At 35.6% G+C, this 72,089-nt stretch overlaps 5 protein-coding genes and 1 long non-coding RNA gene across 6 annotated transcripts; 1 reads left to right on the top strand and 5 right to left on the bottom strand.

Moving 5' to 3' along the window:
* Positions 1-15,390: 15,390 nt before the first annotated feature.
* On the bottom strand, positions 15,391-19,321 carry LOC145801133 (uncharacterized). Its single transcript, XR_014342061.1, has 4 exons — positions 18,668-19,321; positions 18,116-18,186; positions 17,064-17,104; positions 15,391-16,736 (listed from the first exon to the last, which is right to left on the bottom strand). It is a non-coding gene; the product is annotated as an uncharacterized LOC145801133 (long non-coding RNA).
* Positions 19,322-20,375: 1,054 nt separating this feature from the next.
* On the bottom strand, positions 20,376-28,011 carry LOC114257672 (calmodulin calcium-dependent NAD kinase-like). Its single transcript, XM_082891481.1, has 6 exons — positions 27,856-28,011; positions 25,014-25,284; positions 24,751-24,933; positions 24,446-24,657; positions 23,651-23,683; positions 20,376-20,491 (listed from the first exon to the last, which is right to left on the bottom strand). Exons 2-6 carry the CDS (start codon positions 25,024-25,026, stop codon positions 20,426-20,428), a joined length of 507 nt encoding a protein of 168 aa, XP_082747607.1. The 5' UTR covers positions 25,027-25,284; positions 27,856-28,011; the 3' UTR covers positions 20,376-20,425.
* Positions 28,012-30,867: 2,856 nt separating this feature from the next.
* Positions 30,868-31,449, bottom strand: LOC114263525 (protein FAR1-RELATED SEQUENCE 1-like). The gene has a single exon (XM_028204093.2). It carries the CDS (start codon positions 31,447-31,449, stop codon positions 30,868-30,870), a length of 582 nt encoding a protein of 193 aa, XP_028059894.2.
* A 54-nt stretch (positions 31,450-31,503) lies between these two features.
* LOC145800419 (protein FAR1-RELATED SEQUENCE 5-like) lies at positions 31,504-32,157 on the bottom strand. The gene has a single exon (XM_082890093.1). It carries the CDS (start codon positions 32,155-32,157, stop codon positions 31,504-31,506), a length of 654 nt encoding a protein of 217 aa, XP_082746219.1.
* Positions 32,158-37,539: 5,382 nt separating this feature from the next.
* LOC114263410 (metal transporter Nramp3.2-like) lies at positions 37,540-45,935 on the bottom strand. Its single transcript, XM_028203945.2, has 4 exons — positions 45,463-45,935; positions 41,838-41,974; positions 40,630-41,282; positions 37,540-37,951 (listed from the first exon to the last, which is right to left on the bottom strand). Exons 1-4 carry the CDS (start codon positions 45,876-45,878, stop codon positions 37,730-37,732), a joined length of 1,428 nt encoding a protein of 475 aa, XP_028059746.2. The 5' UTR covers positions 45,879-45,935; the 3' UTR covers positions 37,540-37,729.
* An 18,358-nt stretch (positions 45,936-64,293) lies between these two features.
* LOC114258900 (uncharacterized) lies at positions 64,294-64,896 on the top strand. Its single transcript, XM_028198907.2, has one exon. It carries the CDS (start codon positions 64,294-64,296, stop codon positions 64,894-64,896), a length of 603 nt encoding a protein of 200 aa, XP_028054708.2.
* Positions 64,897-72,089: the final 7,193 nt, after the last annotated feature.

Raw genomic sequence — 72,089 nt, 5'->3', positions numbered from 1 at the left:
AGGTTCCAGATCTGTTCAAGCTAAGGCTGCTTTTGGGGTGTCTCAAATTCACCCTATCTGTCTCTGTTGTGTATAGACTGTATAGACTGTTACTATACTGTTATGGTAGGGATTTGGTCCCTGACCTGAATAATTGTATATGTTGTTTGTATATACTGTTTTTGTTCTGAATATGAATATGTTATGAAAAGTCTTTTTGCATACAGACTGTCACAGCTCATTTGACATCTTTTATTACTATTTTGGCTTCTGCTAGCCCCTGTACTCTGTATTACTGTCAAGTAGGCCATCGGTAATCACGGATTACTGGTCGGTTACGGTGCTAAACCCATAGGGGCGGGTTTGCGTCGTGACATTACCTGAGGTCCTCCTGCCTGAGGTTGCTGTGCTGGGGGAGGCGGGGCTGCTGGTGCCTGAGGCAATCTTGCCTGTTCTTCCCTTGTCCTGGCCTCATCGACAAGGTCTCTTAGATGGCCTTGCCTCACCAGGTCTTCTAAGTGTGTTTTCAGGGCTCTACAATCCTGAGTCATGTGCCTATCTTCATTGCGGTAAGCACAATGTCTGCCGAGGTTTCTTCCCATAAACTCTCCTCGTGCCCTTGCTGGTGCTCTGAAATAGGGTTGGTTCCGAATCTTATCCAGGACTTTGTGAATTGGGATTCAGAACACAATCGTAACTACCTGAGTAGCCCTTAGCCCTATCTCTTGCTTGCTGGATCCATTGTTACCTCAGCCTCGCTTCGGCGAGCCGTTTCCTTTTCTTGCTTTGTCTCCTTAGTCCCCGATGTATCTTCCTCAACTCTGGCATACTTCTCAATTCTAGCCATGAGCTCTTCCATGCTTTTTGGCAATGTCTTTGCCAAAGATTTTCGTAGTGGACAGTCGTCTTTTAGACCGTTCTTGAAATTTATGACCTCTACGTCTTGATTACACTCTGGTATTCGGTTGAACACCTCATAGTACCTTTTTGCATAGGCCCTAAGGCCTTCATCCTTACTGATCTTCAGAGCCATCAATGCATCCACCCTTAATGGCTGCAGCTTGTTTGTCATGAACCTGGCCACAAACATCTCGGCTAGGCCTTCCCAGGTCTTCACGCTTCTCTTCGGTAGTTTGTGAAACCAATCTAATGCAATCTCCCCGAACGATGAGGGGAACATTTTGTAGAGCAATGGCTCGTTCCCATTATACAATGCCATTGAGTTTAAGTATAATCCAACGTGGAAGTTGGGGTCTGACTTACCATCGTATATTTGGAACCTCGGCATACTGAATCTCTTCGGCGCCTCAAATTTGTCCAATTCCACTGAGAAGGGTGTTCTTGGCTTATTCGGGGAGGTTACCTCGGCATCGGCATTCTGTTGCTTCCTCTTGAGGTAATCTCTCAAGTCCTCCTTTGTCCGCCCAGGAGCTCGGCTATCTCCTGATTTCAGTCTTTTAGGTGCACTGCTCTCAGCTTCGTTGTGAGCCCTCTTTGACCTTTCTCTATGAGTTGTGTCGAAACACAGCTCCTGCCTTTGAATATGCCGATGTTCTCTGGGGTCTGCTTCCTTGGTGCGATGCGTCCTCCGCGATTCTTCCTTTCTTGACTCTCCTTGCCCGACCTCCCTTGAAGGTCGGTGAGAGTGTCTTTCACTCCTGGTGTGCTGAGGGGCTATTGGGATTGGTTTCTGCCCTCCCTTCTGGGCATTGGCCGCTGGAATCGGCGTGTCCTGCAACGGGAATGATGGCTGCATGACGTTATTTTACATCATAAAATTGATGACCGATTGCAGATCTACTAACTTGTTTGCCATCTCTTTCACCTCTTCGTCCCTCCGCAAGCATCTATCATTCCATACCTAGAGGTCATCCTCGTTGTAGTATCCGTTTCGATCTGGTTTCTTTGGCACGTCGCTATCCTGGCCGATGTTTTTCTTGCCGTGATTCTGGTTCTGAGTCTCCTCATTGCGACCATCTTCCTCCACGTTTGGGTCAACGCGTTTTCCACTCCTAGCAGGGATTTCGTCCCTAACCTTATCCTTCTGTCCGTCGTTGGCCATCTATTCTCATTTCTTTTCCACAGACGGCGCCAAATTGTGTGAGTGAATTTCCAATCACACTGCCAACTAAGTATTCAGCTAGAGAGTACTGGCAGAATATATGACCCCTGGCTGACCTGCAACAGAAAGAGAAGATTCTGGCGGTGGTTCGTCCACCCGGAGGTACTCCGACGATCAAGTCAGTATATCTCTCAAAGATAATCAATTTCTAAACTCACTGTTCTGAGTATAGATTGTGTACCTTAGACCCATCGGGGGTGCCTTTCTTTTATAGTTAACTCAATCCTTGTCCCAACAGAAGCCTAGCTTCAATGGACTTTAGCTTAGTGCTTATCCAGGACTCTTCAATAGATAGAGATAAACTCCCTAAGAGCTTTATCTTTATCCAGGCTGAGTCCCCTTATCATTCTAGGACACTTGTGCCTTATCCGCTTATCTCGGATTTCGATATCTTTGGAGATAACCTTGGCCTTGCCGAGATAACCTCGGCGTCATGACCAGGACACGTGGCACCTCGACTGACACGTCAGCGTCACCTTGGCCACGTGTTGGTACTCAGAAAATATATCCTCACACTACTCTAGGAATTTTATAGGTTCAATTGTGAATTTTTTTGGTTGAATTATTATTGGTTATTTTTTTATGCATTTTCACGTCCACACAGCACCACTTTAGTTACTTTCTAATGTATTAAGATTTTGCATGCCCCATGTTAATATAATGTATAGAGAAAGATAAAAGGAGAGAATAAATTGTGTATATATTAATGTTATTATTGATTGTAATTATATATGTTTACAATGATTCCTATATATAGGAGAAGATATGGGAAGAGAATAGGTGAGTGTGTAGTAGGTGTGTAGTAGATGGAGTAGGTGAGGAGTAGGTGGAGAGTAGGTGAAGTTTACAGTTTACATTAACAGCCTCCCTCAAACTCATGGAGAATAGACACAAACCAACTTGAGTTTGGAGAGAGTAACAAAATAGGAAAATAAAATAAAATAGGATAGGAGACACTGTATGGTCGTGTCAGACTGTTGTAGAACCGCTGTAGAAGACACGTGTTTGGTTGTGGCAGACCGGTGTAGAAGACACTGCATGGCTCGTGTCGGACTGATGTAGAAGACACTGTGAGGTCGTATCAGACCATTGTAGCAGACATTGTGTGGTCGTGTCAGACCGTTGTAGCAAACACTGTATGGTCGTGTCAGACCATTGTTGTAGACACTGTGTGGTCGTATTGGACCGTTAGAGAATACACTATATGATTGTGTAGATAGTCTGCCCAAAAGATATACATGTATATATATATATTGAGCCCTCAAACGGTGTGCCCAATACATCAAAAGGCATGTCTGACACTATGGCGTCGAGCGGCGTGCGATGCGCGTGACCGACAGAGCGGCGTGTCATCGTGTCTTTCTCGGCTTGCGCACCCGATTTGTCATTTCAAAAGCTATATTGTCTATATAATCGAGGCTAGGGCTGAGGTTGTGCAAAACAAACCAGCTGAAACCTCTTCGTTCTCTGAGAGCTGTAAACCCTGAAATACTCTATTTCTATGCATGTGCTGCCTCTGATATGGCCTCTTCTTCCCGTGGTCCTCTCACCATTTTTCCAGACCTGAATGATGCCATGATAGAGATAACTGGTTCTGTCACCCTTGCAGCGGAACCAAGCGCCCCTGGACCAAGTGCAGCTGCTTTTGCTCCGTTGAACTTTCTGATACCATCAGTGGAGCAAAAAATGGCAACACAATCAAACATTGTCGTGCTTGGAGACAGTGACTGCGGTCTCTAAGTTGTCACACCGGCTGCAGAATAAAACTAGTGAGGTACACTAGTTAAATGCCCAACTCGCTTTGCTCCAGTGCATGGATAGGGATGAGCAAGCAGAGATTTGCGCGCTGAAGGCAGAAAACAAGGAGCTGAAACAGAAGGCCACAGTCATGTTCCGATTCGGAGGGTTGCCATATGCTGCGTTTGAGGAGCAGCGAGGAGGTAACGTGCTCGGTGGACTTGGAAGCACGAAGACAGCGCCGGTAAAGGACGCCCAAGACGGAGGCAAGAAGAAAAGACCGGCAACATAGTAGAGAAGGGAAAAGAAAAAGCCCTCCTGTGTGAGGGAGGTTGTTTGGTTGTTTTGTTTGTTTGTTTGTTTGTTTGTTTTTTTTTTTTTTTTTTTTTCCTTTGGTTTTGGTTGTTTGTTTTTGTTTGGGTTGTGGGGTAAAATAGTGATCGGGGTTAATCCCGGCATGAAAAAATGACAAGTTTGTGGAATGAAAAATGAGTTAGTTGTGAATGGATTTTTTTTATTTTTTTGAAAAAAAGAAGATAAAATAAAATAAATAAAGGTAAAGTGGGTAAAGTAAGGGTAGTGTGAATCAGCATGAGTTTTAAAAAGTGAGTAGGTATGAATTAGAGTGGGTATGGGTTTGTGCAAAATAATAATACAGCAATGTTAGGTACCATGAAAAGTCTTTTATGAAAATAGTTATGAAAGATTTGTGACCTTTGGATTACACTTACAATAAAGCACCACACACTAATCAAGATAATCTAAGGGTTACAAATTTTTCATGATCATTTTTATGAAAAAATTTTCATGATTCCTAACATTTCTCGTAATAATAATAATAATAATAATAATAATAATAATAATAATAATAAATGAGTGGAGAAGGTTGGCACGCGCACACACACAGTGTATGATGGGTTTTATATATATATATATATACTGAGAGAGTGGGGAACAAGGGGTGGTGGTGTGTAAAGTTTGAAATGTAATGATGAAATGTGGAGTATGGTGAGGAAGATCGGGTAACAGTAGCCGTAGGTGCTGAGGAGGGACTCGTTGAGGATGAGGACTCCGATGTTAGAGAGATACCATGAGAAAGATCGGGTGGTGGTGTGTTGTTGCGTAGGTCACCGGTGGGAGTAGCCAGAATGTCGAGGACTTCGTGGCGGCCATAGACGATTTTAGCCTCGGGTTGCTGCCCTTGCGAGTGGTCCATGATTGTGCCTTCACCACGGGTGAGCCCACTGGGTTTGATCAGATTGGAAGAAGTGCTCCACCAGTTGTGTATCATACGCTCCAACATGGTGAGGGTGCGAATCAACTAAGAGAAGCACCCGATCTAGAGAGACAGAGATAGGGCAGGTGGTTGGGTTTACCGAACTGGACTGCCATGAAAATCATGCACACCGCCGGTGAAGGACAGAGCTTGAACGCAGGCGCTTGAGTTTTTTTTTTCTTTTTCTTTGAATGGTCAGTTAGCCGCTCGAGAGTGAGATCTTGAGCTCACCAAGTTCGTCGGGCCTGGGTTGCTTGTGCCTCAACCATCCAGTTCACTACTTTCCATGCACATTTTAGGAACAATTACTCAAGCAATGGAGGTAGTGTTACTTCCATCCAAAACAACAAAAGAGAAAGTGAGTTTAATGTTGGTCGGTGGCCTTCTCTTGCAGCGAGAGAGAGAGAGAGAGGTTGCCCTGTGTGATGTGTGTCCAACTGTTGGTCAGATTGAAGGGACGACATCGATGGGTTAAGGTTGACAGTGGTGACAACAGTGAGAAGAAGAGCATGGTGGCGGGTTGTTGTTGTTGGAAGCCGAATGGGATGAGGTGAATTGTTCACCGGTGAGCGTCCATTGGACTGAGGCTGCCGCGGAGATGTGCAGAGGACAGTGGTGGTGGTTGTTGTTGTTGTTGAATCTACCATGAAAGAAGAAATTAAGGAAATTTGGGTTTGCCCGGCGGGTGGCCAAGGTGAGGTTGCCGCCCGCCGGTGAAGCGAAATTATTAGGTTCTTAACCTAACTCTGATACCATGTTAATATAATGTATAGAGAAAGAGAAAAAGAGAGAATAAATTGTGTATATATTGATGTTATTATTGATTGTAATTATATATGTTTACAATGATTCCTATATATGGGAGAAGATGTGGGAGGAGAGTAGGTGAGTGTGTAGTAGGTGGAGTAGGTGAAGTTTACAGTTTACATTAACACCCCATAAACCAAAAAAAAATATCTGGAGCTGCCACTGGGTGTTGCTAGGAAGAGCAAGAATCCTGATCACTTGTTTGGATTACCAAAAAGGAGAGAAATGAGGAGAAATGGAAGGAAATAGAGAGAAAATGTTCTCTTATAACCCACTGCTCTCCAAAATCAGAGAGATTGGGAGAGAAAAAGAACAAATAATTACTAGTTTTACATAATACCAAACATGTCCAAGACTAAAGAAATAAAAACAAAAAAAGTTATTTTGTTAATATAACCTATAAATTTTTTTTTCTTTTTTATTAATTTATTCAAATAACATTGGAGAGAAATTTCTCTCCAACTTAACCAAACAAACAAGATGGAGAGAAAACCCAATTTTTTCTTCTCTTTTCTTTTCTTGAAAAATCATTCATTTTCTTTTCATCTCCTAGATTCCCAAACCTAGTATAAAAATACAGTCTGACCTAAAGTGTGTAAATCTTCCTCATAGGAAACAAGTACTCAAACCACACATAACACAATTTTCAATTTCCCTCGCTCAACAATCAAACAAGGCATTGCAAAGAAAAATAGCGCAAACAAGGCATTACAGAGCACAAACAACCACAGGGCTTACAGAGAAAGTTGAAAACCCTAACCAATGCAAAGTAGGAGAGAAAACATGATATATATATATATATATATAGCATACCTCGATATGTGCAAACAATCTTCAGCTAAGAGGAGCACAAAAAACCCTAGAAATTTTGTTCTTTGAGCTTCGGTAGTGTTTAGTAGAATTTTCTAAATATGATTTTGAGTTTGTGAATTTGGAAATTATGATTTGAGTGTGAAATTTTTTTTTGATTATAAATTTAAAAAAGAGTTTTGAAATATGAGAGGGTAATTTGTGAGCAAATTGGGCCGAGCTAGGACGAGTCTTCTTTGGAAGTTGGGCCGCACAATGGGCCATGGAGATATTTTGTATTTCGGCTTTGGGCCGAGGTAGGTATCATGATGGTTGGATGTGTTGCTGGGATGAGGGCCTATCTACCTTTTGACCGAGATGATGGCAGGGCGATGGGCCGAGCTAGGTGTAGCTCGGCAGGATGCCAACCTGTAGCATGGTCATCACGGCTTGCCCATGTTGAGCACGGAGCCGAGGTAACTTGGTTGACCGCGGTGTCAACCGAGGTAAACGGTTCAGCCATCTGACTTAGACAAGCAGTGAGTAAGGAGTTATCAGAATATGTATTATCCTTGGGAATGTAATTCTTAGGAGGACTCTGCTAAGGAGAGTAGAGTCCTACTAGGATTGTGCAAACTATCTCACTTGGTTGGTAGTGAGTAGGGTGTGTGATTCCTAGGAGGACTCTTATAAGGAAGAGTTGGAATCCTACTAGGATTGTGCCAAGCAGAATCTATAAAAGCTCATGACCAAACTTATGTATAGGTATCACAATTCTTACTCTAGAATACACAGAGCTTATTATCTATTGTCCAGTTGCTGACTTAGGCATCGGAGGGATTCCCGGCACACCCGCCGGTTAGCTCACGTTTGTGTTTTCAGATAGTAAAGCGATGACGTTTGGAGGAGTGCAAATTTGATCAACAGAATTATGCGATAAGATTATTTTGTGCTCGTACAATTAGCGCCATTTGTGGAAATTGCAATCACAAAGAACGAACCTCTTGATTAAGTTCTCTTTCAACTGATTTCAATGGCGCACACTGAAGACTTACCACACTCTGCCATTGATGGGCAAGGCCCGGAGGGGGGTGGAAGGCGCGGAGGCTTACCTTTTATCCCACCCATAGTAGAGTTAGATCTCCAGCGACGGAAGCCGCGGAGGGATACCCGTGAAAGACGGGGCTCCAGTTCTTGTCTCTCCCAAAGCCCTGAAAGGCAGAGGAAAATGTTGGATCCTCAAGTTCTAGAAGATCAGGTAAGGAAGCAAGACGAGTTGATACGGAGGATGGCGGCAGACATAGAGACTATGAAGCACCAGATAAAGGGCAAATGGGTGGCGAAAGAAGAGGTGGACAAGAGTAGGGCACACCCTCGCCACCCAGTAGATCGTGACAGACAAGTCACACCATCACAAGCTGAAAGTAGAAGCCTCAGGTCAGGCAATACACAATCAAGGACTTCCAGGACTCGTTACTCCAGGTCTGAGAGAATAAGGGCTGAAAGGTCTTATATAGAAGGAAGCAGCGATTGGCCCACACATTCACATCGAACGACATCTAGACACACGAAGTTGCTTAGGTCGGCGGACTTGCGGACAGTGCTTAAAGAAAGGGCTCGAAGGAGAGAAGACAGTCAAGCTCGCGACCCCCGCAGAGTCTCCACATTACAATGATTGGCTCCTAGAGTACATGGGAGTGTCGAGGTTGGGATGCCAGAGCCGTGCCTTGCCTTTGAACCAGTAGACAAAGCATTAGCAAGGTTTCAGAGCTCACCGTTCATTCCGGCAATAGAGAATGCACCATTACCCTCAAGCTTCCACCAACCCAAATTCACTACTTATGAGGGGAAATCAGACCCCTACATGCACTTACGCCACTTTCGCCAAGTTATGGCCAGGTATCGGCGAAACGAGACTTTGATGTGTGTCCTATTTCCTTCTAGCCTCGACGACATGGGTTTAACATGGTTTGAAAGGTTACCAGAAGGTAGCATAACTTCATGGGCGCAACTAGCGGAAGCATTTGTGACAAGATTCAAAACAAACACCAAGATGCCAGTGAAGATTGACCAGCTTCTCTCCATAGACATGGGCGAGAAGAAAACATTGAGGTTCTATAATAATCGGTATTGGGAGACCTTTAATCAAATTGGAGATTGCCCCACAAACCTAGCTATCGCACAGTATAAACGAGGTTTGCCGGCTGACAATAAATTAAGGGATTCAATGACAATGACGCCACCCCGTGCTATGGAAGCCCTGATAGAGAGAGTGTACCAATACATCCGGGTAGAGGAAGATAGGGCGCGCACCAAGGTAGAGTCCGGCACAATAGCGATACTAGACAAAAAGCCTTTGACGAGAGTTAACATGGTTGACAAGTAGGACCGACTGCGCAAAAATCTTTGCCAAATTGGAGGAAAAGTGGGTTGGCAGGATTGACCAACTCTTTCTAACAACTCTTTGCCCGACTGGGGGGCAATGAAAAAGGTTGGTAGGTTGGACCAACACTTTTTTGCACCCTTTAGCCGAGATCAGGATCTAGGCTAAAGGCGGTTGGCAAGTTTGACCAACACTTTTTTGCACCCTTTAGCTGAGATCAGGATCTAGGCTAAAGGTGGTTGGCAGGTTTGACCAACAAATTTTTTTTGCACCTTTTAGCCAAGATCAGGATCTAGGCTAAAGGCGGTTGGCAGGTTTGACCAACACTTTTTTCTTCTTCTAGCCGAGATAAGGATCTAGGCTCAGAAAGGTTGGCAGGTTTGACCAACAAAACTTTTTTACACTCTTTACCCGAGATCAGGATCTAGGCTAAAGGTAGTTAGCAGGTTTGACCAATACATTTTTTCTTCAGCCGAGATAAGGATCTAGACTCAAGAAGGTTAGCAAGTTTGACCAACCCTTTTCATTCTTCAACCGAGATAAGGATTACGGCTCAAGAAGGTTGGCAGGTTTGACCAACAGGATTTTTTGGCACTCTTTGATCGGGATGATGGCTACCTCGGCCAAAGCAGGTTGGCAGGTTTGACCAACAAATTTTTGTACGATTTGACCGGGATGATAGTTAGCTCGGCCAATGAAGGTTGGCAGGATAAAGTAAAAGCTGGTGAGCCCGGCCAGACATGTAGTTAAAATAAAGCACTACAATGAAGAAAAAACAAGGGATTGAGCTCGTATTTTAGCTCGGTTAGATTGGGCATTTCTTAGCTCGGTTGAAGCCAAGGTACGTATCTCGGCCAGAAAAGGTTGGCAGGATCAGGTAAGGCCAAGCTAGTGAGTTCGGCTAGACATACAGTCAGAATGATGCAAAACATTGAAAAAGAAACACGGTAACCAAACAAAGAGATCGAAATTTTTCATTAATTGAAAGATGATTACAAAATGTGGGACATATAGCCCGGTTGCACAGAAAAAAAGCTTTCTCGTGCGATTGCGAACTCAAAGGATATAAATGTTGAAGGCAAAAAGGGCGAGGTTGTCCATATTTTTTGGAGGTACATGACGGCTGTAACAGGAGAACGGGGATAATGGGGGCACGCCACGTATCCTAGGAATGATGTCATACCAGATTAGTGGAAGGACATGTCGAGCAACTGACAAGGCTTGTTGGGGTCGAACGAGCTGTGAAACCGAACAACTTTTTTAGCTCGGTAGAGTGGGGTGTTCTTAGCTTGGCTAAAGGAAAATAACCCCAATCATGCTACACAGATGGAATTAAGGGGCAATTGAGAGGGCAATTTCTGAGCAAATTGGGCCGAGCTAGGACGAGTCTTCTTTGGAAGTTGGGCCGCGCAATGGGCCAAGGAGATATTTTGTATTTCGGCTTTAGGCCGAGGTAGGTACCAGGACAGTTAGATGTGTTGCTGGGATTGGGACCTATCTACTTTTTAACCGAGATGATGGCAGGGCGATGGGCCGAGCTAGGGGTAGCTCGGCAGGATGCCAACCTGTAGCATGGTCATCACGGCTCGCCCATGTTGAGCACGGAGCCGAGGTAACTTGGTTGACCGTGGTGTCAGCTGAGGCAAAAGGTTCGGCTATCTCACTTAGACAAGCAGTGAGTAAGGAGTTATCAGATTACCCTTGGGAATGTAATTCCTAGGAGGACTCTGCTAAGGAGAGTAGAGTCCTACTAGGATTGTGCAAACCATCTCACTTGGTTGGTAGTGAGTAGGGTGTGTGATTCCTTGGAGGACTCTTATAAGAAAGAGTTGGAATCCTACTAAGATTGTGTCAGGCAGAATCTATAAAAGCTCATGACCAGACCTATGTACAGGTATCACAATTCTCACTCTAGAATACACATAGCTTATTGTCTATTGGCTAGTTGCTGACTTAGGCATCGCAGGGGTTTTCAGCATACACCCGCCGGTTAGCTCACGTTTGTGTTTTCAGGTAGTAAAGCAACGACGTTTGGAGGAGTGCAAACTTGATCAACAGGATTATACGAGAAGATTATACCAAAAAGGAGAGAAATGAGATGAAATTGAAGGAAATAGAGAGAAAATGTTCTCTTATAACCCACTGCTCTCCAAAATCAGAGAGATTGGGAGAGAAAAGAAACAAATAATTACTAGTTTTACATAATACCAAACATGTCCATCTAAGACTAAAGAAATAAAAACAAAATAAGTTATTTTGTTAATATAACCTATAAAAATTTATTTTCTTTTCTTTTTTATTAATTTATTCAAATAACATTGGAGAGAAATTTCTCTCCAACTTAACCAAACAAACAAGATGGAGAGAAAACCCAATTTTTTCTTCTCTTTTTTTTTTCTTGAAAAATCATTCCTTTTCTTTTTATCTCCTAGATTCCCAAACCTAGTATAAAAATACAGCCTGACCTAAAGTGTGTAAATCTTCCTCATAGGAAACAAGTACTCAAACCACACATACCACAATTTTCAATTTCCTTCGCTCAACAATCAAACAAGGCATTGCAAAGAAAAGTAGCGCAAACAAGGCATTACAGAGCACAAACAACCACAGGGCTTGTAGAGAAAGTTGAAAACCCTAACCAATGCAAAGTAGGAGAGAAAACAATATATATATATATATATAGCATACCTCGATATGTGCAAACAATCTTCAGCTAAGAGGAGCACAAAAAACCCTAGAAATTCTGTTCTTAGAGCTTCAGTAGTGTTTGGTAGAATTTTCTAAATATGATTTTGAGTTTGTAAATTTGGAAATTATGATTTGAGTGTGAAAATTTTGTTTGATTATAAATTTTAAAAAGAGTTTTGAAATAAATTATGTGACTTATGATATTTAATTTAAAAGCTTATCACTCATAATTAAATAAATCTAAAATTCTATTTAAAAACTCATAAAAAATTTTGAAAATATTTTCTATTTAAAACATAAATATAACAGGTGTCAGAAAAAAACTGAATATTGTTCTGATCAATTGGTCGAACGTCTGTCCGAATCAGCCAAATTTTTTTTTGCCTAAAAAGAAGTTTTAAAAACTAGGTCTAAAATTATAATTTAAAAATTTAAAACAAATACTTTTAAGTGGGGGTGAAAATGTGTTTAGAGAGTTTCTTCAAACACAGTCATCTCCGTCTTTTTCGCAAAAGAATTCTCCGAGGGAAGAAGAGTGTGAAAACGATGATGGTACGCAAAGCGATAAGGTGAAAATATTTCTGGAGCTTATATAGACTAAAGAATGAATCACAAAATGAACAATCGGCCCAATTTGGTTGTTATACGTGTAGCAAATTTCGTAAGGATCCTTTAGAGTAATCCTCTAGAGTGATCTCCTAAAGTGGATAATCAGACGGCTGATATTAATACTTACCAAAACGACGTCGTTTTGGTGAGTATTTTGAAAAAAAAAAAAAAAAAAAACAGAATCAGGGATTTCAAAAGGGATTTCAAAATTCCCCTCATATGTATACAGACAGCGAGAGGGCAAGAGTGCGAAGGAGTTCAAATGAGTGTTTGGGGTTCAAAGGACGAACGGCGGCAGAGGCAGACGAAACGGAGGACGGAGGACGACGAACCACAACGGAGGACGAACGGAGAGCCTGCGACAGCGAATCGAGGTAAACCTGAATCATAGTGAAGTTAGGGTTTACGTTTGGCTTCAATTTTTGTAGAAATTAGTCGATTGGGTGTGTTTCGGGTTGGATTTTGTTTGCTATTTGTGTTAGGGTTCCAGATTTGGCTTTAATTTGTGATACCTGTTAGGCTTTGGGATTTGCCTTCATACCTGTTAGGCTTTGGGATTTGCCTTCATACCTGTATGTGCATTTATTTTGGGACATTACTGGGATTTGCCTATATTCGACGCTCAAAGTCATCAGAAGACTCAAATGAGTTCATACTTTGCCTACCATTTTGCCCCTCATCATCAACTATTTAGAAACAGGAATCAGATATAGAATATAGAATTGCCTTTAAAGCTTGTAAAAAGTGCATTCCTATAGGCACATCATCAAATATGACCAGACGTTACAGGGTACCATCTCTGTAATAGAAATCTAAAAATTAAAACATGAACTGATGGGCCTACAGGTAACATGTAAATGTGATATTATGGCATAATTAGGGCAAATGCATCTGTACAATCATCAATTTCTGAACCTTGTTAGCTAGGGTTGATTACTAACATAGTTTGAGCTAGATGCTTAGAGGCTCAGATAAACATGTATCAAATTTGAACTAATTGGACAGACCTATAAAGTAGTAGGAGTATTCTCCTCCCATCCCATGTGTTTAGGAAGGATAGGATGCATGGCTTCTGTTGCCTAGATGCTACTTTGATGCATAATTATTATACTTTTTTTTTATTTAGTTAGTTCATTGAGTTCTATAATTAGTTATTAAAGTAAGATGCCAAACCACTCAAGTTTGTTAAAAAAGGACATGTATTTTGATGACAAGATGATGAATTTTACAGAGATGATTGGCATTTTCATTGGAAAAGCAGTGTTCAATTGGTATTACCAAAACCAAACTAATACCAGCAAAGTTTAGAGCCTTCATGAAAACAACAGTTTCATATAGAAGCATATGAGAGAGTAGAGAGAGGTATACTTTAATGTGAGTGATATTGTCACCATGAAAAAGAGATGACAACAAAATAGGGTGACACAGGCCATCTTATTATAAAGCTTTGCGTTCACATGAAGAAGCTTTATAAAGAGATGACAAGAAAATATATATAAATAATTGAAGAAGCTTTTTATTCTTTTTTCTTTTTTCAATTTTCTTTTCCTTTTTCCTCCCCTCTACAAACCCAATATCCATGTATGTGGTATTTTTTATGTAGATAAACAAATGGCTTCATCTTCTACTAATAATACGAACTTAAGATTAAAGCCAATGTTTTGTAATTGTGGAAGAACAGCTTCCGTGCGTATTGTATGAACCAATGCAAATGGAAATAAAGGATGTGTCTATTTTGTTTGCCCAAGAAAATATGTAAGTACCTGTTATATAAATGAATCTGTTACTTTTTACAAATTTCATTTGTCCTTTATTGATTAACTAGTGTATGCCCGTGCCTAAAGGCACGGTGCAAATAATGATAAAATCAAAATATAATTGAATATAAAATTGTTGGGTTAAAATATAATTTATTCCATTTGTTGCTAAAAAATTGAAGTCAAAATATAAATCAAGGTCTGGTTAATTTTGAAAAGTTCTTCTTTTTTTTTTAAACTTGAAAATAAACATTTCCTAATCAACTATTTAAAGTACGGCAAGTAACTCAACCATAAACATTTTGATTTTATTAACAAACTTTATGACTCTAAAGCATAAACTTCATATCAACACAAAAATTAAAAATAAAAGCATCCTTACCAAGCAAGTCAAAAAAAAAAAAAAAATTATAGATACAAAATAAAACGCACAAACCAAAGATATTGTACATTTGTTAACACAATAATCCAAAAAAAATTACACCAAACAATGCACAACCAATGCTTGACAATTACAAAAAAAAAATTAAATTAAAATTGAATACCAAACAATGCATGCCAGCCAGTGCTCTATAATCTATAAAAAAAATTAAAATTGAAATGCACACCAACCAATACTTTGTAATTTAAAAAAAAAATTAATTTTAAACACCAAGCAATGCACACTTGCTAGTGCTATTGCCACAACTCAACATTGTAATAGTTCTTTGCAAATTATAAACCCAAAACTACATGAGAAAAAATATAGGGGAAAAAAAAAAATTTAACTTGCCTACATGGTCACATGAGATTTTAAAAAATGTATTCTCAGCACAATCTACACCACATGGAAATAAGAAAAAATCAAGTACAACAACTTACTAATGGTGCAGAGAGACCATATATATTTTGTTCAAACCTTATGTAACACAACAGATATATAAAATCATGGAAACACCTATGTAAGGACTAAATACTACTGTAAATGTTTTGTAAGGTACATCCCTTTTCTAATCACTGATAAATGTGAACGCATACATGAAAAGATTTCAACTGTTGAAGCAATTATGGATTTAACAATTATAATAGACCTCATCAGTTAGACAATAAGGTATAATAGACCCTAAAAATATATTATATATCTATATATAAATCAAAACCAACCAACAATACAAAGTTAATGAAATAAAGAACATCTATAGGTGTGAAATCAATAATCTTCTGCACTTTTCAGTGTTTAAATAAACATCTAAAAATTTTTCATATACAAAATTGTAGAAAGCCTACTGTTTTAAGCATTCGCTTTAAGTGAATAAATCTTCCCTCTGTAGAGATGAACCTTGAGAGCAGTCTCAAAATGCAAAGCTCAAAAAATATTGTTTTTCCACTTCCTGTTGGTGCTGAAATGACCATATTTACATCGGATTGGAAACAGGCAGAAAAGCATTCACTCTGCAATGAGTTAAAGTACCTATACAACAAATACAAATGCATAAACAATACCAATTACACCATGTATAGCAACAGAACAATATTTTAGGCATTGTGGGTCAATTCCCTAAAGAAAATTTAGCATTATACATTGTTTGGGAGGCACAGTGTAAAGAAAATTTAGTGTATGCCCGTACCTAAAAGCATGGTGTAAAGAAAACAAATGGGAAAAAGGATACAAATGGGAAAAAGATTAAAAAAAAAAAAAAAGGTTTGGGAGGCATCCATTGCCACTGGTGGCGACATCATTAGCAGGGAATGAAGGGGATGTGGAAGAGGCACATGTGAGGCGAACAGAGTCGGTGATGGCTTAGGGGTGAACAGCAGTGTTGTAGGTGTAGGGAAAGAAGAGAAAGAGTCAATAGAAGATAGAAGAGGTATGGTGAGAAAGAAGAGAGAAATGGAAATAGTGAGAGAGTGAAAAAAATCTCAACGCTTCACTTTTTAGTTGGGATTATCTAAACCATTCTAACCAAATATAAGAGAAATATTTTCAAATTTTGCTACAACTATAAACTGAACTAACTACACAAAAATCACCTAAATGAATCAAATGTAAAAGTTAAAAAAACGAACTCATCAATAATGAAAATTCAGTGTTTGATTTTTCCTTGGACTTGCAGTACCTTATTCACAAATCACAATAATATGTATGAATATAGATATTAGACTTTTCTCAAGTGTACAAAGGTTCTAGAGTTCCAAATAGGAGACGTTGCACATGATAATACATATGTAAGCAAATGATCTTTCTAACTGAACCTTTTTATCAAGCATTACATATGCAACCAGTTGTGGCTAATACAAAACACATGGAAGACCAACTCAATAAATAAAAAAAATAATAAAAAAAACAAACACATGGAAGAAGAAATTATTTGAAAACCAACAATGAACAACAATGTGCTACCAAATAAACCTTGGAGTTTGAATCATATTTAAAATTTTTGAATGAAAAATGAAGAAACTTACGCACTTTAAAACACCATTGCATTGATGGAATACATACTTGGGCGTCCCAGTGGCATAAGTCTGTCTGATAAACCATCATCAGGAGAAGTGTTTTGCGCCCAGGCTTAGTTTCTCCCTGTATTCCAGTCAGTCAACTTCCTATCAGCGCTGTAATTTTGATTTCAAACATAATTCTTCATTTAGTTATCTAAAAAATAAAAAAGAGCTGCATTGGTCTACTTTCTCATCATAATGTGTAAATCAAAGAGCTAGGAAACAAAATTAATGTAGCAGAGGCAGAAACGAGAGGGGAAAAGGAAAAACAAAGAATAATCAATATCTGGAGTTGTAGACATGTTTGAATTTCTACATATTTTAAACAGAATAGAGAACAAAAGGGCAACTTTAAAATTATAAATTTCACGGAGGGCAACAAAAGCTGAAAGAGAAAGAAGGAGAGGAGTGAAACAACAAAATCTGAGAGAAATAACTTACCGGAGTGAGCTCTGATGGGGGAAAGAAGGAAACAACAAAAGCTGAGAGAGAGAAAAGAGAGAGAGAGAGTTTTAAATTTGAAATCAAGAAACCTACGCACTTTAAAATACCATTGCGCTGAAGAAATCAAGAAACCTGTTAATCACTTGAAGATACAAAGCAAGCAAGAGAGATGTGATATAGGATTTATGGATACAATCATGGAATTAATTTTCTTAAATAAACCTGATGAAAAGTGCAATAAAACAGAAGCACAAATGACAATTCAATTAAAGAAGAATGCATGGATAGTTTTTTTTATTTTTTTTATTTAAGCTTTAAATTTTGGTTCCCCCATGACTAAAAGGATATATTATATTAGAAGTCCTATTGAAATTAAGTTGCCAAACTATAAAACAATATGTGCAACACATGGATTGTGTTGAGCCATGATACCACTATCAATCATCCCATAAAAACAAATTGAATTAATGATTGGGATCCATTCCACTAATGTAAAGATGATGATAAGATAAACAAATTTACTTATCACACTATTACTCGTTTGTAAATGGGCATTGGACGTAAAAAAAAATAAAATTAATATAATGGTGATATCATATTAAAAAAAATTGATCATATCATTGAATTTTTATTTTGTGGATGATGCAGCCATTTTATTGTTCTTGGTTACATTGTTTTATCAAGAGTTGTGCCTCGTTTGGGAATTCAAACTCAAATTTGGAAGAATTGTTAAATACTCTGTTATCCTCAAATGTTGTACAATTCTATGAACCAAACATCTTTGAGGAAAACAAAAAAGAATAATGAAATTGTGAGTTAACATAGCTGAAAAACAACAAAGGAATTGGTGACTTGTTTCCTTTCTGTTTGAGTTGATTTTTTGCTAGATGTGCTGTTTCACATTTTTACGTCAGATAAAATTGTTACAAAATCTAAATCTTTAATATCAAACACAGAAATTAACAATTTTTATACTGGAATGCAATATTTCAAATAAGATAAATTAGAAATCAATGTATCAAATCCAAAAACTGAGAGCGAAGACTCACTGTCTCGAGGATAAGAACTGAACCGAAACTTCACTGATACAATGATGCTTCCTCGACAATGTTGAAATTTCCTATTAAAAATAAAATAAAAATTGTTGAAATTTCAGAGGGAGGGTAACACCATAATAATTGAATCTCATTCTCCAAGCCAAGTCTGGCAATGGTAAGGAAGATCGAAGGTGCTGTGATTGTGTGAAACCACGTTTATAAATTGAAGGCACTTTATGGGTACTTTTTTCCGGGGAAAAATTCGTACACACAATAACATGAATATAAACAACAACAATAACATCCAATCAAATATAATCGAATTTCACAATGAACTCAAAAAAACCACTAAAATTAACCAAACAACATCAGAAATCACAATTATTCATATGTAGATACAATTAAAAAATAGACACAGCCCGTCAGAAAGAGAAAGAGAGAGGCAGGACACGAACTCAAAAAAAAAAAACCTAAAATTAACCAAACAGTATCAGAAATCGCAATAATAAAAAAAACACACAGCCCAACAAAGAGAGAAGGGAAGAAGTAGAAACCGAGGACTACCTTGCGAGCCGAGTTCGAGAGGCAGAAATCGAGGATTGGAGATTTCCTCACTATCAAGTGAACATCTTCATTTGCTCTATGGCCAGATCTGCATGTCAAGTTTATGTTTAAAAGATGACTATCCAGTCTTCAATCATTAATTAAGAAAAATAAATAAACGAAGATTGAGCACATTGATACATTTCTAGTATAACCATCATCAAAGTATCCAATTCAAATTAAAACCAAAATCAAAATTCGTTATAATCATAAGTATTTTGAAGTTCACCATTTATCATTTAGAAAGTCCAAACATAAATTTATGCCACAAAACAAAAACAAAAAAACAAAACAAATTTATACTATCTATCGAGTAAATCAACAACCAACATAAACGACAACCAACAAAACCAACTTTAATCTTCAGTAGCTTTCCCAGAACTATATGTTAATATTTTAAATAACAAATTTTAATTGATCTCTAAGTGAGTTACTCGAAGCTTTCCCTGGTCTTAAGTTTACAATCTCCTTTTCTAATGGATTTTCACCACCATATATGCACCATAAATACTATAATTTACATCTAGTGTAGCGTAACAAATCCCATATTTCTCATATTCAAATGCGGACCTGCTGTAGATTTCCTCACTGTCAAGTGAACATCTTCATTTGCATTATGGCCAGGTCTGCGTGTCAAGTTTATGTTTCAAAGATCACTATTCAGTCTTCAAAATAAATAAATGAAGATAGAGCACATTGATACATTTCTAGTATAGCCATCAAAATATCCAATTCAAAAAATTAAATCTATTCAAGGTTGAAGAATATATGTCACTCTCAAAAGAAGCAAATAATAAACTATCAACAATCCCTTGGTATAATATATGAAGTTTGTCCCAGTGAAGGAAGTGTAGGTAATACTGTAGGAGCTACAGAAGGCAAAGAATATATATATTAAGATTAAAATATATATATAAAATTGTGACAGGGTGCTTTTGTGGGAGAAAATTGAAAGGATGTAGCATGCAAAACAATACAATATGAAGTGGGTTTAAGTCAATTGAAATGTTTAAGTTTGACATCAGAACTTAATTACAAAATTAGCATGTAGAACAATACAGTAGATACTTAAAAAATCAAAAGAAAGAGAAAGGGTATGCAGTCACTGTCCCAAATTCGCATGTGCTTCCTTCCATGTAGGTTCAAACAGACACATACAATACACAACTCAAAATGTTCACTGTGATCTGATTCCCAATCCATAGTGTTGTAGCATACATTGTGTTGAGTCTGTATTGGATGTTTAAAACTTATTTAAAAAAATAGTAATAATATTGTACAAAAGTATGAGTTAGTGATTTGTTTGATAATATAAATATTTTTCGTATTTATAATTAGTTACTTATTGATTGAGAAATAAAAAAATAAAAAAAGTATGAATAGAGCTGTGGTCTATTTCAAAGTATTGAAGAATTTTACTTGAAGCTTTCCTTGAACACATTCTGTTTGAGCATGAAATGGGTTTTGCATCAACAGCGGCAGTAGTGATGATGAGCAGCGGTGGTGGTGTTGCAACCATATAGACAAACCAGACATAGCCATAAACTGATCTACTGGAATGCAATAAACTGATCTACGAAATTAGAAATCAAGAAATTTATTGAAATTAATTAAAAGAAGTAATAAACTGATCTACGAAAGGGGAGAGGCAGAAATCGAACCTTGCGAGTGCGAGTGCGAGTTCGAAGGGAGGGTGGTTGTCGATGCTGAAATTTTTATTCATACGAAACAAATTGATTGGAAAAAAAACCTAACTTGGATCATCATCCGTATATCATCACCAACCTGAAAAAGTGAAACAAAGAGAAAAAAGATTCATCAAATACCAGTTTCATTTTAAAAATAACACCTTTTTAAAAAATAACAGAGATTGCCCGTGCCTGAAGGCACTATCTAATAAAATTCTTATATTACAGTCTATGTGTTGCAAAAGTGTTAACGATCATAAAAATGTTTTATGAAAAGTGTCTCAAAGTTGTGATCAAATAGCCAAAAATGTTCAGGATCAATCAATCGACCTACAAAGGTTAGATGATTTTTCATAAAACTACTTAAGAGAAATTATGTAGTATACCCAAACAAATATAGCCTTAAATAGTATATCAAAAAAAAATAAAAATAAATAGTGTGTGGTTTACCTCGGTTACAGTCGAATTCACATGTGAAGTGAATTTAAAACATACATTACTTTATTAACATTTGTTTTGTGTTTGAATTCTTGATCTATATATTATTTTTCTTAGTATTTTTTAACGTATGAAGTAGCTGACATTATTTGATAAGCCACTTTGTAGGTGAATCACCTCAATTTCTTAATTATTGTTCTTAAAAAGCAACTAATATGCTATTTCCAATATTTTTTATTTATCCATTAAATTAGAGCTACCCTTAATAAAATAAGGGGAGAAATGATGGGAAGTGGTCAATGTATACGTCCCAAAAAAAAAAAAAAAAAAAAAACAAGCAAACAAACAAAATAATAATAATTGGAAAAAGAATTCACACCAATAAAAAACAATCTCTTCTAATTTTATTTGTAATGATATGACAAATTACATATTAACTTTTGATTTATTACAAATTCAATCATGTAACTCAACTCCATTGCGATGTCATTGCAAATGAATTGTAAATTCCAAAGTGCAAGTCTTTAACATTAATCTAGAAGAGTTACCCTCTATCTTTCGTAAACAAAATTCTTGTTCTTTCAATTAAAATTCGCCAAGAAATAGATAATTAAATGTGTTGCTAATAATAAATTTAAATATCTAAAATAAAACATCATTTTCTTATGGAGAGTTATATAATTGGAAAGATCCCAAAACTAAATTAAATACGACAGTAATTCCATGTACATCAGAAAAACATGCATACAAAATCAATATGCAAATTGATTCTAGGTAATGTGAAGACTACAACCATAATGAATTTAAACCACATTAATTTTTCTATATATAAATTGTAGTGCTCTTAATGGTTCCATTCAGTAGAGAAACATTTGGGTCTAACCCCAAATAACACTTCAGCTACATATTTAGCAGTCCTTGCCGGTTCCTTGATGTTGTATTGGGATATTAAATTTGTGGAAAAATAAAAATAAAGAATAAAGAATAAGTGAACAAAGTAAAAGCTCATTGCCAATCATGATACATTTCAGACCCAAAATTTTTTAAAAAATTAAATCCGAACCCATAAGCTACATAAAAAAATAAATAAATAAAAATTGGGATAAGAATGCACAAACAGAACACCAAAAACCCTCTTCCCTTATTATATAGATATATGTTTGATAATACAGATGTTTAGTGAGAGAACAAAATTTTAAATTTGGATGATTTTCACTTCTATTTCTTTACATTCAATAGAAGGGAAATAGGAGCTCAAACTCAGGAATCGCACCTGGCAAGAGAGCACCACAGGCCTTAGAAATTGAAAAAGCTAGAAAGATAACAATAATGTGACTTGGCAAAAGAATTTAAAATAGCAATGATATGATTAAAGTCAAATGAATAGAGGATAAAGTGGTGTAAAGGTCAAAAAGAAAATTACCAGCCAATGCCAACCACCAAGACCAACAGCCTTCTTGACGACACCTTGTTCTGTTGTTCTGTTGTTTCCTGTTACAATAACTTTGGTGTGCCTAGGAAGAACAGAAAGCTCTTCATCCCCGCTTTCTTCCCGAAAAGGTAAGAGAATCCGAGAAGAACATAAATTTCCCCTAAATTTCCCACTTCACAATTTTGAGCAACAAATAGAAATCAAACCCAGTTACTTCAAAAATAAGCAAAACACATCCGATTAAAATGCCTAAAACGTCTAAATTTAGTCGAAACCTTCCTTGTCATAAGTAGCTGATATTAAAAAAAAAAAAAAAAAAAACCAAATTCATTAGCAGAACACCCATCAAAGTAAATTCGGTCTTCACTATTCAATACCCAGAAGCAAAAATGTTGTATAACCTAGTATTCATATTGAATTGCAGACCCAGAAGAACCCATAAACTTCAATTCATAGAGTGTCTCTTGTTCTAATTTGTACTTGGACTATTCTCTTCACACATTTCAATTGAATGAAGCTATGATATTACTGAAGATGAAAACAATAAAGATTGAGGGTATCAGAGAGAGAGAGAGAGAGAGAGAGAGAGAGAGAGAGAGAGAGAGTTCTGTATTAATGTTGATTCTTCAAGGGGTCTGACACAATTTTGAAGGGAATGTTGAATGCGATGAGCCACAAAGTTCAATGGGCCTCTCAAATTCACGGATTTAGTTTGACAGCAATAAATGAGCAGCAAATTAAAAAAAAAAGAAAAAAAAGAAAAGTTTTACAAACTAAAAAATAAAATAAAATAAAATCATACTCGCTATCCTAAAAAAACCCAATTTACCTTTCAGCTTTCTCTCACTAATTCGAACAATTATCAGAAAAGTACACATACTGAAAAAGAAACTTGAATTCTTGAGGGGGTGAGTGTTGGTTGACTAAAACAGAAACCAAATAAAATGTTAACAGATATAATTTTGACAATACCCTCAAGAGGGAGGTTTTGACCAAACCCTGTATCACTGGAAAATACAATGTTATCTGAAAAAAAAATTAACAAACTAAAAAAATTGTGGGAGTTTCACAAACTTAAAAAATTTAACAAACTCAGAAGCTGTGGGAGTTTCCACTGAAAGTCAAAAAATTGGATTTGATTATGTTATGGAAAATACAATGTTATCTGAAAAAAAAATTCACAAACTCAAACAATTGTGGAAGTTTCATAAACTCAGAAGTTGTGGGAGTTTACAACAGCCAATAAAAAGACTTGAGGGAATAAATAATTTAATTAGTTAGAGTTAGAGGGATTTACCTGTTGCAAAGAATGTAAACACTTTAATGGGAACCTCACAAAAATGAAAAGACACGAAGGAAAAAAAGGTAGGTTTTAGACATCCTTACCTGCATATCTTCAGGCTTATTATCTTCTAAAATCTGTGGGATCACGAGAATTCAATATTTCAGACTTATGGGATTAGTAAAAACCTTCCCTCAACCCCCAACCAGTTAGTTGAGTTAATTTTTACAATGCCCAAAAAAAAATAAAAAAATACAATGGTCATTCTATTTAACAAAAAACAGAACCAGCCAAGTGACAATTTTATCACATCAACATTGCATCACTGGAAAATACAATGTTATCAGATATAATTTTTACAATGCCCTCAAGTGGGAGGTTTTGACCAATCCCTGTTTTTTTTTTGAAAAAAAATTCACAAACTCAAAAGCTGTGGGAGTTTCCAGTGAACTAAAATGTATTAGATTGATTTTAAAAAAACGTAAATGACCCATAAACAAAACCCTAGTATCCAGCAAAAAAAAGTCCTTTAACTTTTTCTTATCAGAATCAATACTCAATACCAGCAATTCACACATTCCCAAAATAAAATAAAAGAAGAAGAAGAAGAGAATGAATGAAAGATTTTCAAGGATAAATGAAAATTCAGCAATTGAAACATCAGAAAGCCCAACCTGAAATGAATCTCCATCATTAAAATAAAAAATTGTAATTTTCTAATTAAATTTTCCAATTACCTAATATTGTTGTTGAAACATTTATAAAAACATACACACATATAGTGGGACCTAATTTAAAATGAATCTCAACTACTCCAATATTTTCTGACTAATTTTTGAAGTAGAGTTTTCAATTCAATATTTTTTCTGACTAATTTTTGAAGTAAAATTTTCGATTACCTGACTGATCATGAGAGAAGCTTGGCTCCAATGAAATGCAAAGTAGGCAAGGATGCACCTATCAAACTCCTCAACCAACTTCACATGCAGCTCATCAACATTTGGCTCATCAGCAAAATACTCATAGATAGTACTCTCACACTCTTTGGATTTTTTGAGGTACTCATATGCTAATTTGCAAAGTTGGGGGCATTCACTTCCATCTTCAAATCCTAAACAATAAAACATTTTAGTTGTTGTAAAGTAGAAAAACATTATGAAAAAAAAAAAGAAGAAAAGAAGAATGGAGATGAATAGATTTTTACCAACATGATTGGAGAATCTTTCAAGTTTGGCAACACGACCAGACTCATTCTTGTCTAACAATGGAACTATGGTTTGATCTTCCAACTGTTTTTGGGGCTTTTGTCGATGGTAGTAGTGAAACGCAGTGGTAGAGATGACTCCAATGGAGGTTGCAGCCAGGATGTGTGCAAGGATATGCCCATCTAAAGATAGAATTTGAGAGAATATTGTTACTACTGCTGCTGCTGCTACTACTATGAGAGAGAGAGAGAGAGAGTATTACCTTTGAGTTGCATGGTTTTGTTATGCAGAGAAGAGTCACCAGACTTGGAATTGAACTATGCTTAGATTTGAGGAATTGGGATTTGCAGATGAGAACAGAATGAATTTCAATTCATTGGTATATAAGAGGAGTTGATACTACTATTGATATGAGTCAACTACTTTGTTATATATATTTCTAAAAAATGGTGTAGTGCTACCCATCCATAAGAAGAGTCCGGATCCTCTCTAGCCTCTCCCTCCGGGCAACGGCTCAGATAGAGCCACGCCACCTATAAAAAAATAAACGGCTTAGATTTATTTTTTTAAATAAAAACAATACACATTCACTGACACACACTCTCTCTCTCTTCCTCTCGTCCCTTTCTCACTGACACACACACTCACAAAACACACTCCCTCTCTCTGTATCACATTTCTAACAAAAAAAAATTAAAATATAATTTGTTAAAAAAAAATTTTGAGGTCAAATTATACATGCGCCCAAGAGCCCCACACATAAAATAAAATAAAAAAATAAGCCTAAAACTCTGCACCACCCACCCACCCACAGCCGGTCCTTTCTCGCTCTCTCATTTTCTCAAATTTCAAATTTTAAAACACACACATTCGGTCTAACTCTTCTCAAAACACACTCATTTATATGAAACCAAATAAAGAATAAAATAACTAAAAACTTGAGCTTTATTGAAGAAAGATTTTCATTTTATGGCAAAGGATCAAAGATTTTCATTTTATATATTTTTTAATTGAATTTTTTTATAGCTTTGTTGCAATTATTGGTAGGGAGAATAGGAGAGTTTCAGAAAGTTTGAGAGAGGTGGTCAATGATGGATGGGATGGGAGTTTCAGACCCTTGCCCTTGGCTCTTCCGTGAGGGTTGTGTGCAACCACATTCGGTAGGCCATGGTCTAGCAATATGCAAGGTACAGAAAAATATGATGCCTCTCATATTTAAATAACATTAATAAGATCAAAAGGTAACAGATTCATATTGCAACTTCCAAATAAATTGAAATAAAGCTTTAATGGATAGAACATTCTAGCTTATGTGTATATGAAATCTCAAGAGCATTATCAGTCAAGACTTCTTAATGACTAAGAATTTTCTTTTTAACACTGAAGGAGTTAATACTGAATTTCCATGTAAACTATTAGGAGTGCAAGCATCAAGAATTTGAAGTTAATTTCTACTGAAATGAAAATGCCTATGAGAATATAAGTTGAAAAGTTTTCTTTGCAGTTTTCTATGAGAATATAAGTTAATTTCTACCTCACCACATTTGAACACAAAATAACAACTAACAATTAGTGATTGTCCTTTCTCAATTTTGCAGTTGAAGTATACCACTCCGGAAACAAAGAAACGACCTTGAAGCCCAACAATTCCAATAATCAAAACATCAATGTACAAAGAAACTCTTCAATCCCAATATAAGGAAATTAAACACAAACAAAAATAAAAGAAAATAGTATGATCCATCAATCTAGATATAAAAACCTAAAATCAACCAACAGTGAGTGAGAGAGAGAGAGAGAGAGAGAGAGAGAGAGAGAAATTAAAAAGTAAAGTGAGGCTATCGATTCAAGAGAAGTTTCATGCAATCAAATAAACACAAATTGAAGACATGTATATATCTGTTGTTTGGTTGACATATTTACTAATACTTTGAAAAGAGGTGGGCTTTCCATAAATCCATCAAATGAAGACATGATGCGAATTCAAGGCAAGGGGGGGATTGATGTAACTTATTGTTAAAATAAAATTTCATTAAGCATTTCATCATACATTTACAATGCAGAGGGAGAAGAAAGTTCACAAATTCAATTCCAAAACAAACACATTAACATAAATGCAACACATCAATAAACACATGAAAACCCAACAAAAAGTATTCTTATCTCAAAATCAAAAGTGAAATAAGCTAAATATTTTACAATTTACAATTACTTATGATGCACAAAGAACAAAGAACAAAGAAAAAAAAATTGAACTCCAAGCATACTTACCTAAACCTCAATGTCCAAAACCAATAAGCCAAAAAAAAATGCTAGATTTTTAGTTTGATGGGGTAGATTCACCTCTTGAATTATATATGCAATGTAAACTTCTGGGTTTTTTTTTTTTTCGTAGATCACTGTTCCAAAAAAAGTTTGAAAGGGTGAGAAGATTGCAATTTGAATGAAATTTCACAGGTAAACAGTCCAATTTCAATCACTAAACCAGAATTAACTTCAACATTTCAGCCCACTCATTCAATTGACAAACATATGCTGATATACATAAAAGCACAAAAGAACCCATGAAAAATAAGCTAAAATAAAATTTCAAGGCATGATGCGAATTCAAAGGCAAGGGGGGGATTGATTGAATAAAATTTCATTCAAGCATAAAAGCTGATATACATAAAAGCAAAAAAGAACCCATGAAAAACATATGACAAACATATGCTGATATACATAAAAGCCCACCCATTCAATTGACAAACATATGCTGATATACATAAAAGCACAAAAGAACCCATGAAAAATACGCAGTAAAATTTATAAGGATTAATGGATAGAACTATAGTATCCAGCAGCGTATCCACCTGATAACAAAGAACATCCACACCACAGAGGAGCAATAAGTCACAAAAAAAAAAAATTTGAACAAAACTCTACAACAACAACACATTTCAATTTTCTTTTTTTTTTCCCTTACAAAAAAACCCTAAAAAAAAATCCCAAATTCTACAACAACAACAACAGATTTAACTTTTCTTTTTTTTGCCCCCTTAAAAAAATCCTAAAAAAAAAACTAATTCTACAACAACAGCAGATTTCAATTTGTAGTTATATACCTGTAGGTTGGAGTCGGTGGACAGAATCGGGCTGGTCGGAGAGAAAGAGCCGAGAGAAGACAGATCCGTCGACAGAAGAGAGTCCGGCGGGACTGAGAGGCGAGAAGCGAGTCAGGCGAGAGACTCGATCGTCGGATGGAGGGAGGCTCGGTCGGTGACAACCTCGGTCAGGTCGAAGAGAAGGGTTGTAAGGGAAGGAGGAGTAGCGTAGCGAAGAGGGAGGGTGGGTATCGAAGGGTTGGGTATCGAAGAAGGAGGGTGGGTATCGAAGGGTTCGAAGGGTCTTCAATGGCTGTGGTGATGAGAGACACTATGACAGACAACGTGGGAAAGAGGGAGCTGAAGAGAACGTGGGAGAGAGGGAGAGATGAACTCAAACGGGTGGGAAATGTATCTCTGATTCATCTTGGCCGTTGATCTAAACTCAGGATTCATCTTGGCCCTTAAAACCAAATGTATCTCACATACATTTAAAGACATTTTCAAAATCCCTCTTGCCTTATTATATAGATTGATTCTTGTCCATTGTAGTCTACGAACGACCACTGCAATTACTTCAGGTAGTTCGCAGATGATGACGACGACGACGACATTACCTCATCAACTTCAACCAATGCTGGACCTCAGACAGATTCAAGAACAGAAGAAATTACTGATCTAAGGAGAAAGCTTGGTGAGCATGATAGAAGGCTTCAAAGGATGGAGAAGATGTTCAAGGCAATGACTTATGTCATTGTATTTTGTGTATTTTTGTACTTTATCATGTAAATGACTCAGTTGTTAGGTTTTCGAACATGCTATGAATGTAATCTACTTTTCTACTTGTTTTGTAATTTTTTTTTTGGTGCTTCAAAATCTGATGGCTTGCAAAAACAAGTGTATAACAGGTTTGTTTGAGATGAAATGTGTTGAATGAACAGTTTGTGAAATCTATTGAGTTATGTTGGTTGCTTAACAGTGTGTATTATATGTGATGGTTTGAAAAAAACAAGTATATTGATTAACAGGTTGAACATGAGCTATTGAAATGTGTTCAATGAACAGGTTGAACAAGTTGAATAACAAGGTGTTCAATGAACATGTTGAACAGGTTGAAGGTGTATAACAGGTTTCTTTGCGATGAAATGTGTTGAATTTTTAAAGTGGATATTGATTATGAACAGTGTGTGAAATCTTTTGAATTATGTTGGTTGCTTAACAGTTTGTATTATATGTGATGCTTTGAAAATGTTGTATGAAATGTTCAATGCTGTATAACAGGTTTCTAAAATTCAGGTTGTTCATGACCAACATTTTAACAAAAATATTTATTTCAAATATTTATTTCAGAAAAAACTAGGAACTCATTTACTAATATAACATATTTATATTGACAAAAAGATGTAAGATGCATTTAGCACTCTGGGAAAACATAATAAATAAAATTAGAGAATGAGTACTGGACCTTGGAACTTCAAAGATCACACAGATTGCACTTAAACTTTGACATGTAACATATTGCACATGATATCCTACCAGATAAACAAAAATGAAAGCAGACTCTTTTTGCTTGTTTTTGACCATGCACAATGACACAGAGCTACACCAAATTTATACCCACTATGATCAATAAACCTGAATAAGTAGAGTAAATGAGAACATAGGAGTTATGTCTGATAAACTACTCACTAGACATGTTTACGTTACCACATAAATGACACAATTGAGCATATTTAACTACTTTGCTACAGACCGAAAGGGGAGGGGGGGAAAACAGAAACAAAAAAAGAAACCTGATTATGACAGAAAACCAGCACAGAGGTGATGATTTTCTTGGATAAAACCAAACAAACAAGCAAATAACTTCTAAAAGGAGCTGCTACTTACATGACATGAATGTTATAAATAAATAGAGATACAAGTCCCACAATAGAAACAGGTTGAACAGAAATTTTAGCATTATTTCAGTATTATTCAGCAACATTTCAGCATTATTCGACTACAAATTCAGCAACCTGTTATTTCAACATAAATTTAGCATTTCAACATTATTCAGCATAAATTCAGCATTTCAACATTGTTCAAGCAGCATGTCAACATTGTTCATCAACTGTTCAGCAACATTTCAGCATTATTCAAGCAACATTTGAACAGAAATTTCATCAAAATTTAAGCAACAATTGAACCTAAATTTCAACAACATTTCAGGGATGGTGTCAACAAATTTTTAGCAACAGTTTAATGAAAGGTTTTGAATATTACATATCCAACAAAAAATTCACAAAAATTCCCAAAACAAAATAACGCTATGATGTTGGCATGTGATCCACATCCCCATGCCCATGTCCACGCCCACGACCACGACCACGACCATATAGTACCTACAAAAAAAATAAAATAATATTACATCAAAGGAACCATAAAATAAAATGGAACTTTAAATGAATGAATGACAAAATAAAAGAGGAAAGGTGAAAAATAAATTACTTGACTACATGCGGGACTATTTGAAGCTTGCGAGTGATAACTACTTGCATTGTTAAGCAATGCTTGATAAGTTCCATGGACGGAATACATCGATAGCATTGAAAAATGCATATTGTGATGAAGAAAACTTGGCTGCAACAATAACAAACACATATCAATTTAAAATGATAATGGTCACCTACAAATCCCTACTAAAACTTTTTATTAAACCAACTTACATCATAGGCGAGATACATAAATTGAGCCGAAGAAGCTCTAACTTGAGGAACACTCGGCGAGAATGGACAAAGTTGAGGAGCACTTGAAAATAAAGGAGCCGACTGAGGAAATAAGGGAGGTGCTTCAGGAGCACTTACCGAAAATAAGGGAGGAGTTTGAGGAGTAACAGACATGGAAGTTTGAGAAGTATTATGTGAACTTGTTTTATTTTTCTTTGCCAACGCAAGCTCCAAACCACCTTTTGTCCGCCTTCGTCCCTTGCTAGTGCACTCTCTTCTCTTGAGTCCTTTTGCTTGAACTACATTTTTATCCGCTACACCATCCACTTCAAAGCTTTCGGGGCATGTGTTGGGGGGGGCATTCTTGTTGAATAGTATCTAAACAAGGCATATTGAATATTGCGCTTAACATGGTTTCAATGTCTGTAGTTAATTCATCCGCTTTCTCGACCGTCAAATTATATGTTTCCTCACTTTCAGAAGCTCTACACGCTACTGATCTGAATATTGCCATCAATGACCTATAACGTGAAGTTTGATGCAATCTTACATCAACCTGAATATCATGCCCACACCTATCTTTCACATTTTCAGATCTTGCTTTTTTAGTCCATCTCTTCAGAATATATTGTGAAGGAATCTCTTTGAATTTGAGTCTTTCTCTAAGGATCTTCAAACAATGACTACACAAAATGCCCTTCATTTCAAACTTCCTACAATTGCAAGTGACCGAATCATCACACTCCTGCCTCACATTCCTCACCTTTATACCATCACTATCAAGAACCGTATAAATGGTACTCTCACCAACATTTTCAATTTCTTCAATGTTGACTTCAAGGGACTTGACATACTCATCCTGAAATTCTTCAAAAATTTTATTTGTGTAAACATCTGCAGCTTGCTCCATAATCTTCACTTTAATATTCACCCTTGGCAACTTTTGGCATAGAGCATATTCGGCTTATAACTCTTTGTACCTCTTCTCAGAAAGAACTCGATCAAAATGCATGAAAAATTGCATTAAGTTATGATCAGACTGAATGAAATCCTTCAAGAAAGCATTAAAGGATTTACTAAGTTGGGTGCTACTTATGCCCGCACCCCATGCATTTCTAACATATGGCCAACCCCATTTTTCCTTGACCCCAAATGTTAACTTCAACCAATGATTATCTCTTACTTCATACTTGTCAAGCATTTCCTCCAATTTTAACGTAAACTCTTCCTCATCCTTAATGTCGTACATAAACGTGGATAAAACACTCTTCATCACCTTATCCTTCACCGCCTTATCCTTGAAGATAGAATTTGCATGCCTTAATGCATTTTGCATCAAATGCCAAGTGCAAAGGCGGTGGGTTGTGTTAGACATGACAATAGGTATGGCTTTAGCCATTACAGCATTCTGATTCGTAAAAATTGTTTTTGGAGCCTTACTTGACATTGCCTCCAAGAATCTTCTAAAAAGCCATACAAAAGAATCGGCGGTCTCATCATACATCAAAGCTGCACCAAATATCACAGTTTCCCTATGATGGTTAAATCCAACAAAAGACACAAATGGTCTATGTGCACTATTTAACTTGTAAGTAGTGTCGAAAGTCAAATTGCCCATAATCCATGATCATCTGAGCATCGGCCCAAAATATGTTTGTAATCTGCTCCTCGTTATCTAATTGGACCGAGTAAAAAAAAGATGGATTCTCCAATGATTTGTCATGAAAATATTACAAAATGCTACCTGCCTCCCCATATGCTAAACTGTTTTGCCTCTTCGTTCTCAAATAATTTTTTTGGTCCAGTTTTGTGAACCCAAATGACTCTCTTCCACCAACTTCATTACCCATGAGCTCAAATGCAGCATTAAGACGGATTCCAGATTTTTCGGCTAAATCTATTTCGGTTGCCTGTGATTCAGATATCTTCATTTGGGATGGTAACATATGCGTACATTCTGCTGGTACAAAGATATGATTATGTTGTTCAACAAAATCACTAACAAAAAATTTCTGAATATTCCTATCCCACTTAATGACAACTCGGGCTTGATAACCAATCCTTACTTCCTGCCTAGGATTTTTTGTTAGTGGATCTCGTTTGTCGACAATCCGAAATCTCCTTATTACAAACAAATTGCCTTAAAGTGATTTGCCCCTCTTTGCTCTTGTTTACATAACCCCTTCTAATACTAAAGCCCAACCTTTCTCCATAAGTATTATAGAAATCATATGCTTCTTGTTCTGTACCAAATGTCATGCGAACTCTAGGCTTCCAATCACACTCACCCCGTCATTCTCATGATTGTTAGGTTCCATATCCATGTGCCAAGTCACTTAAAAAATAAAGAAGTGCTCAATATTAGCATAAAAACTGTAAATTATGTTTACAAAATAATACAAACTGAATAAGATAATCAATGAATAACAAACTGAATAATACAAACTAAATTATGGTCTTTGTTATGTATCACAGTGTGGTTTTAAGATGTTCACTGCAACAGGTATTCATTGTTAAATTCAGAAAAAAAAAAAAAAGATTATTTTTCTAGGAAGTACCTAAACTGTCTATAAATCTATATAATATATATATATATATATAATCACAAAGAATATTTGTTCAAAATAATCAAATTCATAATAAAATTGTTCTAAATCTATATATATATATATATATATCTAAACTACTGTTCTAAATAATCAAATTCTCCAAGGATTGTTCTAAATCTATATACATATCTAAACTATTGTCTATATATCTATTATCATAGGGATTGAGCAATATTCAGCACAACACAGATGAGGCAGAAAAAATTTATGTTCTCAACCATAGGGCTATCTAATAAACACTCTCATTCTTGATCCTAATAGGAAAGGCTTTATGACCTTCTTGTAAAATGATGCATTTACAGATAGGGTCCAGTTATGATATTGTACAGAAATTTCGCACATGACTAGAACGCGACTACAATCTTGATTTTAATCTTCCAATTTTCACGCAATGTTTGCAAGAAAAAAATGAGGAACTAATCTAGCGGGTGTATGTAAACAAAGCCCGTCTAATGCCCAAATTATAACTGGACCAAATGTCATTATATGTTTATATACCCAACTGTAACCAGTAACCCGAAATTTCGCACATGACAGAAGCCCGTCTCATTCATGTTCTGTACCAAATGTCTAAAATTACAAAGATATGATTATATGTTTTAATTCTAAAACTCAAGTCAATAAACTGCTTTTGTTTGGTTTTGTAAAAAAAATAAGTAAGAACCATAAGTTGTGTAAAAAAAACAAAATCGAATAGACCAAAAAAACATCTGGGATTGATTTAGAGAGACCAGCTCATTGAAATTCATCTGGGATTGATTTAGAAGAGACCAAAAAAACAAAATCGAAATTAAAACATATATTTAAACATTGCATGTAAAAACTATACCTATATACGTTTCAATCGGCTGGAGCAGGGGCAACAGCCACGGCGGCGGCAGGACAGTGCCGACGGCACGACGGCGGCGACGGGATGCAGGTATCGGCCTCTCTAACTCTTCTTTGCTCTCTCGTTTCGCTTCTTCCCGTCGTTGTCTGTATAGTTCTTCATATGGGGGGAAGTTTGAAATCCCCGAATCTAATATTTATTTATTTTTATTTTTTTTTTGAAAATATTCACCAAAACGACGTCGTTTTGGTGAGTTTCATTCTCAACCGTCCGATCAGGCACTTTAGGAGATCACTTTAGAGGATTAACTCTAGAGGATCCTTACGCGTAGCGAATTAGGCCCATGGGTTAGATGCAAATTATTGACTTTTGATTAGTGTGAGTTTGTATATATTAAACTAGCAGTCGAGGACAAACACGTTGCGTCTGTAAATTTAGAAAAAGTTATATTAGCTTGGTTTGGGAAGTGAGTTGGTTTTTTTAGTTTTTTGGCTTTTTTGGTTATTTTAGCCTGGGCTAAAAAGCTTGGTTTGTGAAAGGTTTTTTGACTTTTTTGTGAGAGAAGAGTGTAATGATTATGGGTTGGATGTGATGTTTTGTTTGTTATGGCTAAAATAACCTATTTTATTTTTTGTGGCTAAAATAGTCCCAAACTTATCCAAACTCACATGCCAAACCATGCCATTATGTTATATTTTTTTTAATAACATATATGTATCATGAGTATAATATAATGTATTGTAATATAACATTTGATTTTAATATATTTCATAAATAAAATATGTACAACATGATATATTTACATATATATATATATATATAAACCTTTCAAAATATACGATATTTAATAATTTTCACAACATATATATATATATATATATATACATTATGAGGTAAAGCAAGTTGAAAAAAATTGTCCCCAATAGCACAATGTGGCTAAGCAGCTTGAAATTTTTTTTATTATAATAATGAACAAAATTAAATTATAAAAATAAAAAATAAACAATCACTGAGATGTGATTTTATATATATAAATAAATAATCAATAAGATGTGCTCTTAAATTTAAATTTTGAAAAGATTGGCCAAGAAGAGTGATATTACTTAACAGAATTTATAGTAAAAAAATAAAAAAATAAACAAAATTTTCTATAATTGAGAATATAATAAATTCAAGACTCTTAAACAACTAAAGAATTTATACGAAAGAAAATAAACAAATTCAAAACTTTTAAACAATTATAGAATTTTTTTTTAAAAAAAAATAGAATTTATACCCAAAAAAACTTAAAAATAATAAACAATCATTGAGAATATTTGAAACATAAATAAACCTATTAATTCTAATTATTTTTTTTTAAATAGAATTTATAGTTTAGAATAATAATGAACAAAAATTTATATGAAAAAAAATTACTAAACAAAAATTTCAATTACTGAGAATATAAAAATTAATGAATTTTAGATCATTTACCTTCGAAGAGGAATAGTAATCTTGTTTGTATACCATAATTGTTAAAAAAAAAAACTAATAATGTAAAAAATTCATAAAAAGAGTTCAAGAGAAGAAGAATTGGTTCATCATAATTTTTATGATACATCATAATAAAGTAATAAAATTTTTTTAAAAAAATTGAGCAAAATTGAAGAAAAAAGTTTCAGTTAAAAAGAAATTGAAAGAGAACTGGAGGAAGGAAAAAAATTTTTTACAGTACTCAATTCATATTCTACATACTAATAATATAAAAAAATTATATAAAAAAAAATACCAAATAATGATAATTTTTATACTTTTGCTTGAAGCATAACAGAACGGAGGAACACGTGGGATAAAAAAACAAACTTGACTTCCGCCATTGACGTTAAAGCCCAACTTCATAGTCAAACCACCACAAACTACTGTTCAATTAAATCATTATCACAAAATTGACACCAATTGTAAATAAATAAATATTCGGAAAATTAAATGTTCTAAAAATGTTATTGACGATGATTTTACCTGGAAGAAGAAAATGAGAATTCCATGAAGTGTAATATGAAGGACACATGGGATGCAAAGGTGTTTGTCGGGGGTGAAAAGGTGGAAACAGTTAGAAAAGGAGAATCAGATTGGTTGGGATGAAAACGTGGGAGTGAAAGTCTAGAGTTGTGCAGGGTGAGATATGTGAGGGAACGTGAGGTAGTAAAAGCTTCAAGAGTCTAAATTAGGGTTTCATTTAATATAATAGTATAAATTTTGTTTGGTATACATTATTTTCTTAATCATGCGGTTAGTTTATTTGTATTTATTAAGTGAAACCCTAATTTAGTGGGACTCACTTCACAAATTTAATTTAAAAAAATTGTCACAAAGCACAAATTTAATGGGACTCACTTCACTTTTAAATTTTTTTTCTTTGGTGAGACTTTTTCATATTAAAAATATTTAATCTTTTGAACATGTTTATGCTTGAGAATTATTTGTAATATTTGGAGAAGAAAAAAGTCAAGAATTATTGAAATATGTGGGATAAATTTGGATTTTGTTTGTTAGTTTGATACAAATCTTTTGATAAATTCAAAAGAATTTAAAAAACAGAAATGATAGAGACTCTTTTTTTCCTTAACCTCTACAACCTCCACAAACAGGTGTCAGTGGGTAATAGGAGGAAAAAAAAAACAAAAAATAAAAAATTAGCCAATTTCAATACATTAAGAGTAGTGGGGTCAAAGAAAAAGGATTCTCAACCCATTTCCTTTAAAAAATTGAAATCATAATATTCTATAAACTGAGTGGATGGCCCTAGCGTACTCCAAACCATAGTCTAAGTCCGCGATTACAATCGTTACACTTCATTAGATAGTCAAATGTTCCAACATTTTTTTTATTTTTATTTTTTTATTTTTAAGGAAGAACACAGCATGAACATATAAAAACAAAAGTTATACAACGTGCATGGTCAGCCAGTAACCTGGCATTACAAAGCTTCTCCTAGGAACCTTGATAATCCTGAAGTAATCAAAAGAACTAGACATACATCTAATATCGTCAACATTTCTTTTTATTTGTGAATTTTGATGTATAAAAAGAAAAAAATACAATTTTAGTTTTTAGAATGAACTTGTAATTGACGCTTAAAACTCAGTTCTATTAAGCTAAATCTGTGTTTATAAATATTAATCTGGGACAATTAAAAATAAAAATAAAAAAAACAGAATTTGAACTTACTAACAAAATAAATTCTGAATTTTTATTGTTAAATTTCTTAATCATGTAATTAGTTTTATTAAATATGTTTAAAATATTTAAGGTTTTGAACATGTTTATATTTGAGAATTATTTGTAATGTTCGCGAAAAATTGAAGAATTATTGAAATATGTGGGATAAATTTGGATTTTTAACCCAACAAGAAAATTCTTTTTCCATGATTTGCTTTTTCCTTTCCACCAGCTGCCTGAAAGAAAATTCTTCCCTGGGAAAATAATGAGGAATGCATAACAAGCTCAACACAAAATTAACATGCATATTACATGAAACCACATATAAATTATGCGAGAGTGGGAGAGATGAATTCACTAATATCAGAGGTTGAAGAAGCCAAGAACATTGAATTATTTACTCCAAGGACAACATTTCTGCAATTTATGATGAATCATACACTGCTTCGCATGTTTCATAGGCAAATAAAACTACATTCGGATAGCAATTGCTCAGCCTTTTCTTTTCTTTTCTTTTCTTTCATGTAAAAATAAGTAAAAAAAATTACTACTTTTCATTTTCGTGTGTTTGTGATCCTCTTGGTATGTAAAAAGCCGAGCCAGTTAGAAAAGGTAATGCTTCGGGCTGTGAGGTATATGATAAATGCAAGGTATGCAGCTGTAAAAGCAGATACGACGGAGCCTAGTAACCATCCATTTACTTCGGAATAGAAAAATTCCAGCAGAAGATAACCGTTGATCACTATCACCAAGGCGGCCACGAGCCATGAAACCATCTACCAATAAAAAAGAAAAAAGAAATAAAGAGTGAATCCACAAAGTCATTCTCAGTTGAAAACTCAAGCTAGCATTCAAGTCAAGGGGGCCGGAAAAAATATTTCTTTATTTATTTTCACTTTGTGCTTTATAAGAACTATGAATTGCAACACAATCAAGGAACAATAGTAAAACAGACCCTGTATATAACAATGGCAAATAGAGAGAGAAATATACAAGCATTGATTTAATCAACCATTGTTTCCGTGTGTGTGTTTTGCTTGTATTCTAAGTTAAAAGTTGATAATCTACAAGTAGAATCTACAAACACCTCCTACTAGAATAATCATCTTATTTAAGTTACTCTTACCACATAAGCTGCTATAACAAACGGCCTGACACAAATTAAAAAAAAAATCGTAAGCAGCCCATTTAATCTGCAGCAAATAGCACCAAGTAGACACCATATCAACTTCAATCTTCATACTCGAAAACAAAGAAAGTCAATATAAATTGTTAGGAAATATGTCTGAATATTCCGCATCCTTAAGAGCATCTCCAATGCACTAGGCATATAATACTTGTTAGTTAAAATGCCTAGTGTGATTCACTTTTTTCAATTCCAATGCACTAGGCATATGATTAGGCATTTTGGCTCAATTCATATTCACTAGCTACATGTAGCTAGCCTTCAACGCTAGGCAAAATGTATTCAATCATTAAGATCATTTCCCTCTATCTTTGTTGTTGACGTGTCATTCTATAAAATTAATAGTATTTGGATAAATAGCTAAAATAAAGAGTATGGTTGGAGTAAAAACATAAAACAGTTGATAGGCAAAATAAAATATATACTTTATAGAAATATTTAGATAGGTAAAATGCCTACTACCGTTGGAGATGCTCTAATGTTTATCCAAGGAATGATTCGTCTATCATTTTACCATTGCTAGCAACAAAAGCAACATCACCGGAACACCAAACTTTTGAAGATATAAAATCACCAAAAAAATAGAGATTGATCAACCTCACCAATAAATGCACCATCTATGCAAAAAGTCTATGTACGAAGGCTTACAAACACATGGAAAATCAACTCATTCATTGACAATTAATAATGAGCGCGGATCCTCGGCCGCCATTCTCAGCAGCCCTTCCCTACAGCCCTCAAAACGACGTCGTTTTGGGGCAATTTTCAAAAAAAAAAAAAAAAAAAAAAAAAAATACACACAAAACCAGAACAGAACCGAAATCTGAAACACCCAAATCCATGCCTGGTATGCTTTGTATTGGTACATCCAAATCGTTTCCTACATATATCAAGACTAAAAAATGTAAGAAAAATAACACAGAACAAAAATTTTATTTGTTTGTTTAGTCAAAAGGCAAACACACCTTTAAAGGGAACCTCGCCGGCTTCAATGAGTTCAGGGATGCAAAAATAAGCCCAGAAAGAACAAGCGCTGATTGTTCGGAAGTAAATGATGGGAATACCCATCTCTTCAGCAAGATCAATGGAAATGGTTTGAAACCGGACAAAGAATATATATGCACATTTTATGATCCAACATTAAGCCTATTATGCACAGTTTATGATCCAACATTCATGCTTCATTAATAGTGAATTTCTGCAGATCATCAACATCAACAAAAAAAAAAAAAAAAAAAAAAAAAAATTCTGCAGATCCAGATCATCAACATCAACAAAAAAAAAAAAATTTTTGTTCATCAACAAGGTTTGCCTTCATCTTCAGTTTTGAACATCATCATCACCTTCAACATCATCATCATCTTCATCAACAATCAAATCCAGATTTTTTCAACCTTATATATATATATATATGTATTGTAAATTTTTATAGATATAAAGATATATATATATATATATATCATCTTCATCAACAAATTTAGCGTGGATCTACAGAGAAAACATCATCATCATCTTCAACATCATCATCATCTTCCCCATCTTCATCAATATCAACATCTTCATCAACAACAACACAGATCTTTCTCTTCTCTCTTCCTCTTCTCTTCCTCTCTGGATCTGTCCTAATTCCCCATCTTCATCAATATCAACATCTTCATCAACAACAACACAGATCTTCATCATCTCCAGATCAAAAAAAAAAAAAAGATGGCAGATTCACAAGAAAACGAAGATCTGAAGGGTATGAAAGAGGGGGGGGGGGAAATGGATTTGGGTGTTTCAGATTTCGGTTCTGTTCTGGTTTTGTGTGTATTTTTTTTTTTTTTTTTTTTTTTTTTGAAAATTGCCCCAAAACGACGTCGTTATGAGGGCTGTAGGGAAGGGCTGCTGAGAATGGCGGCCGAGGATCCGCGCTCATTAATAATTAAGAGAAATTAGCAAACAAATTCAGAAGAAGATATTGATATAGTCCGAAGGATTGCATTTTCAAATTGTTTCAATATCAATATTTTCCATAAACTTTTTAATTGAATAAAGCTACAACCTAATCATTGTAATCTTTTTTGGAATGAATATTGTCTCTTTTAGTCCACTAATTATAAGTAACAAATTCAAGATGATCTCGATGTAACAAGACTATGGCATGAGAGGAGTTATTAACAAATGTTGTTAAAAACACTATTGTGATGATCATAAATGTATGGGTAAAAAGACAATACAACATTTTAAACACAATAGTAGAGAGAGAGAGAGAGAGTAAAAATGTACCTTGAGGACCGGGCCAATTTTGAAAATACCCATGACCTCCTCCTTGGATACCAAACAAAGAAGGGGAATAAGTGCAAAAGGGATCTGAACCGACTGAAGCACATTAAGCCATTCATTGAGAACATCTAACGAGTCCTCGGAGGCATCAAAAGCAAGAGCAACAATCATAATTGGGATAATAGCACAACTTCTCGTTATCAAAGCCCTAAGCCATTTCTTCAACCTCAAATTTAGAAAGCCTCCCATAATAAACTGCCCAGCATAAGTACCTGTGAGCGTGCTACTTTGGCCAGCTGCTAATAACCCAATACCCCAAATATACAGAATTGGGAGTATCCCTCCCCCGTACTTCTCTTGAAGGTACTGTCCCGCATTTACGAGCCCAATACTATTGGCTATGTCGGTACCATAAAATGCTTTGGCAAACACGGCAGCAAGAAATAGATTGATCATGAAAGAGATTGTGAAGGCAACAGTGGACTCTATGGAGTAGTAGTTTAGGGCTTCTTGAACACGGCCAGTCTTGCTCCGGTCAATCTCTCTTGATTGTACAAGAGCAGAGTGCAAAAACATGTTGTGAGGCATAATAATGCAACCCACAACACCCACTGCCTGTTGTATTGTTTTAGAGCTAAGTTTTGGAATTAAAAGACCTGCAACGAGATCCAATTGTTAGTGATTTAGAATCAGAGAAGTTAAGGAAGGGTACATTGGTATTGTTTTCAGTTTTTGTAATGAAATTGATACGGAAAACTATTTCCCAAAATTGTCTTCGAGAAACTTTTCTAAGAACACCTTTTTTTTTTTCAAGAAGGCAAATGCTTATGAGTGTCCTCAGGCATTGTTTAGTGTTGGAATTGGAGTCAAAGTGTATGAGAAAAATGTGAAATGTCAAAAAGTGTTCTGAATTCAGTAAAAAGAAGTTTGATTTCAATAAAAAGTGTCTCATATTCTTTTTTCTTTTTTTTTGTCTTTTTGTCATTTTCTTGCGCCTGGACAAGGCCCTTTATGAAATACCTTGAAATTGTTTATAAAATTTTCAAAAATTGTTTGGCATTAAAATGAAAATGATAAGTTTTTCATAGTTCTAAGAACATCAAAAATGAAAACAACAGTTTTGAAAATGATATCAAAAAATGTCAATCCAAAATAAAAGATTGGTTAGACATTAAAAAAATTGTAAATTTGAAAAAATAAAATATTCTCACCAAGAAGAAGTTCTACTCCATTGGGCTCTGTTTCACCAAACATCCAAGCAAATGACAGCGCCATCGTTGCAATAAGAGCCGCAAAAAGTGATTCCAGTTTCCTCACACCATAGTTCTCAAGAAATAGAAAAATGAAACTGTAAAGATAAAATGGACTCAAATTGGTAAAACAATTAATATGAACTAATATAGTTTTTTTTTATTTTTTTATTTTTTTGAAAAAAAAAAACCTCAACTTAGTTTCGTTGTAAAACCAACAGTATGAAGCATAACAAAACCAAACTTCATTGTTTATTCTCTCTCTCTCTCTCCCAAACACACACACTGATTGAGCATCCCCTAGTTTACCTAAATTTTATCTTAAAATATTATTAAAAAATTCATTCCTTATTTTAAGAATTACTTTTTCATTTACTTCCTCCAACAGACTCCCTATTTTTCTCTATTCTATTAACAAACTCCATATTTTTTCTTTATTTTATTAAAATATAATTTTTAATTATAAATTTAAAAAAATAACAATCATAAATGTGTACTGCAGTCCCTAACAAAGCAAAGCAAAATATATATATATATATATATAGCAAAAACTAATTTAGAAAATTATTTAAGGGAGTTGATGCAGGTGTATAGGAAGTCATTTATTCCTTAAAATAGGTAATGAGGAGTTTTAGGGCATCTGGGGATGCTCTTACCAACCAGACACAGGGTTATGTAATATTTCATTTATCAAAATGTAAAAATGAAAGGGAAGGTTTTGGTTTTGTTTTTGCTTTTGGTGTTTTAGGAAACAAAACAATGAAAAAATTGAAACTTTGTGCAAAAACAGCTTTCAAAAAAAATAAAAATAATAATAATAATAAGTCGAGGTTTTTAAAAAGTATAGGGCAAATTACACTGACCTCCCTGAAGTTACCATAATTACAGAGACTTTTTTTTTGTAATTTCAAAAATAACATTATCCTTCCCTAAATAATATACAGATTTTACCTTCCCATTAAATAACGTTAACTTAACAGTAGAAGTAACCATAATACTTCTCTCATTCATTCTTATATATAGAGAGAGAATACATATATATAAACACATACGTATCTTATATATATATATATATCACTGCATCCATTCCATCTCTTTTCCCTCACTCTCTCTGTGCTCTCTCCCTCTCCTGCGATCGTTGCTGCCTCTCTCTCTCTCTCTATCTCTTTCTGCATACACAGGTTAGCGATTTGGGTTGAGAGTGGTCCGGCGAGCTGGAGGCAAGGGAGGCGGAGCTTGCTGACTCGACTGTTGTATATGTATGTATGTATGTGTCTCGTGATCCCTGGAATCAACTCCGACACCATCTCTCTCTCTCGAGATATGTACATGTATGTATGTATGTATGTATGTATATATGGGGGTTCAATCGACGATTAGGGTTTACAAAGATGAAGTTAGAAGCAGCGGGGGTGGCGATTTGATGAATCTGTGATCTGTTATATATATATATATATAGAGAGAGAGAGAGAGAGAGAGAGAGGGTCTTCTTGGCTTGGTGTGAGACTCTGGAGTAGAGAGCTTCAGTGAAGTAAAAACCCACTCTCTCAATTGGATCTCCATCTTCGCTCACCGATTCTTCAAAAAAAGAGCTCTAAGGGTGCTTGCATAGCATTTTTCATTGGAGGAAGTGGCTGGTATAAAGGAAGCATTTGATGCAAGGGACACCAACAAAAGAAGCAAGATAAACCTTGAGGAGCTTAGATTCGGGCTGCAAAAGCTTGGCCATCAGATCCTGATGCAGATCTTCAAATCCTAATGGAAGCTTGTTCTGTCTTTTGGAAGGAAAAGGCGGAGAGGGAGAGAGAGAGAATTAGATAATTTGAGAGAGAAGAGAGTTGTAGAAACAAGGGGTTAGGAGAGAGAAAAGTCTCTGCAAAAGAGCTTTGACTCTCTCTCTCTCTCTCTCTCATTCATGGCTTATTCACACCTTGAATTTACCTTTTTGCAGCCTTGTCCAGCAATCCTTTCAATTTTTTCCGTTAATTTAAGGTCTTGACCTTCAAACCAATCTGGGTCTTCTTCAGATTTTTGCTTATAACCCCCAAAAAGGAATACAGGATGGAATAGTTGGATTTTGATATGTATGTATTTATATAAATCGGTGCTGATTGAGAGCCGTAATTTCGGGGTCGAATGCCCCGAAATTCCAATTTAGGTAAAAAAAAAAAAAAAAAGGAAAAAAGAAAGAAAAAAAGAAAGGGAAATGATAGAGAGCTCTAAATATAGAGCTCTAATTTGAGCTCTAATGATGTGTCAAAGTAAAAAAAAAAAGAAAAACAAAACAAAACAAGACACAAACATCACATCAGGGTAGGACCCATCTTCTCATTAGAGTTATTAGAGCTCCTATATTAGAGCTCTAAAGCATTTTTGAAAAAGAAAACAGTTTCCAAAATTGAAAATTAGGGATATTAGGGGCAACTTTTTTAGGGCTACCAATCATTTTCCTATATAAATATGGGTATATATGGATGGTAACATAAGAGCTATTTATATATTAGTTTCAAAAGTAAGGTGAAATTTGGTAAGTTAAAAAAAAGTCAAAAAGTTACACAAAAAGTTAAAAAGTTATCACTATTAATCAAAAGTTAAAAAGTATGACTGCACAACTCTCAATCTTAATTTTTTCATACATACTAATTTATATAATTTTTTAATATACATTTTTGTCAAAAAGTTAATCCAAATAATCATATTTTTTTTCTCAACTTTTTAGTCCAAAAAGTTAAAAAGTGTATTTATTTAGGATATTCCAAACAACTCTTGTTATTTTTAAAATTACAGGAGAAGTCCCTGTAATTAAGGTAAATCTCAAGAGAGGTTAGTGTAATTTGTCCAAAAGAATATCCAAAAATTAATTTTAGAAACAGGATTATGTTTTAACAACTAACTCCAGTCTCCATCTTAGAAATAATTTTCTGTGTCCTCTTGAAGCATATTGCAAGAATTGAAGAACACAGAGAACAAAGAAAATTATCAAAACCAAAAACCCATAAAAACCTCCAAGTTAAAAATTTCCAAAATCAACCACACCAACATTGAAACATTTGTATCAAATTATTATTCACAGAGAAAGAGTTTTCATGAAATTACCTAGGTTTATGTTATTTTGTTTTCACGTTGTAAAACCATGGTAATATGCATGTCAACTGACTCCATTTTAACAATTGACTCCATCTTAGAGATTATGAATTGAAGAAAACAGAGGACACAGAAAATAATCAAAACCAAAAACCCATAAAAACCTCCAAGTTGAAAATTTCCAAAATCAACCACACCAACGTTGAAACATTTGTATCAAATTATTATTCACAGAGAAAGAGTTTTCATGAAATTACCTAAGTTAATGTTATTTTGTATTCAAAATGTAAAACCATGGTAATATGCATGTCAACTGACTCCATTTTAACAATTGACTCCATCTTAGAGATTATGATTTGAAGAAAACAGAGGACACAGAAAATTATCAAAACCAAAAACCCAGCAAAACCTCCAAGTTGAAAATTTCCAATATCAACCACACCAACATTGAAACATTTGTATCAAATTATTATTCACAGAGAAAGGGTTTTCATGAAATTACCAATCACAAGCAGTGATAAAAACACCACCCCAAAGAGGAGCAACCCCATTACTCAAAATCTTAATCGCAATCGCACTCCCAATCACTTGCTGAATATCGGCCCCAATCAGGGCAACCTCCGCCATCACCCACAACAACCACCGAGCCCATTTTGGGTACTCGTCTCTACACAGCTCTGCCAAGTGTTTACCCGTAGCCAAGCCGAGCCGCGCCGCCAACAGCTGAACTAGAAGCCCCATAGCCGTGGCCCACAAAAGGAGCCAAAGCACAGAGTACCCAGCAATCGCGCCGGCTTGAATATCCCCCTGACCGTATTGTTTGAACCAGATAAGGAAATGGAGCAAGAGACGGCCAACGATGTCATGGTTGATGGAGTCCATGCCTTTGGAGGTGGATTTGGAGACGAGGGAAGCCATGTCCGAGATTTTCCCAATAAGAAACCGCAGTTTCGGACCATGCACACGTTGCTTTTCCATGATTTTCTTGATGCGTCTTGGTGTGATCGAGTAACAAGTTATAGTTTGATAAGCAACTGTAATAAACAGGATGAGAAACACAACTAGTAGAACCAACGACACCACTGTGGCCATCGTAAAGAGAGAGCGAGAGGTGGATGGATGTAGCAGGAGGTAAACCTCAAAAACAGCCAGTATATACTTATCAAAAATGCTTTAGAGCTCTAATATAGGAGCTCTAATAGTTCTAATGGGAATGTGGGACCCACTCTGATGTGATGTTTATGCCTTGCCTTGTTTTTTTTTTTTTTTTTATTGCTTGGACACATCACTAGAGCTCAAATTAGAGCTCTAGATTTAGAGCTCTCTAGCATCTCCCTATACTTATAATGCAAGTACGAACTTGCAACCGCAATGGTATATTATTAGACGATCTCTAATGAAATTATTATTAGATAATTTTCACTGTATTTAATGAAATAAATTTATTTGTGCTAAATGAAATACAAAAAAAAAAAAAATAAATAAGAAAGAAGAGAGATTGTTTAACTATAAAAATCAAACCAATAAATAAAAATAAATAAATAAAAATAGATTTTTATTTTGTTACAATAATAAAATCAAAATCTGATTTAAATAAATAATAATAAAACAGAAAATAAATTAACAACTTACTTGATTAATTTCTTGAACAAACTTTTGATCAAGTCCAGTGTTTAACAATGTGTCCTTAAGACAGATTCTTCATATCCACGGTGCTTTCAAATTGCGGACGTCTATCCCCTAGGATAAAATAATCAACAATGAATAAATGTAGCATTACAATTTATTCGCACAACGAACACACTATGTGTTTACACTCTTTCTCACAATAAAATAATACAGCAAAATGTAGAGATAGTAAAGTAGAATTTGAAGACGAAAATCCAGTGAAAAAACAAATGAGGGACTTGTCTTATTTATAGATGATTGGTGGCTATTTGGTTTAAATTTAATAGGTACAAAATCTGTTTGAATAGGTATTGAATCTGTTCAGGATAGACTAAACAGTTAAGACACTGTTTGGTTTGAAATTCAAACAGATATTGAATCTGTCCGGTTTTAATTCAAACAAATTGGAACCTGTTAGACAGATATGAAACTGTACACTGGACAGATTTGAATTTAAACTGTACAGAATTCGAAGAGGTGCAAATAGATTTGAATTAAAAAATTGAAATAAAATAAAATTCAAATATTTTTGGTCCAAAAATATAAGTATTGGTCTGGACAAGCCCAATCCAACCTCACACCACGCACCCGCGCGTCAAGCCCAGCCCAACCCAGCTCGTCCGCCTGACCGGTGGCGGCGGCGCGCGCATGTGTTTATTTTTGGGTCTAATGAGTCTAGCCCACTTTGCCCATAATCTCCCTCTCTACAAAACTTGGGTGCCCCTTGGGGCCTACCCCAAGTTCCAAAACCATGCCTTTTAAACCCACAAAATTCTTCCCACCAAACCAATGTGGGACAAGTCTTAAACCATACCTTTAAGAAATTTCGACCAAAAATTCCATTTCCATGGAGCTCACTTTGACTTCAATTTTCCATTTACCCGATAATGGTTTTAAGCAACTAAATATACAACGTGAATCACAATATGGTATAGAACGCATTACCACTTTGACCCGCAAAATTCGGCGCATGGGTACCACCTAAAAATTAGACCAAAGTTTAGAAAAAATTATGTTTTTCAAATTTTTTTTTTCAAAAATTATTTGTAACAATCCCCCACATGAATGGAATTTGATGACAAAGGAAATGCAACAATATGCAGAATTTGCCGAAAAGAGTATAAATTGAAAATATCTTGCATCAGGATAGGTAGCTTTTGGTCTTGAACCTTCTCTAGTGATAACCTATCAGACTTACTAGCTAACCAATTGACGTGATGTCTTGAATTGTTCAGCCGTTTGTGTAAGCCAAGATAATAGATTTCACACAAAATATCTTCTGACACATCGTGAATCTCACGGCTGTATTCATTTTGGCCTCGAACGCTCCTGGTTGTTCATGAGTACTTCTAGGGAATTTAGCCTCTTTATTCTCACAGAACCAGCCCCAGTTCGACACTCATATAGGTGATTTTTATTGTGAGTATCTCTTATACTCGTCTTGATTTTATGCCTAAATTAAGATATAAGTAATCATTAAAAGCAAAGCTTATCCTTAAACCCCGGCATACAATACATGTTGCAAATATCACTCTCACCATAGGAATGGGTAGGGAATTTTAATCCCTTGGTGATTTTTGGTGAGTCACACATAACTTAGTTATCCCTTTGAACTTAGTTCTTGAGATCTCCAGTCATATATGTAGGGTTACCATTATGATGATTCTTACGTAATAGGCTCTAATCCCATCTCTTTTGATGAACTATACACTTGCTCTTTTGTCAAACCTTTTGTTAACAGATCCACAATATTCTCTTTAGATTTTATATAATCTGTGAAGCCCCTGAAAAAAAATGTATTCTCTTTAAAAACCCTTATGTTTGAATTATCTCCTTGAAAGCCCCTCAGTTTCTTAAATTATTTCGAATCTTGTCGGTTAACTTTTTTTTTTAATTTTTATCGAAACAGGAATATCTTAGCTGAATTAGGTTCCTTAGTCTAATTTAATTTAATTCTACATAAATAAGGTTCCAATACATGAGTTTAATTCCAAGCCCTCATTTCTTTTATTAATTTCAAGAATTACCCAAAAAATAATACATGTACTTTTTATACTATAGGTACCGTCAAATCAATTTGAGATCTATATATATACATTGGGAAATGTGTCCATAGCACCTAAATATTGAATAAAATATTCTCCATTTCCCTTCCCCATGGCCGGCCAACCTAGGAGAATATGAGGGACCTATTTTCAAGACTTGTAATTATAACATTCTAGAAGCTCTAGTACCTAGTACCCTTAAATCTAGGGTTGTGTTCCCAACACTAGTTCCATTCCAGCTAGAGGCCAACTAAATATTGTCTAATCACATGATTAAGTTCCCTAATCACTCCCTATTCCATTAGACCCCAAGTAAATTCAAACTTTTCAATCCAATTCCAGCTAGTGGGCCTTTATGTCTTTTTACACCAAAATTGCCAATAAATACAACCACCCCCTAGCATGGCATACACAAACACCACACACTCACATACATTCGGCTTAGAGGAGAGAAAGGAGAGCAAGAGAGAAGTCTTGAGAGGGAGAGGAAGGAAGATGAGAGCAATCTTGTTCAAGTCTAGCAAGTAAGCCACAGCACAACTCTCTCTTTTATTTTCCTTTTTCAAATACATGTTCTTAAGGAATCTACCCATTGTTTTCAGATGTGTTATTAATGATTTCCTTATGTTAAAAATGATAAGAGTTGAGCCATGATTCTACCTCTCTTGTAGTTCCCCTCATTTCGGTACAAAACTATCTTTTTCATACCAATCTCTCAAACTTTCCAAAGGCACACCTTCAAGCTAATTTTCTGAGTTTAATATATATTATTTAGCATGTTTTCATCATAAAAGAAATGAAAATTTTCCCTTCGTGGATCCCTTTCTCATAAATCTTCTTGTTTTGGGTATTGTGCTTTAAAAATCTGTTTTCACATCCAACTTTCAAAATTTCTAGAAAAATGTATAAAAATATTCTGGACCTCCATTTTATGTCAAAATCTTCCTTAAGGAGTTATCTTTCAACTAAAATTTGTTTCATTGAAAAACAGTGAGCGGTTTGTAAGAAAATCAAATTTTTGTAACGGTTGACAAATCTGGACAGCGCTGGAACATTTCTTAAATAACTAAAAATCTAGAAAAGTTATCACATTTCTGAAACACGTTCTGGAAACTAGATTAAATTCTCTACGAACCATAGGAAGGCCAAGTTTGGTAAAAATCTAAAATAGCCCTTTTATTTTAATCTTTAAATGGTACTGAATTTGAAAATTTAGTTTTACATGGGTGTTTTATGCTCTTGTGTTCATGAATATGCTTATTAGTTTATGATCATGTCTTGGTATGATATTGCATGTGTTATGGTTATGTTCCTTATCTTCTTCATTTTAATGATGCATGCTTATGTGGATATTACTATCTTGTTGAGTTTGTTCTAACTTGACTTAAAACATTGATCCAAACAGAAAATTTAATTGGGATGGTATTGAGTTTTCGATCACTTGAATAATGAAGAGATGGTAATGTGTTATGTATGGATTGAAGGGATGTGCTCCCTAATTGAAGTTTAAGTCTTGTACAAGCAGTTGTCGCGTAAACCCTAGAATGGAACAAACGTATTCAAACTCTTTGCGATGGTTTGATTGGTGAGATAAGGTTGGGTTCGGATGGGACATTCAAGAAGATAAAACCTTTTTGGAAGGATAAGGTTGGATTCAGGAGATAAAACCTTTTTCTTTTCGTTGTCCCTTTTGAGGCCCTGCGGTTGGCACTACGTGGTATATAATCGTTGGTAGGCATCCGAGGTTAGTTCTGCAACAAAACAGCAAAAGGGGGAGTTCCGAATAGTCCGGTGTCCAATTCTTGTGGTTGGGAGGATGAAATCTCTTTGGGGGATTTCTAGAATACTAACCACTAACATTATAACCTTGTTATCTATTTGAATGACATGTTCCTTTTCTTTATTATTGAAATTGTTGTTATTAACTTGAATATCATGCTTCACTACTTGTTTGCCATAAATATGAAGGTGTTTTGGATTGGGAAAAAGGGACGGCGTGTGTGTGCGTTTACTGGGCATTCAAAGCTCATGGCGTTTCATGCTAAGTGTTGAAGACTATTAGGCTGGTCGAAGGCAAAGCTGAAGTATTTGAGGACGTATGGCTATCCTAGGAGAGTTAGGAACTAGTTATGTTAAACGTGTTTTGAGATTGTAAGTGATAGATCCCATGTTGTATTTAAGACATGATTTTTGTAATTTGTATATATATAACATTTGTAACCTATCCTTATACTCCGTTAACTCATGTAGGACTTGTGTTAATACCCTGTCAAGATCTGTCAAAAGGGTAGTTTTGCTATCTAAGGTGGTTGGACTTAGAAAGGAGGCTATTTTGATTCCTCTGACCTTCTTGGGATCTTGCTTGGTTATTAGCCAAAGGACTCATTAGTGACATTTCCTACTCTTGTAACCTTAGATAAACCCTGTATTTAATGGTTCATATATTATCTGATGTTCCCGATTTTGGGGCGTCACATAATCTATTAAGATTATTCCATTTGAGAGCAATTGCCTTACGGCATTATGTCGACGACGAATATATCGTGACTTACCATTATATATATGATTCTGTGCCCTGCCTATTGCAGATTGACTATCACAATGAATGCAGATAGCTGACACATGTTTTGGCCACATTGGAATGTCTTCTAAGAAGTGGCAAAGCCATTCTGCTTCTTATCTTGCTTTGTCTAAAGCAATGAACTCAGATTCCATTGTGAATCGTGCGACGCATGTTTGTTTCGTGGATTTCCAAGAAATAACAGCACCTCCCAAAGTAAAGACATATCCATTACTAGATTTTGAATCTTTAGTATCCGATATCCAATTGGCATCACAATAACCTTTGAGTACTGCTGGATATCGAGTAAAGTTCACACTATGATCACGGGTAAATCTTAGATATCTAAGAACCCGAATGATCGCTTTCCAATGGTCTTCTCCGGGGTTACTAGTGTACCTACTCAATTTACTGACTGCATAAGCTATGTCAAGACGAGTACAATTCATTAGGTACATTACGCTTCCAATGATTTGGGAGCATTTTAACTGAGACACCACATCATCTTTATTTTTCGATAAATAAAGACTGATGTCTACAGGTATTTTAGCTACATTCATATCATCATTGATAAATTTACCAAGAATTTTCACAATATAATGTGATTGAGAAAATGCATATCCGTAAGATGTTTTAGTAATTTTCATTCCTAATATTACACCTGCGACCCCCATATCTTTCATATTAAATCTTTTGTTCAGCATTTGCTTAGTTGATTTGATCATGTTTTGACTGCTTCCAATGATAAACATGTCATCCACATAAAAACAAACTATGACATATTCTTGGTTCGTGTTTTTAACATAGACGCACTTGGCACATTCATTTATCTTAAACCCATTAGTAAGCATAGCATGATCAAATTTTTCAGGCCATTGCTTAGGTGCTTGTTTTAATCCATAAAGAGATTTTACAAGCCGACAAACTTTCTTTTCTTGCCCCGGCACTACAAACCCTTCGGGTTACTCCATATAGATCTCTTCATTTAGATCACCGTTTAAGAAAGCTATTTTAACATCCATTCGATGTATCTCTAAATTAAACAACGTTGCTATGGCAATAAGCATGCGGATGGATGTTGTTCTTGTCACAGGAGAATATGTGTCAAAATAGTCCAGACCTTTCTTTTGTCTGTAACCTTTTACTACAAGTCTTGCTTTATACTTGTCTATTGAACCATCTGCTTTCATTTTTTTCTTGAATATCCACTTATATCCAAGAGGTTTAGAACCAGGTGAAAAATCCACCAATTTCCAAGTATGATTTTGCATAATAGATTCAATTTCATTATTACCAGTCTCTTTCCACAAAGGTACTTCAGGACCTGTCATTGCTTCCTTAAAGCTTTGAGTTTCATTTTCTAATAGGTATGTCAGAAAATTTGGACCAAAGGATTTTGATGTTCTTGCTCTCTTACTTCGTCTTGGTTCAGCATCAGTTAAATCATATTGGTCAAGACCATTACTAGTCTCTTGTGTTAGATTGTCATTAGTCTCTTGACTTTATGTACAATCATAAGTTCTTTTCTGTGAACTTAATTCCTATCCTTTCTTGTAAGGAAAGACATGTTCAAAAAACACAGCATTCTTTGACTCTATAATACTGTTCACATTTATATTAGGTATTTCTGATTTATAAGTCAGAAACCGATATGTATTACTATTCTGAGCATAACTAATAAACACACAATCCAATGTTTTTGGTCCTACCTTTGTCTTTTTCGGAACAGGAACTTCTACTTTAGCCAAACACCCCCACACTTTTAAGTATTTATAGAAAGGTGGTCGACCTTTTCATAATTCATAAGGAGTGCTGTTAGTTTTCTTGTGGGGCATTCTGTTAAGAACATAATTAGCAAACAATATTGCTTCCTCCCACAAGTTCTGCGGTAAACCTGAACTTAGTAACATGGCATTCATTATTTCTTTAAGGGTTCTATTCTTTCTTTCAGCAATTCCATTTTGCTGTGGAGAATAGGGTGCTGTAATTTGGTGAATAATGTCATGTTGTGCACAAAATTCATTTAAAGGTGTATCATATTCACCACCCCTATCACTTCTAACCATTTTAATGGTTTTACCAAGTTGATTTTCAACTTTAGTTTTGCAGAGTTTAAACATTTCCAAAGCTTCATCTTTACTTCTAAATAAATATATATAACAATATCTTGTGCAATCATCGATAAATGTTATGAAATACTTCTTACCTCCTCTAGTTTGAACAAATTTAAGATCACATACATCAGTATGAATTAATTGTTTGGTTTTTCTTTCAACCGATTTAAATGGAGCCTTAGTTAGTTTTACTTCTACACAAATCTCACATTTGTGATTAGGATCAATTTCAAACTTTGGTATATAATCCAAACCAATTAATCTACACAAAGCATCAACATTTACATGTCCTAATCTACCATGCCATAAATTCAACTCAAGAATATAAGCAAAAGATGTGTTATTCTTATTAATAGCAACTTTTGGTATAACCGTCATTACATTCAATTTGAAGAGACCATCACTCATGTATCCCTTACCAACATGCATACCACTCTTTGTTAATACAAATTTATCAGACTAAAAAACAAGCATAAAATCATTTTTACTTAACAAAGAACCAGAAACTAAATTCTTCAAGATATCTGGTGCATGCAGTACGTTGTTGAAGGTCAGCTCTTTCCCTAATGTCATCTTCAAGATCACCTTTCCTTGTTCAGCCACAATAGAAGTAGAAGAATTTCCTATGAAAATTTGTTCACCATTTGCAGCCTCATTGTAGGTAGTGAACATCTTCTTGTCCGCACAAATGTGACGAGTTGCCCCAGTATCAACCCACCATTCTTTGGGATTTCCAACCAAATTAGCCTCAGACACCACAGTAGAGAGATTGATGTCATTTACCCCGTCAGAGATGTAATCTAATTCTGTCACTTTGGCCTGATTGGTGGTCTTATGGCTTGTACTTTTGCGATCCTTCTTAGGGTGACGGCAATTAGAAGCTCAATGTCCAGTCTTGCCACAATTATAGCATTTTTCTTTGAACTTCTTATTGCCATTGTTGTTGCCTTGTTTAGGACCATCTCCAGCAAACTTCCTCTTTTTGTTATGTGGTTTGTGCACTTGTTCAACCACATTAGCCTTGGACTCAATGAGATTTTTACCATTTCTCTTTTCAGCCTTCCTGTTATCCTCCTCAATTCTCAGTCTTACAATAAGTTCATCCATGGTCATCTCTTTGTGTTTATGTTTTAAATAATTTTTGAAATCTTTCCAAGTCGGTGGTAAGTTTTCCACTAACGCATTGACTTGAAAAGACTCGCTCAAAGACATACCCTCAAAATGAATATCATGTAAAATTAATTGAAATCTTTGAACTTGAGAAATTACCGTCTGAGAGTCTACTATAACGAAGTCTAGAAATTTACCGACAACAAATTTCTTTGTACCGGCATCCTCTGTCTTGTATTTTTTCTCCAAAAAATTCTAAATTTTTTTTGTTGTTTTCAGAGGGCTGTAAACATTATACAACATGTTGTCAAGGCCATTGAGGATGTAGTTTCTGCACAAGAAATCAGAATGTTTCCAAGCATCTACAGCGGCAAAAACTTGCCGATCACTTTCACCCACTTTAAGTGTTGGAGCCTCTTCACGGAAAAATCGGGCCAGATTAAGAGTTGTAAGATAAAACAACATTTTCTGCTGCCATCTCTTAAACTCAGTACCATTAATTTTTTTCAATTTTTCTCCATGATTTATTGGAACTTGAACATGGTTCTGGATAAGGACCGAGGTCGGTGTAACAATTGGAGTACCACTTTCAGTTGCAGTTTCAGTTGTAGTAGCCATAATATCTGATTACAAAAATCAGAAAAAATCAAAACACAAATTAATTTTCTAGTTACTAAAACCAAAAAATAAATTATAACACAAAATAATTTTACTTTTCTGTTACTAAAACTAAAAAAATAAAATACTATAATAATTTTTTGTAACACAAATTAATATTCTGTAATTCTTAATGACACCAGTATATTACTACTAGTTGTCAAAAAAAAATAAACAGTATATTACTACTATTTGTCAAACAGTATATTACTACTATTTGTATTTTCCAACCCGAATATCACTTTGTAAAAGCACAAAAAAATAAATACAATGAAGACACCAAAAATTACTCTGTCTTTAGATTGTTGGACAATTTTCACTGTATTTAATGAAATAAATTATGTTTGTGTATTAAACAACAAACAAAATACAAAAGAAAATTGGAAAATGAGAGAGATTGTTTGATTACAAAATCAAACCAATAAATAAATAAATAAAAACATATTTTTATTTTGTTACAAAAACAAAATCAAAATCTAATTTAAATAAATAATAATAAAACAGAAAATAAATTAATAACTTACTTGATTAATTTCTTGAACGAACTTTTGATCAAGTCCAGTATTTAACACTGTGTCCTTAAGACAGATTCGTCCTCTCCACAGTGCTTTCAGATTTGTGAACGTCTATCTCCCAGGATAAAATGATCAACAACGAATAAATGCAGCACTACAATTTATTCGCACAGCGAACACACTATGTGTTTACACTCTTTCTCACAAGAAAATAATGCAGCAAAATGCAGAGATAGTAAAGCAGAATTTGAGGACGAAAATTCAGTGAAAAAACAAATGAGGGACTTGTCTTATTTATAGATGATTGGTGGTTGTTCGGTTTAAATTTAACAGGTACAAAACCTATTTGAATAGGTATTGGATTTGTTCAGGACAAACTAAACAGTTAAGGCAATGTTTGGTTTAAAATTCAAACAGATATTGAATCTGTCCGGTTTTAATTCAAACAAATTGGAACCTGTTAGACAGATATGAAACTGTACATTGGACATATTTGAATTTAAACTATACAGAATTCGAAGAGGTGCAAACAGATTTGAATTCAAAAATTGAAATAAAATTAAATTCAAATATTTTTGGCCCAAAAAGATAGGTATTGGACCAGACAAGCCCAACACAATCTCACACCACGCACCCGCCCCCAAGCCCAGCCCAGCTGTAGACGTCCCCGAACGCCCCGGGAGGAACGAGCTCCCGTTCTGTTCATTTGGGGTCACTACAGCTCAGGACTTTAAAATTGTCACGGTTCTTAATCTGTACCAAAGAGTCCAAATCCGGCAAATCGTTTTGAGAAAACAGATTTTTGAAAGAAGTGCCAAACATGGACTGCTTTGCCAGATACAGAGTCGCCACCTAAATATTTTATTTTGGGAAATTTAGGAAACCCTGACTCGTTGCCTAAGGCCACGTGTCCGTCATCACCAAAGTTGCTTCGGCTCGGGAACTTGGGTACGATTGGGGAAGGTCACTTCGTGAGCACCCCCGCTCGCCCGATCAAAGATCGGCCTCTACTAACCATGATATCTATTTTTGAAAACATTGTGTGTTCTTATTCCGGTTATTAGCCTAGGTTACTATGTGATGCGCACAGCATACAAGTATAGACCAGGTCGCCTGGATTGGAACAAAACATCTCATGTTTGCTTATTTGAAAGGTGGTTTGCTACTCGCAAGTAGGCTTAAAATGCAGATTTTGCCACCCTCGGGTGGGCTTAGAAAAGATGGTTTTGCCACTATCTAGTGGGCTTAAAACAAACAGTTGATGATTTATTCCAATCCAAATAACCCAACCTTCACCCACAGGCATTCAGGCAGTTATATTACATAAGCATATAGCCTCATGGTAAGCATGCTATTCATGACATTCACTCACACGTATGCAAGGATGCTAAAGCATAAAGCTTACCGAGTACTCCAAGCCAAAACAAAAGCTGTATTAGAAATCATGCATGATCCTAAGTATACAGAAATGCCTAATGCAACACATGCAAAATGCAACTATAGCAGGCCCGGCTATTCTAAACATGGCATATGAAATGCTACAACTATCATGTATTCAATTTGGAATTGAAAGTACAATGCAGTTAGTATGATGCGCCGAGCCCGGTGCATGCAAAACAGATGAATGAATGCAAACATGCTATCATACTGTATGCTAATTGAAACATGCCCTAATCTAACCATCATAAGCAGATAAATAACAGGGAAGAAAGACGTGGGGTTGGAAGACATACATCACACTCACCCACACTTATTACAATTATGCCCTCGCACAGAGGGTCTGAATAAATAATACAGTCCCGAATAAAAGAATAGTACAGTCCAAATAAATATTACAGTTCGAATATGTACAAATTCCTAATTAATTAACAAATTAACTAAGAAAATAAATAAACTGGCATGCAAGCCAGGGACTGCCTTGACTCCACTCCGGATGATGAATGATGCATGCCCGAGTTGCCTTTGCGCGGAAATCCATGACGATGCCCCAATTAGCCTCTGTTTACACCTTTTCTTGAAATGCGCGCCAAGCTCCAAAAAGTTGCTGATTCTTCATTTTGCTGCAACAGAGAGCAGGAAAGGGGAATGGCAATGTATTTTCACAGATATATGCATGCCTCGATCCTTGTGCCACCAATCACGCATATCGATGCATGATGGCCGAGGGGTCGAATTGTGCAATTCAATGTAGAATGAATGCACATATAAACACAACAAGAACCTAACTCCATCATGGATGATCCGGAGTGTCGGTGACTGGGAATTGAGACACATTCCGTCACTCGGAGTACGAAACGCACCTCGTTTCCCGTGCCCGGGCTAACTCCTATCCCGAACACGATGCAATATGCATGACATGCATGAAATGCAACTAAGATACAATCCTAACATGCACAATGTTATGGAATGGCATACACGCTGCACGAGGTAATACACAATCGAGCACACACAATGCTATGGATGAAATGACATACGCAATGCAATAATGGGCTTACACCAACATGAGAGAGCCTCAGCCACACTCACATAGGAGGCCATCAGATGAAAATAAGACAACTCGAAATGCGTGCATGCGTGCACGCAAACCGAGGACCGACCCTCAGGCACCGAAATGCCACTCTAATGAGACACGGCAAAGACATGGAATATGGCATACTATAATGCAAAAATCAGAAGTAAAATGAGATGCAAAACAGCCCCGAAACCCAGTAAAATGAAACCCGATGCATGGAACAAGTCCCGAAACATGAATTTTGGCGCATGAAATGGCCTATAGCTATGCAATGCATGCATAATTTGTACATGAGATGAAAAGACAGAAGCAAGGCAGCCCCTAGAAAAGAACTTTTACAGTTCAAAACATGGCCAAATAGTAAGCACAAATATGGCAAAACTAGCATGCAAAAATGGCCCTAAATGTGAGGTAAAGAAGAAACTCACAGCTGCCGACCCCAAACAGATTAGGGGCCTTCTACAATATTGAAGAGGGGCCAAAAATATGATATTTTACAGTTGATGGCCAAGCCTAAATCAGTACACAAGTATGCTCAAAATGCCATGCAAGATAGGGCCCAAAAGAGGTCAAAACACAAAGTATACAAAACGTTCATCAAACAGCCAAAGACCCTTAATGAAACATGAATATGGGGTCAAAATAAGACTGTTTTCAGTTCTGTAAAATGACCAAAAACAGAAGCATAATAGGCTAATAGATCATGCAAAAATGGGGACCAAAGAGGGATATAATGACAAGTGGTACATGGAGGTCCCAAACAGTGATGAGTCCTTCTTCAATGTTGAATAGGGGCTCAAAATAAGCCTATCTATAGTTTACACCATGCTCCAAAACAGATCACACACAGGCCAAAAATACTATGCAAGATTATGGCATACAAGAGGGATAAAGAAGGAGGTGCAAGATGGGGACCTCAAATGACAAAATTCCCTTAATGAAACATGAAATAGAGCTCAAATAAAGGGTACTTTTAGTTATGGCTGGAGCTCAGATATACAAGAAAGAGAGGCTAAGAAATGTTGCAAAAAAAGAGCTAGAAAGAGGGAAATGGTAACTCACCCTTGTAGACCAATCTTTAGCCACTTCTTGGACCAGATTTGCTGCCTCCTAGCCTCTGAGAAGACCTCCAAGCTGCTGGAAACGGAAGTGGTGGTGTGGTGCTAGGTGATGGTGTGTAAAAATGGTTAAGAACTTAAGGGGTTTTGAGGTTTAGAGTAGAGAGAGAGAGAAATTTAATGTGAGAGGCTTGATGGGAAATTTTCTTAACCCTAAACCAGCAGCTGGAGCTGCTGATTTATAGGCAAAAATGGGGGGAAAAGGGGGGGGAAAAAAATGGAGGGAAAACAATCCAAGTTTCCCTCAAAAAAGGCCAAAAAGTGGGATATAAAGGCAAGTGGTAGTTGCTGGATCCAAATGGCCGAGAGCCCTTCAACAAAGTTGAAGAGAGGCTCAAAACAAGATACTTTGTAGTTTATAACCAAGTCCGAAACAGCTCACAAGTAAGCCTAAAATACCGCGCAAAAATAGGCCTAAAAGAGCGTTAAATAAGCAAGTGATAGGAGGAGATCTCAAACAGCAAAAGGTCCTTAATCAAACATGAAAAGGACCTCAAAATATGACTATCTCAAGTTCGGGTCGGAGCCCAAAAATGCAAAATGAAGGTTCGGAAGCCAAAACACGCAGTTCGGGGCCCCGAAAGTGGGCTGTTAGGCACCGGAAGTGGTGTCCGACCACGAAGTTGGTCTCTCGGACCACAGTGTCCCTCAAAAGAGAGCAAATAAGATGTATGCCAAAAACTGAGGCAAACGGAGGTGGTTAAGCGGTCCCGAACCGAGGCACACGGCCGACGGCTCCGAAAAACCGGAAACCGGGCTCCAAACGGGCAAAATGGCCTACAGCCACAAAATGTAGCCCATGGCCACTGAGAGATGGTCTACGGGACCTCTCCCTCCCCTCAGGAAAAGAAACAGAGAAAATCGAGTCTGGTTCGCAAACCGAGGCAAGGCACAGAAGAGGGTTCGGAAATCCGGAGGCAGGGCTCACAGCCGCGACTCTGAGACTTCTAAACGAGCATAACATGTAGTATCACCGAGCGCTCAACTGGTGACGTCTGAGTCTTAAGGTCAGTCAAAAATGGGGTGTCTACACCAGCCCCGCTCGCCGGGTGGCTGCGGCGCGCACGTGTGTTTATTTTTGGGTCTAATGGGTCTAGCCCACTTTGTCCATAACCTCCCTCTCTACAAAACTTGGGTACCCCTTGGGGCCTATCCCAAGTTCCAAACCCATGCCTTATAAACCCACAAAATTCTTCCCACTAAACCAATGTGGGACAAGCCTTAAACCATACCTTTAAGAAATTTTCACCAAAAACTCCATTTCCATGGAGCTCACTTTGGTTTCAATTTCCCATTCACCCGATGATGGTTTTGAGCAACCAAATATACCACGTGAATCACAATGTGGCATAGAACACGTTACCACTTTGACCCCTGAAATTCGGCGTATGGGTTCCACCTAAAAATTAGACCAAAGTTTAGAAAAAATTCTGTTTTCCAATTTTTTTTTTTTTCAAAAACTATTTCTAACAAATGCAAGCACACATTTTATCTTGTAATGTCTTTTTGTAATGTCTTCATAAGGTGGCCTTTGTAATGTCTTCATAAAGTCGCCCACAAGCCACATTATGAGATATGAGCAGTCAAACAAACTAAAATGCAAGCGCAAATTTTACCTTATAATGTCTCTTTGTAATGTCTCCCTAAAGTGGTCCACAAGACGCATTAGTTTTATTCATATTATTGGACGATCTCCAATGAAAATGCAAGCGCATATTTTACCTTGTAATGTCTCCATAAAGTGGCCCACAAACCACATTAGTTTTATTCATATTATTAGACCATCTCTAACAGTTTTATTCATATTATTAGACCATATCCAATAGTGAAGCAGAATCATCACCAAATTTGAATTTTGTGAAAAAAATTAAACTTTTTTACCTCCAATGGTTTCATCAAAACGATATCAAAATGAAAGCGGCCCCAAAATTTTACCAAACTGAGGAGCGGGGCAGATTTCACCAAAATACTGTGTGTTTACGTTGGAGGTGGGTCCCACTGGACAACCGGTAGGATGTCTAGCCGGTTGTCCCGCCGGTCGTCCGTAGAGCTCGCACAGTATGCTCTTTATTAATTGGATCTAGCTGGTAACTTTGGACTCCACTTTCCTTCACAGTAGAGCTCGCACAATATTCTCAATCTATTGCTTCAAACACATAAATAGTTCAAAACTATGTATGTATAGATCATACACAGACAATGTAGGAAGAAGAAGAACATGGGAAAACATTCGATGGCGTCGATCCCATTTCAGAAGAGATGGCCTCTGATGTTTCTAGTATTGTTCTCTCTCTCTACCACCATTGTCTTTTTTATCAGAGCTTCTTCAGATTCTTCTTCTTGCAACACTCATAATTACCAAGCCAATACTGACAATACTTATCAGAATCAAGTTGGAAGCTTTGTGAGTCCGCTTAATTTCATGAAGTCCAAGCTCATTCTATTGGTTTCCCATGAACTCTCTTTGGTATATTTTCCCTCTTTTCCTCTGATTGGTTGTTGGGGGGTAAAAAAAGAGAAAAAAAGTGAAAGGAGAAGAAATGTTGGACGATTTCTAGTATTTCTAAACAAAAAAGGCATTCTTTTTTCTTTCTTTTTTTAAAAAAATTTTCTTTCATATTTCTAATAAGCAAATAAGGGCATTTTTAAGTTGTGAAAAATTGGTTGTTATTTTTATCCTTTAAAAGTTATTTGTGCAAGTGTAGTGACTTTCTGGGATTGGTAGTAATGGGAAAATGGTTTAATTTCAGTATAGCATTGCTTCCAAATGCAATTACTTTGTTGATTCTTTGAAATAGAAGAAATCAGTTTCACTCCACAGACATATATATATATATAGAGAGAGAGAGAGAGAGAGATTGATTTATGAGCAAAAAACAGAGGATAAACTGGGTGTACTGTGTTCAGGTAAGAATTGGGAAATAGAAATGGAGGGAGAAAAAATTCGGTGCCTTGATCAGTTGATCAGCGGTCGTTCCACCGGACGTCCCCAGTGTTTTGATGCACGCTATAGTGCAACGGTTGGAGCTGCTCGTATCAGATTAAGGAAATTGTCTTTTGTTTACTCAGATTTGGTGAAAAATTTACTAAATCATTGGAGATGCTCTTGTAGAAATATTAAATATATATATATATATATATTTAATCTGTATTATTTGGATAACTAATGTGTGTGATAACCATTATCCAATATGGTGGAGTCATGGAAGTTACAACTTCTTTGATGGTGGGAAGTTATTAGGAGTTACAATGGATCATGAGTCCAAGCCTATCTATATATATGCCTGTGATTGTCATAAAAAACAGATGTTGTTTTGTGAATAGAATAGGCTCGAAACTGTGTTCCTTCCACTTTTCCCATATGGTTCTGTGAAAGTGTTTTGTGAGTGGGTTTTGTTTATACATTCAAAATTTGATCATTCAAGAACAAAGATTCAAAGGCTTGAACTTCATGGCAGGAAATATTATTTTTTTATTGAATTATTTTAATTTTCACAATTGGTATCAAAGCCAACCTTCTGTTTTGTTGTTTAGTACTTGATTCATCTACATAGAATCGAACTTCCGCATCTTATAGTGTAGAACGTTTAATTCAACAATTTTAATGAATGTTTTGATGCGTTCAATCATATATGAAACTTTGATAATGGTGTCAGAAGTGGAATAAAACATAACAATTGGTGTCTCCTGTAAAGTCTTGAATGTCAATACCTTCCCAAATTTCTTAAGTTTGTTTTACTCCTATAAAGAAATCAATTAAAAGTTGTGAACCATATTTGACGACAAATTAACTATTCATCATATTTTATGTGAATTAATATTTTATACATGTGATATTTTAATTCACACCATAAAATTTAACAATTCTGGGCCTTTGTAGAATGAGAATAAGTAATTTAATTGCATAACTTTTTAATATCACTGTTAAAGAAAAGGAAGAACTGTTGCAACAGTAGAATTCATCTTGATTTGTGCTAGTGGTATTTACATTAATTTAGAATTTTCTCCTACTCAGAATCTATTTTATTTAGGAGACTTGTTGTATGTCATTAAATATTATTTTTATTAATTGACACACACATTAAAGAGCAAAATATTTAATTTGGTTCTGTATAAAATCTAGAAATTCTCATGCTTTTATTTGAGTTTTATTCAGTTAATTTTTTAAAAGGCATAAAAGACTTGAATTTATTTCTAGAATTTTTATGAAGAAATTTTAACATGTTGTTATGGATATTTTGTTTATTGGAGTTGCATGTTTAAATAGTAAGTAAATTCATTTAAATTTTATACAGTGAGCTATTTTAACATATTCTTTAAAGTCTTATAAATTTTCATATTCATTGGCATGCTCTCTAGTATGGTGTAAAATCATATTATATGTATTAAGATTATTTATGCCATGAACATTTATGTGACATAAGAACATGTATATATTGCGTGTTAGACTTATGGAATTTATTATAGTCCAACTTTTAAGCAAAATCTAGTATAAGGTTGAATTACATGTGTTTTGATCTTGAGATTTTTCATGTGATATTACTCTGATTACATGTGTTATACATTATGTACATTAAAAGGTTATGTACTTGTTGTGACCATAAAGAATTTGCTCACATTAATAAATTTTGTCATATTTAAAAAATTTATTCTGTTTTAAGAGTAGCTCACAGCATCTTAAGACATAAAGATGTAGTGATCCTCAGTATTTTGATCACATAAAGTTAAAAATTAATTTGGCATTTTTATATTGCAATTATGTTTCATAAGTTATTTCTCGGTCTCATAGGAAAGTAGTTATTTATGAAATTTAATTGGAATAAGATAATGGATTGGGTATTAAAGGGATTGAACACTCTATATCCACAGGTATGAGTTTTCTTTTTCCTTGAATATTTCGGAATCCATTAATCTTATTATAAAGTAATATCAAATCTAATAAAGTTTAGTGACCTCTACCCACAATAAGGTTTAGATTTGTTACTAAATTTGACATTGGTTGATTTAGACTATAGATATTGTTTCAAAGCATTAATGATGTTCTTGGTAATTGCAGTGATTTCTACCTTTGTACTGTCTAATGAGTCTTCTCGTATTCCATTCTTGAACGGTGATAATTTTTCAGACTGGAAGGACAAAATCCTTCTAACATTAGGGTGCATGTACCTTGATCTGGCACTCTATGTGGATGAACCTCCTGAACCCACGGTCAAGAGTTCCACTGCAGAAAAGAGTTCTTATGATAAGTGGAAGCGATCTAATCGCTTAAGCCTAATGCTCATAAAGTCACATATCAACCAAAGCATTAGGGGCTCAATCCTACCATCTGATAAGATCAAGAACTACATGAGGACCATTGAAGAGCAATTTGTTAGTTCTAACAAAGCATTGGCAAGCACCCTAATGAACAAATTATCAGGAATTAAACATAACAATTCTAAGAGTGTGCGTGAGCACATTATCGAAATGAGGGACAATGCAGCTCATCTTAAGTCTTTAGGGATTGAGATTTTTGAGTCATTCAATGTCAATTTCATACTCAATTCTCTTCCTGTGGAATATGGAGCATTCCAAATTTCTTACAACACACAGAAAGAAAAATGGTCTAGCAATGAACTTTTGACCATGTGTGTTTAAGAGGAGGAGAGATTGAAGCATGAAAAAATGGAAAGTGGTTATTTAGCAACACATAAAGAAGGGCAATGGAAAAGGGGTAAAGGTGATCAAAAATGGAAGAAGCTTGGTAAAGTACCATTCAAAAATCATGACAATAAGGATGCATGCTTCTTTTACAAGAAAAAGAGTCATATGAAGAAAGACTGCCCCAAGGATAAGAAATGGCTCAAAAAGAAAGGTAATCTCATACCTCTTATGTGCTATGAATCTAATTTTGTTAATACTCATTAACATGATTGGTGGATTGATTCGGGTTCTACAATTTACATTTCTAATACCATGCAGGGCTTCCTCAGCCTAAGGAAATCGATGGGAGGTGAACACGGCATATATTCAAGCAATGGGAAGCGTTCGCACGTCGAAGTTGTTAGAACTTTTAGACTTGTTTTAAAGAATGGCTTTATATGCTAGTCCTTGAATTGAGCTGATGATAGGTTGTACGGTTTGAAGCCTTAGTCTTAACTTGTGGCCTTTGGACTGAAATGGGTTAGGAATGACTAAGTGGCTACTTATGGAGAACAACCGGGCATATGCTTTGCTCGGTCCGTTTGCTGACTCAAAAGTGGATATGCTTCATATAGTGTTTAAGCATAGACACCAACTTTAAAAAGTAGACTCTTAGTGGGAAGTGTGACCAAAAAAACAAAAAAAAATCTAGTGAGAAGTTGTTAAAATGAATTAGAATTCTACTATGACTCTATTATGTCGAAATATACAAAAGCTCATAGAAAAACAAGTAATGCAATTCTAACTCTTAGAGAGATTTTTCCCGTTATTGATCCTATAGTAGTAACTTTGGTATGAAAGGAATTTTCTGGCACACACCCAACAGTAAACTCATTGTTCATATATTTTCAAGTCATACGATGTCATTTGCGAAAGTTATTATTTGATCACGAGATACCAACGTACGTGTGTGATAAATTATATATATATATATAATAATAATAATAATTTTAATAGTTGTAACAAGAGGTGGACACAGGAAAAAACATGTGAAGATAATTGGTTATTATTATTTATTAATATATGAATATTGTGTCCATGCCCAATAAATAAATAAAAGCTAGTGCAGTGACCATTCATTGATCCCCATATTTGTTTTTGGGGTTGTGTTAATGTTTTCAACAATGATTGAGACTCTCACACATATATGATTCTCACAATCTCCACTCTCATTCTAATCATTTATAATATGGGCTCACACATATATAAGTGGATCTCACACATACATCAAGGGCCAAAATCAAATTGAAAGCCATGGAACCCCCAAAAAAAGTCCCAAACATTTCTGTAATGTTTTACTTCGTGGTACGGCTTTTGGTCCGAGACGTCCCATCATTATGATCCCATTATTCCACAAAGAATCTTCTCTCTAATTCGTCTCCTATTTTATTTTCAATAAAGCTTGAGAGCTCGAAAAGGTCAAGGCTCGATTGGCCCGAAATTCAAAATGACGTCGTTTTGAATTTTTTTTTTTCCCTCTCTTTAAACAGGGAGATGAGAAAAGAGAGGAGGAAAAAAGGAGAATGGAGAAGAGAGAGAGAGAAGAGAGAAGAAGATAGAAAAGGTAGGAGAGCAACGGTGTGATAGTGTGATGGCAATGACGGGCTGTGTGTATGTATACACAGATCTGTGTATACACACAGAGCAATGGTGATAGCGATGGGCGACGGAGAGCAACGATGATGGCGACGACGGCTTCTTCATCCTCTCCTTCTTTCTTTGTTCTTCTCTCTTCTCCTTTTTATTTTATTTTATTTTATTTTGGTTTTGATTTTTTTGATTTGTGTAGATTTGGTGATTTGTGAGATTTTTTTGAGTTTTTTTATTTAGATTTAGATTTTGATTTTCATGTGGGTTTGCCTGTTGCTGTGGGTTTGATTTTTGATTTTTTTTTCTTTTTTTTTTTAGTTTGTCTGTTGAGTTTTGATTTTCATGTGAGATTTTGAGTTGTTGAGTTTGCTGTGGGTTTGAATTTACGAATCGTCATTTCTGTTGGTAACTGATATTTTTTGGGTTTGTTGTGGGTTTGTCTCTTTGATTTTGATTTCAATTGGTAACGGAAAACATCATTGGTTGGTGCCAATTAGCTTTTTGTTTTTGTTGATTTAGATTTAGATTTTCATTTTCATTTTTTTTGAAGAGCAGAGCAGAGAGGGGGTAGGAAGAAGAGATCGGGAGAAAGAAGAAAAGGAAAAAAAAAAATCAAATGACGTCATTTTGAAATTTGGGACAGTCAAGCCCCAGTAAATTCGGGCTATGTAGCGGGACTGTTTTATTTTCTTAACATGACCTCTCTTATTTTATTTGTTATTAGTACTTTTTTGGGTGCAAAGAGCAGTTGTATTATTAACAAAAAGGGTAAATTACAAATACACTTTTTAAAGTTTGCTTAAAGTATATATTGTCTCTTATAATTTGAAAAAATTATAAATACCCTCTTGTTAAAATTTTTTATTTAACCGAATTAGTTAAAAAAAAAATCATAATTACTCTTCTATACAATAATAAAATTACATAAATTATTAATTAAAACATATTTATAATATCATTAAAAACTGTTAATTGACTTGATGATTTATTAATAAAAAAGACGATTTGCTATGAAATTAGAAACCTCAGAGGGTAGAATGTAATTTCTAGAACCACAAGGGACGATTTTTATTTTAATCAAATCTTAAGGAATGTATTTGTAATTTATCCTAAAAATAAAAAAAACAACCCACCACTCTCTTTGCATTTTTTTATTATTTATAATAAATTAAAATACTTAAAGGAATAACAAGATTGCATGAAAATGAGTCAAAAAGATTGTGATGATCTTTCACTCATGTGAAATCATATTATCAAATTTTGATGTGGAACAGATACAGTAGAGTTGTGGGTTTGTTTGGCAAAACACTAATATAAAAATAAGAAGCAGCCTGCCTCGAGTTCGAGATCGGATTGAACGGTATTGTTAGAATTGCGAAGGCTCACCAAGGGTCCTGTTTTGATAATTCAAACCGTTCAATGTGTAGAACTCGTTGAGTACTATGTCTCTATAAAAAATCACGTTGATCGGATATCGATAGCTATGTGATCAAATTAGTTTTATATATAAAAAAAAAATAGACAGTGAACAAATTAATGGTTGACAAAAAACTAATTTGATCACATAGCTATCGATATCCAATCAACGTGATTTTTGACAAGGATATAGTAATCGACGAGTTCTACACACTCAACGGTTCGGATTATCAAAACGGGATCCGTGGTGGGTCCTTATGGGTTCAACAGCACCGTCCAGTCCGGTCTCCAACTGAAGGCAAACTGTTCCCTAAAAATAATTGATAAGTTTGTATAAGAAGGGTTAAAGTAAATATGGTGAAAATAAATTGAAAAATAATAATTTCTTACATAAGTATTATGAAAAATTGCCAAAAAATAATAATAAATAAATTATTTATATAATATTTTTCTAATGCTTTACTCATTTATTTTATATACTTGTAAGCTATATAAATAAAATCTTATTGTAAAATTTATTAGATTAGGCATTTTAATAGTTGACATAATTATATACTTAAAAAAAATCTACTTATAGAGGACTAATAAGTTATTTCTTTCATTGCTCCAAACAACCAATATTGGCATTGATGGTACGTTTTATAATAGAAAAAATATTTTACAAATCAAACCGATAGAATTGATACAATTATATCACATATAAAATAGTTGATATCTATGACAAAAATTTAGGAAGTCATTTTATATACATAACAAACATCTTCATAAATTATGTAGGGGAAATAGTAAAATTTTGAAAAACTTAAGAGGTCATGGCCCCTTTTAGCCTTCCCTGCCTTTGTCCCGATCCTAAGAGTTTTTTTTTTTTTTTTTTTTTTTTTTTTTTTTTTTTTTTTTTTTTTTCTTTTTCGAGAGAGAGAGAGAGAGAGAGAGAGAGAGAGAGAGACTAAAAGCCCATTGATTACCACAATAAATAGTCCATATAACCTCATAATTAGGGGGAATCAATCACATTCTATTGGATAAAATAAAAATGTGCAAAGCTAACTATAAGTTAACCTTTTTGGTTAAATATTTATTTCATACTGTATTATAACTTGTGAAGAGGATCAAAATAAATGTGTAAGGTTTGACCATGTACCAGACCCTACGCACGTTTTTGTTGAACATCTCCACGAATTTGGATCGAGCCATGTAAAATCTCATATTTAGAACATCGATAAGCCCCGGATTAAGAACTGGATGAATTCAAAGCTACTATATTGGACTAAGCCTCTCAGGGAGTAAGGTTGGCCTAAATTTGGTCAAGCCTCCCTTAATGTGTAGGAAAACAGATGAGCTTGACATACTTAGAAGAGTATCGACCGAAGTATATATGCAAGTTGTATAAGACTTGTTCATGTATAAATACACGTCATAACGTCATAAAAAATTATAATAGAGATTTCGTGAGATTGACATAAAAAGGAACTTTTGTCACATAGAGTACCAAATTGGCCTCGTGAATATTATGCATAACAGAATGGTAATCTCCCATTTAGAGAGGGTGATGACCTGAATAGGGACATGTGAGACATTTATCTCCAAGAGCTTCTTTAAGAGCAATAAAGAAACTTTATAAAATGTAAACCTGGTTCTCTTTTTGGAGAATAGACTCTGTTAAAATTCTAATTCTCTACATTCCTTTACTCTCACTTTTTTTCTTTTTTGATCTCTAATTTTTACCATCAAAGGGAGTTTTATGGTCAAAACCCGATCAACCAACAATAACGGTGTATTCCTACTGTTAATGTAAATTGTAAATAGTAAATCACCACTAACACCCACTCCACCTATTACCTCCACTACCACCCACTCCACCTACCACCTCCACTTCACCCCCTACCACCTACACCTACTACCACCTTCTCTTCTATATATAGGAGTTGTAATACATAACAACATACACAAATCAATCAATAATACATCAAAGTTTAACATGGTATCAGAGCTTTGTTAAAAAAAAAAAAAAAAAACCTCGTATTTTCGCTTCACCGGCGGGCGGCAGCCTCGCCTTGGCCGCTCGCCGGACCTCTCATCTTCCAACTAATACAACTCCTCCTCTCTTTTTTTTCTCTCGGTGTGCAGGGGAGGGAGAACAACCCCACAACACACAAGCTTCCTCTCTCTTGCTGGCTTTATGTTCAACAGACCCAACACACCATGCCCTGATGCATAACACACATATCACACATACCGCATGTTCGGCTTTGTCGGCATCCCCGTCACCTCCCTCGCCAACCTTTTGAGGCCTTCTTCAACACTCTCGGCTGTGACATCAGTGTAAAAAAAAAACATCCCATGTCCACCAGCCAAACCAGTCTATGACTTCACCACCAATTTGTTGCCAACCGTCATCTATGATAAGGAACCGTGATGGAGTACCTCCCTCAGCCAAAGCAGTCTGCCGGTTACGCCGCCTCCGCCTACGGCTTCCTCACTGGCCGTCCCGGCATCCTCCTCACCATCTCTGGCCTCGTCTTCCAGCCTGAACTCGTCGTCCAGCCAGAACATCGATTGCTGGAGCAAATCGTCGGCGCGATGGAGACAGGCGGCGACGGGTTTATCTCCGGCCATGGGGGTCCATTCTCGGATGGCCGACACCAACTCGTCAAGAGCTACCTCTTCGCCGGGATCTGCAGAGGAGGCCACACACTTCGCTTCACAATCCTCGGCTTCCACAGAACACCCACAGAGGCCTATATGTGATTCATACACACACAGGTACATGGGACATCACCATACACACGGACAGCACACATTGAGACATGCATCCAATGACTCTCTCTCTCACTTTACACCCACTCTTTTCCTTTCTTTTTATTTTAATATTGTCCACCGACTCTTCTTTTCTTTAAACACAAAACCACTCTTATTTTTTTTTTATTCCATTCTCCCCACACACACAGCTCCCAACACACCCAGCCTCCTATGCTTTTTACTTTATTTTATTTTATATCTATATATTTATATATTATCCTACCCCACCAGGCCTCAGAAATCACTTCTGATTTTTTTTTTCTCTTTATTTTATTTTCTTCTCCACAAAAACCAAACCAACCACAAAAAAAAAAAAAAAAACAAACAAAAAAAACAAAACAAAAAAACAAAAAAAAAAGGCACAAAACAAAACTCAAATTCAACACCACCTCACTGATTTTCCTGCTCCAACAACCTTGTACCATTCTTGCCATCCTGCTTGCACATTTCACTCTGTGTTGAGCTGTGTTGCTCCACTTTATCAATCCCTTTGTTTCAACCTCAAATAGGTTTCTATCTTCACACCTATTTGAGTTTGAGGGGGGGTTATACATATATCATGGTGAGCACGGTTACACACCCTGCGAACCACCCAAGCCACCCCATGGCGCACTCCCTAAGTCGCCCCCTTGGTGCACCACCACAAGCTTCTACATCGGTCCGACATGACCCCGTAAACTGTCTTCTACAACGGTCCGACATGACCTCGTAAACTGTCCTGCTACAACGGTCCGACATGACCTCGTAAACTGTCTTCTACATCGGTCTGACACGACCACACAGTGTTTGCTACAACGGTCCGACATGACCCCATAAACTGTCCCGACATTGATTCCGGTCAGCTGCTACATCGGTCCGACATGACCCCGTAAACTGTCCTGCTACACCGGTCCGACATGACCCCATAAACTGTCTTCTACAACAGTCTGACACAACCACACAGTGTCTGCTACAACGGTCCGACATGACCCCGTAAACTGTCTGCTACAACGGTCCGACACGACCATACCGTGTCTTCTACAACGGTCTGACACAACCATACAGTGTCTCCTATCCCATTTTTAATTTTATTTGTCAGCTTATTTTTCTGTTTTGTTACTCTCTCCAAACTCAAGTTGGCTAGTACCTATCCTTCTTGAGTTTGAGGGGGGCTGTTAATGTAAATTGTAAATAGTAAATCACCACTACCACCCACTCCACCTACCACCTCCACTACCACCCACTCCACCTACCACCTCCACTTCACCCCCTACCACCTACACCTACTACCACGTTCTCTTCTATATATAGGAGTTGTAATACATAACAACATACACAAATCAATCAATAATACATCAAAGTTT

Source organism: Camellia sinensis, chromosome 10, assembly GCF_055761805.1.
Source record: "Camellia sinensis isolate YWXY chromosome 10, ASM5576180v1, whole genome shotgun sequence".
NCBI classification, from domain to species: Eukaryota; Viridiplantae; Streptophyta; class Magnoliopsida; order Ericales; family Theaceae; genus Camellia; species Camellia sinensis.
This window is presented reverse-complemented; position numbering and strand designations above follow the sequence as displayed.

Bases quoted from the DNA above. Each gene is read 5' to 3' on its own strand.
- LOC114257672 (XM_082891481.1), bottom strand. The intron at 23,684-24,445 runs GTAATCGAAAAT...GTGATCCCACAG, and splicing joins CTTCTCTCATGATCAGTCAG to ATTTTAGAAGATAATAAGCC. The intron at 20,492-23,650 runs GTAAGGATGTCT...TCACTTTTTCAG, and splicing joins ATAAGCCTGAAGATATGCAG to GTTGGTGATGATATACGGAT.
- LOC114263525 (XM_028204093.2), bottom strand. From the start codon at position 31,449: ATGGAGCAAGCTGCAGATGTTTACACAAATAAAATTTTTGAAGAATTT.
- LOC145800419 (XM_082890093.1), bottom strand. From the start codon at position 32,157: ATGGGCAATTTGACTTTCGACACTACTTACAAGTTAAATAGTGCACAT.
- LOC114263410 (XM_028203945.2), bottom strand. From the start codon at position 45,878: ATGGCTTCCCTCGTCTCCAAATCCACCTCCAAAGGCATGGACTCCATC. The intron at 41,975-45,462 runs GTAATTTCATGA...TTATCTTTACAG, and splicing joins TTTATCACTGCTTGTGATTG to TTTCATTTTTCTATTTCTTG. The intron at 41,283-41,837 runs GTGAGAATATTT...ATCTCGTTGCAG, and splicing joins TGGAGTAGAACTTCTTCTTG to GTCTTTTAATTCCAAAACTT.
- LOC114258900 (XM_028198907.2), top strand. From the start codon at position 64,294: ATGATGTTCTTGGTAATTGCAGTGATTTCTACCTTTGTACTGTCTAAT.